General features: G+C 36.2%; 5 protein-coding genes across 6 annotated transcripts; 2 read left to right on the forward strand and 3 right to left on the reverse strand.

The window, feature by feature from the left end:
* The first annotated feature begins 23681 nt into the window (after window positions 1-23681).
* Window positions 23682-31423, forward strand: LOC145132358 (putative helicase MAGATAMA 3). Its single transcript, XM_079067110.1, has 8 exons — window positions 23682-23811; window positions 24745-26052; window positions 27607-27795; window positions 27883-27978; window positions 28078-28234; window positions 28320-28452; window positions 28537-30306; window positions 30383-31423. The coding sequence occupies exons 2-8, from the start codon at window positions 24882-24884 to the stop codon at window positions 30815-30817; spliced, it is 3951 nt and encodes a 1316-aa protein (XP_078923236.1). The 5' UTR covers window positions 23682-23811; window positions 24745-24881; the 3' UTR covers window positions 30818-31423.
* A 3464-nt stretch (window positions 31424-34887) lies between these two features.
* On the forward strand, window positions 34888-38601 carry LOC145132364 (uncharacterized). The gene is made up of 6 exons (XM_079067116.1): window positions 34888-35198; window positions 36113-36197; window positions 36756-36962; window positions 37456-37554; window positions 37662-37904; window positions 38062-38601. The coding sequence occupies exons 2-6, from the start codon at window positions 36132-36134 to the stop codon at window positions 38461-38463; spliced, it is 1017 nt and encodes a 338-aa protein (XP_078923242.1). The 5' UTR covers window positions 34888-35198; window positions 36113-36131; the 3' UTR covers window positions 38464-38601.
* A 434-nt stretch (window positions 38602-39035) lies between these two features.
* On the reverse strand, window positions 39036-41827 carry LOC145132375 (2,3-bisphosphoglycerate-dependent phosphoglycerate mutase 1-like). Its single transcript, XM_079067126.1, has 8 exons — window positions 41520-41827; window positions 40538-40803; window positions 40251-40474; window positions 40004-40122; window positions 39766-39922; window positions 39539-39640; window positions 39329-39448; window positions 39036-39235 (listed from the first exon to the last, which is right to left on the reverse strand). Exons 2-8 carry the CDS (start codon window positions 40800-40802, stop codon window positions 39191-39193), a joined length of 1032 nt encoding a protein of 343 aa, XP_078923252.1. The 5' UTR covers window position 40803; window positions 41520-41827; the 3' UTR covers window positions 39036-39190.
* A 4561-nt stretch (window positions 41828-46388) lies between these two features.
* Window positions 46389-48244, reverse strand: LOC145132382 (protein DOWNSTREAM OF FLC-like). Its single transcript, XM_079067140.1, has 2 exons — window positions 47937-48244; window positions 46389-46927 (listed from the first exon to the last, which is right to left on the reverse strand). Exons 1-2 carry the CDS (start codon window positions 48223-48225, stop codon window positions 46605-46607), a joined length of 612 nt encoding a protein of 203 aa, XP_078923266.1. The 5' UTR covers window positions 48226-48244; the 3' UTR covers window positions 46389-46604.
* Window positions 48245-51256: 3012 nt separating this feature from the next.
* On the reverse strand, window positions 51257-56528 carry LOC145132389 (sulfate transporter 1.2-like). Of its 2 annotated transcripts, none has more exons than XM_079067150.1 (14): window positions 56047-56528; window positions 54294-54644; window positions 54157-54205; window positions 53876-54083; window positions 53611-53785; window positions 53467-53532; window positions 53281-53394; window positions 53065-53181; window positions 52860-52986; window positions 52460-52746; window positions 52184-52374; window positions 52031-52116; window positions 51879-51955; window positions 51257-51764 (listed from the first exon to the last, which is right to left on the reverse strand). In XM_079067150.1, the coding sequence occupies exons 2-14, from the start codon at window positions 54612-54614 to the stop codon at window positions 51621-51623; spliced, it is 1962 nt and encodes a 653-aa protein (XP_078923276.1). In that variant the 5' UTR covers window positions 54615-54644; window positions 56047-56528; the 3' UTR covers window positions 51257-51620. The 2 variants fall into 2 exon arrangements, with proteins under 2 accessions (XP_078923276.1, XP_078923285.1); XM_079067159.1 differs by lacking the exon at window positions 56047-56528 and adding an exon at window positions 54742-54843.
* Between the last annotated feature and the right edge of the window lie 15561 nt (window positions 56529-72089).

A 72089-nucleotide genomic window follows, 5' to 3' on the forward strand; every position in this document is an offset into this window, starting at 1 on the left:
GTATCCACTGTAACATAACAAAACATGTCCCAAGATCTCGATATCATAAACTCCATAAGTGTGTACGGATCATGCCGGCGCCTTCCCGCGATCCTCGCTAGTACCTGAAACACATCACACAACAACTGTAAGCATAAACGCTTAGTGAGTTCTCCAAAATACCACATAGCCCACATACGCCTTTCCAGGCCACAACTCTGTAGGATCTTCCGATCAGGGGACTTCCGTCCCAAATTCCGGTAGACCTTCCGGTCCGTACCCTCTTGACCTTCCGGCCCATATCATCTCGACCTTCCGGTCCTTACCATACGTAACATACATAGCACATACATACATATCATCTTGACCTTCCGGTCCTTATCATTCATAGCATACATAACACATACATATCACATAACCGCATATAGCACATACATCATAGCATACAAGACCTTCCGATCACACATAGGTACCCTTCCAGGTACAGTATAGTGAGAAGACTCACCTCAATGAAGTCGGATAACTTCTCGTGCTCAACGTTCCGACTTAACCTCCTCCTATTATTCAAATAACATTCCCGATCAATACTCTCTCATGATCTCATCTCTACAGACTGGGTAGAAGGCCATTCTACCCTTCCCTGAACTCTCCTGAATCAGCCTTGGCCAGAACCCTAAGGTCAACGAAAGTCAACGGTCAACTTTGACCCGACTCGCCGAGTGCACTAGGGTGACTCGGTGAGTACACGCCTGCCCTCTACGCCCCTGGTCCTCCCTTGACTCGCTGAGTCAACCTTATACTCCAAGGGTCGTCACAGGTCGCGAGTCGCGGGGCAACCCGACTCGACTCGTCGAGTCTGCTCATGGACTCGGCGAGTTCATTCCATGCTCACACTCAAATGACCTTCCGAGGTCAGATCTGTTCCTCTAATCCATAGATCTAACCTTCCCAAGCTCAATAAACACGTAAAGGTTCGAACTTGATACTCATGCAAAGCCCAAATGACTCTACTTGATGATTTAGCCCCAAATACAACATCCTAAGTCCATTTCTTTCATATCTCATCATAAAGCAAGATGGATAAGGTTCTCTGGACCACTATGGATCCAGATCTGAAGCCTAAACATGATAAGGGACCATATCTCCAACAAATCATCCCAATAAAGGGTATAGAAAACCCTAAATCCATGGATTCTTTAACAAAACAGAAAGAGGATCGATATGCTACCTCAAAGATGATGCCCTTTGCTTGGAAACCACAGATGTGCAACCTCCTTGGCCTCCTCTAAGCTGGAATCAACTTCTTCTAGCAAAACCAACCCACAAAGGTCCAATAATGGCTTCTTCTCTCTATCAAACGCTCAAGCACTATTAGGGTTTCTCTCAAGGGTCTGGTAGCCGCAAATGGTGGCTATAAGGGTCCTTAAATAGGTCCCAAACCCGAGGAATTAGGGTTTCATTAAACAGCGTGGACTCGCCGAGTCCACGAATGGACTCGCCGAGTCCTTCATTAAATCAGGCCAACACATCGCGATCCAACTCGGCGAGTCTGGGCTCCTACTCGCCGAGTCCCCCCTCTAAAACTCAATATAAAATACTTAAAATAGGATACTTGGGAATCCGGATGTTACAATTCTCCCCCACTAGGATCAGACTTCGCCCTCGAAGTCCTGCTCGACAAACAACTCCGGATGCTGCTCCCGCATCTCCATCTCTGACTCCCAGGTCAGCTCGGACCCCTTCCGATGTTGCCACTGGACCTGCACCAGTGACACCTCCTTGTTCCTCAGAACCTTGATCTTCCGATCCCGGATTGCGATTGGCCTCTCCGCATAATTCAGGCTCGCATCCACCTGAATATCCTCCAGTGGTACCATCGCCGACTCGTCGGCTATACACTTCCTCAACTGGGACACGTGGAAGGTATCATGAATCTGGCTCAACTCCGCAGGTAGCTCTAACCGATATGCTACCTTGCCCACCCTCGCAGTCACCCTGAATGGACCGATGTACCGGGGCCCCAGCTTGCCCCTCTTCCTGAATCGGATCACTCCTTTCCAAGGAGATACTTTCAGGAGTACGAAGTCTCCCACCTGGAACTCCAGCTCGGATCGTCGCCGATCCGCATAACTCTTGTGACGACTCTGAGCCGTCAGTAACCTCTGTCTAACCTGCTGTATCTGCTCTGTCGTCTGAAGCACTATCTCAGTGCTACCCATCACGCGCTGCCCAACAAATGGGAGTCCGACACCTCCTCCCATACAACAATTTGAAGGGAGGCATGCCAATACTAGAATGGTGGCTGTTGTTGTAGGAGAACTCAGCCAACGGCAAGTACGTGTCCCAACTTCCCCCGAAGTCAAACACACATGCTCGAAGCATGTCCTCGAGCGTCTGAATCGTCCGCTCACTCTGCCCGTCCGTCTGTGGGTGGTAGGCGGTACTGAAATGCAATCTCGTACCCAACTCCTCGTGGAACTTCTTCCAGAACCTGGAAGTGAAACGTACATCTCGATCAGACACAATCGAGATCGGTACTCCATGACGCGATACCACCTCTCTCACATACAACTCTGCCAACCTCTCAGCAGAAGAGCTCTCATTGATAGTAAGAAAATGCGCGCTCTTCGTCAGCCGGTCGACGATCACCCAAATTGCATCGACACCCCTTGCGGTCCTTGGCAATTTGGTGATGAAATCCATGGAAATCTGTTCCCACTTCCACTGGGGAACCTCAAGCGGCTGCAACTTGCCATGCGGACGCTGGTGCTCGGCCTTAACCCTGCGATAGGTCAAGCACTTCTCAACAAACCACGCGACATCCCTCTTCATACAGGGCCACCAATAATCTTTCTTCAGGTCCAAATACATCTTCGTGGCCCCGGGATGGGTCGAGAACCTCGATCTATGCGCCTCCTCCATCAGAATGGTACGTGCCCCGCCTGCATGCGGCACCCAAATCCGACCCCGAAAGGTCATCAGCCCTCGACTATCGGCAACGAACTCGGGCACCTGCCCGATCACCCGCTCCCTCTTGCGGTTCTCCGGTATCACGGCCTCTACCTGGGCCTCCCGAATGGTGTCCAACACCGGGGTCATCACTGACAACCTCATACAAGTGCCTCGAATCGGGGCACTCTCCGCCCTACGGCTCAGCGCATCGGCTACCACATTAGCTTTGCCCGGGTGGTACAGGATCTCACAATCATAATCCTTTACCACATCCAACCATCTTTTCTGACGCATGTTCAGATTGGGCTGATCCATCAAATACTTCAAGCTCTTGTGGTCCGTGTATATGGTACACCGAACCCTATACAAATAGTGACGCCAGATCTTGAGGGCGAACACCACGGCCCCCAACTCCAGATCGTGGGTGGGATACCTCGTCTCATGAGGCTTCAGCTGCCTCGATGCATACGCTATCACATGCCCTCTCTGCATAAGCACAACACCCAACCCCGATATCGATGCGTCACAATACACCGCAAAATCCTCCATCCCTTCCGGGAGGGCTAACACAGGGGCTTCGCATAACTTCTGGCGAAGTGTCTCAAACGAGGTCTGCTGCTCCGGACCCCATGAAAAAGCAACACCCTTCCGGGTCAACCTGGTGAGAGGCACGACAATCTTGGAGAAATCTCGGATAAATCTCCGATAGTAGCCGACCAATCCCAGAAAACTCCTGATCTCTGTGGGAGATCTCGGCACCTCCCAACTCATAACCGCCTCAATCTTGGCCAGATCGACCAAAATCCCATCCTGGTTGACGAGATGCCCCAAGAACTGGACCTCCCGTAACCAAAACTCGCACTTGGAGAATTTGGCATAAAGCCTCTCCATCCTCAATACCCCGAGAATCTCTCTCAGATGCTCCTCGTGCTGCTCTCTAGACCTCGAATACACCAGTATATCGTCGATGAACACGATCACCGAACAATCCAACATCGGTCTACACACCCTGTTCATGAGATCCATGAACGCTGCTGGTGCATTGGTGAGCCCGAAAGGCATCACCACGAACTCGTAATGCCCATAACGAGTCCTGAAAGCCGTCTTCTGGATATCCTCATCACGCACTCTCATCTGATGATATCCAGACCTTAGATCGATCTTGGAGAACCAAGATGCTCCCTGCAACTGATCGAACAAATCGTCGATCCTCGGTAATGGATAACGGTTCTTGACCGTCAACTTGTTCAACTCCCGGTAATCAATACACATCCGGTGTGAACCATCCTTTTTCTTGAAAAAAAGGATCGGCGCTCCCCATGGCGAGCTACTCGGTCGAATAAACCCCTTCCCCAGCAGCTCCTGAAGCTGCGAGGATAACTCCTGCATCTCTGGCGGCGCAAGGCGATAAGGCGCCTTGGCGATAGGCGCTGCCCCCCGAACCAAATCAATGCGGAACTCTACCTGCCTCTCGGGAGGCACACCCGACAACTCCTCGGGAAAAACATCCGGGAATTCTCGCACTATCGGAACGTCATCCATCGAACTCGGCCTCCCAGCGGCCTCTCGTGTGTCCATCACATAGGCTACAAACCCGCTGCAGCCCTGCTGTAAACTCTGTCTCGCTCTGGCAGCCGAATAGAACGCTGACCCACATCGGGTACCCTCGCCGTATACCGTAAGTACTCCCCCACTAGGGTCTCATATCGTCACCAACTGTCGCTCGCAGTCTATCACAGCCCCAAATCGGCTCAACCAATCCATGCCCACTATGACACACACGTCCCCCATCGCTATCGGGACCAGATCTATCGGGAACTCAACACCGAAGATCTCGAGTACACATCCTCGTATCACCTCCGTAGCATACACCGCTCGCTCGTCAGCTATGGAAACTCGCAGAGGTCGACTCAACGCCTCTCGCCTGCTACTGATGTGCCGACTAAACGCTATCGACACAAACGATCGACTCGCACCCGAGTCAAATAACACTAAGGCATGTACAGAACTCACAAGAAAAGTACCTACATATATCATCATATAAGCAAAATATCTCAACGTAACATAAATAAATAAGAAATACATACCAGCCACAACATCGGGCGCTGCGCGGACCTCCTCCGCTGTCAACTGGAAAGCTCTCCCACGAGCCTTCGGTGCCTCGGCCTTCACTGGCCGAACCTCGGTAACCCTAGCAACAGGGGCAGATCCCTGTGCTGATCCCTGATGTAACTGCGGGCACTCGGCCTTCCGATGGCCAGTTTGGTTGCAATGAAAGCAAACCATAAATCCCTTGGGGCAATCCTTGGCGATATGCCCCTCCTTGCCACATTTGTAGCAAGCACCCGATCGACAGACCCCATCATGTCCCTTGCCGCACTTTCCGCAAGTGCGGCCCTTCTGGCCTCCAGATCTCGTATCAACGGACTTGGCCCGCTTGGCTGCCGGCTGAGACTGTGCCGGCCGCCAATCGATCCTCTGAGACTCGGCCTCCTCCCTGGCCTGAGTCTCCAACTCAATCTCCCTCTTCCGGGCATTTGCCTGAAGCTCAGGAAATGTCCGGTAAGTCGAGTTCGACACGAACTCCCGTATATCCCTCCACAAAACGCCCAAATACCGGCTCATACGTGCCTGCTCAGTAGACACTTGCTCAGGGCAGAACACCGCCCTCTCATGAAACTTCCTTGTAACCACAGTAACCGAATCAGTACCCTGCTTGAGGGTCAAGAACTCCTGTACCAACCGTTCCCTCTCCACCGGGGGAACATACTCGTCTCTGAACATGGTGGTGAACCTCTCCCAGGTCACCGCTGAAATCTCTGCAAGAGTGAAGCTCGCCGTCACGAACCTCCACCAGTCCTTCGCTCCCAAGCGAAGCTGGTTCAATTCGAACCATACCCTCAGATGCTCTGGACATGAACACGTGTAGAAGCATCCCTCGATATCAGCAATCCATCTCATCGCAGCGATCGGATCCTGCGTCCCATCAAACTCTGGTGGCTTCATGTTGCTGAACTCTCGAAGCAACAACGAGTCACCTCCCTGAGGTCTGGCAGCAGCCACAGCTGCAGTAGCTGCAGCAGCAGCAGCCTCAGTCACCGCGGCGTACCGCTCATCTAAAGTCTCAATCAGTGTGGTCTTGATAGACCCAAACATCTCCGGAATCTCGGCCCTGATCGCCGTCGCCACCTCATCGTGGATCATCTGACGAAGCTCCTCGCCACTCACGCCGCTCGACTCAGGTCTGTGGCGTGTCCCAACCATGATGTCTCTGAAATACAACATAAGAATATTAGAGACTCGCTCGAGCATACTTGCACTCGATAACTCAACCCTACTTGTTCCTTGGTACCCAATGGATTCTTATTTAGAGTGCGCACTACTCCGGTGTCTTCAGTAGTACGGGCCCTATATTACCGTCCCCACCGCATCAGTATTCACCCTAAGTCCTCCTCCTTGGATCCCAAATTACAAGTACTCTATATCTCACTGGCATAGGCTGCCCTTCGGTAGACCTCTCATCAGCCCCTCACTGCTACCTACTCGCTCTCAAGCATCACATAGCAGCAAAATCCTTCCTAGGCTAAGGCATCACAAAATCAGGCCACTCTAGTCCTAATATGAATACCTGGCCAACTCTAGCATGCATATCATATCATAACATGTCTCATAACACATAATGTAAGGGTATTTTGGGAAATCACCGTTCGGGCGCTGGCTGATCGTACACACTGCTTCCTTCTGCCTTTCTCAAAATCTTTTACTCTTTTAGAAAAATTGTTTATTTTATGAAAAACTTCCTTAATTCCTCAGTTTGAGTTCAGATTCATCCGAAGATGCACCCGAATCCCTCAAACCAAGGCTCTGATACCAACTTGTAACAACGTAATTTTTTCAAAACAATTTTTCATTTAAAAACATACATTCATTCACACGATAATCATAAAAACATAATGTATCCACTGTCACATAACAAAACATGTCCCAAGATCTCGATATCATAAACTCCATAAGTGTGTACGGATCATGCCGGCGCCTTCCCGCGATCCTCGCTAGTACCTGAAACACATCACACAACAATTGTAAGCATAAACGCTTAGTGAGTTCTCCAAAATACCACATAGCCCACATACGCCTTTCCAGGCCACAACTCTGTAGGATCTTCCGATCCATGTGTCTCAGGGGACTTCCGTCCCAAATTCCGGTAGACCTTCCGGTCCGTACCCTCTTGACCTTCCGGCCCATATCATCTCGACCTTCCGGTCCTTACCATACGTAACATACATAGCACATACATACATATCATCTTGACCTTCCGGTCCTTATCATTCATAGCATACATAACACATACATATCACATAACCTCATATAGCACATACATCATAGCATACAAGACCTTCCGATCACACATAGGTACCCTTCCAGGTACAGTATAGTGAGAAGACTCACCTCAATGAAGTCGGATAACCTCTCGTGCTCAACGTCCCGACTTAGCCTCCTCCTATTATTCAAATAACATTCCCGATCAATACTCTCTCATGATCTCATCTCTATAGACTGGGTAGAAGGCCATTCTACCCTTCCCTGAACTCTCCTGAATCAGCCTTGGCCAGAACCCTAAGGTCAACGAAAGTCAACGGTCAACTTTGACCCAACTCGCCAAGTGCACTAGGGTGACTCGGCGAGTACACGCCTGCCCTCTACGCCCCTGGTCCTCCCTTGACTCGCTGAGTCAACCTTATACTCCACGGGTCGTCACAGGTCGCGAGTCGCGGGGCAACCCGACTCGACTCGTCGAGTCTACTCATGGACTCGGCGAGTTCATTCCATGCTCACACTCAAATGACCTTCTGAGGTCAGATCTGTTCCTCTAATCCATAGATCTAACCTTCCCAAGCTCAATAAACACGTAAAGGTTCGAACTTGATACTCATGCAACGCCCAAATGACTCTACTTGATGATTTAGCCCCAAATACATCCTAAGTCCATTTCTTTCATATCTCATCATAAAGCAAGATGGATAAGGTTCTCTGGACCACTATGGGTCCAGATCTGAAGCCTAAACATGATAAGGGACCATATCTCCAACAAATCATCCCAATAAAGGGTATAGAAAACCCTAAATCCATGGATTCTTTAACAAAACAGAAAGAGGATATATATGCTACCTCAAAGATGATGCCCTTTGCTTGGAAACCACATATGTGCAACCTCCTTGGCCTCCTCTAAGCTGGAATCAACTTCTTCTAGCAAAACCAACCCACAAAGGTCGAATAATGGCTTCTTCTCTCTCTCAAACGCTCAAGCACTATTAGGGTTTCTCTCAAGGGTCTGGTAGCCGCAAATGGTGGCTATAAGGGTCCTTAAATAGGTCCCAAACCCGAGGAATTAGGGTTTCATTAAACAGCGTGGACTCGCCGAGTCCACGAATGGACTCGCTGAGTCCTTCATTAAATCAGGCCAACACATCGCGATCCAACTCGGCGAGTCTGGGCGCCTACTCGCCGAGTCCCCCCCTCTAAAACTCAATATAAAATACTTAAAATAGGATACCTGGGAATCCGGATGTTACAATTATATTTACTGAAACATCATAAATCATGACGAATAGAGTTATCGTCCTTTATGGTGGATCTGAATAGTCCATATCAACAGGTACTTTTGAGTCACATAAACATGATCAATGAATTAGTCATAATCTTCCAAAGATCATGATTCTCATGCATCATACAAATCGAATTGCATGGCTCCAAGTTTCTGTCCAATTGAAACTTGGGTGATGAGAACTCTTTATCACTTAGTCAATTATGACATTACCACAAGCGATATGACAAGAATCAAATCGACATTTAACATTGATAATAATAGAAATGTAACAAACACTTTCATGAATGCCGTTGTAAGGAAATATAAAGTAAACCAACTAAATAAACCAAAATTTCACTTTTATTGATAATAAACGAAAAATTTGGAACTTGTCCTTACAATGAATAAAATGAAAACTATGTTTCTAGACATCTCCTAAGCAATCTATTAAATTATCACAACTCCTAAGCAGTAGCTTCCAAATTCTGATCATCGAAACATGTGACCGAAATCCATCTCTCACGATCAGAATTAGCTCACTCTTCTTATGCTTCATTCTTTCTCTAAGATCCTACAAAACATCAAAATATGATCATCACATAATGTATCAAGAGTCTATGAATAGGAACTTATTAAGCTAATGGAGTTGGATAATGGATGTACATGAAGTAGAGACACACGACTTGACTTTACCATCTCTAAGATCTTTCATGTAGTCTAGGCAGCTTCGCAACCAATATCCCTTCAATTAGCAATAGAAACATATGGAATCTTTAGGGTTAGCACATGGAAATATCTCAGAAATAGCCTTTCTCTTTACCATACGATCAAATAGTTTGACCTTGGCCGATCCCTTTCCATTGGGAAGAGAAATCTTTTTTGGACCACCATTGTCACCATTGCCAATGTCCATGGAAATTTTGGAATTAGATCCTTAAAACACTTTTTCTTCACTTGTGATCTTAAGCATTTCTGCTTCAGCAACAATTAACATATGTGTCAGATCAATTAAGATCACGTTGAGGTAGCTCATATAAAAGTTCTCAATGAACTGACTATATGACTTAGGGAGCGAAAGTAGAACCAAATCAATGGCTTGCTCCCTTGGGAAAACGACACCCAGTCTATCCAATTTGTTAATGTACGATTTCATTTTTAGAACATGCGTACACACAGAATTTCCATTTCGATGATTACATGCCAATAGGGCTTGAGTAATTTCGTATCTTTCAACTCGAGGAAAACGTGACGTGGGGAGAGTCACTGGAGAAGGAGGATGAAGAGTTGGAGACGTATGATGTCCAGTTCCACCATTTCCCGAAGACGAGAAAACATTTTCACCTTGATCTGAGCGTGGAAGATCATCTTCAGAAGGAAGAGGAAAACCATTTCCAAAAGAATCAGGAAGACCACTGTTGTCTTGACTCGAGATCTATAACAGGAGAAAAGAAAATTCAATTTAGTTGATACGAGTCCTTAATTATTAACCCATAAATTTAATTAAGGCTAGGATCCATATTTTCGATTCGAACTTTGAAGAGGGATGTCGAAATCAAATTTGAATCTATTTTAGGTAGGTAAGGCTTTTACCAGTTTCAATCTTATGAAACTCCTAGATCATTTGAGATACATTGAATCTAATCAATGACATGTTTAATCTCAGATTATGCTCTCACTTTTGTGACTGGGATGCCGATGATCACAAACGAGATGTGAATAACCATGCAAGTTAGCTTGTTACTCTCGATGTCATTTATCATCTCGTTTAATGTGTTGGTTAACCACACACGCTCCTTTAATCAACAATAATTTATGGGACACCCATTACCACTCTCTATTAGTCCCCCATTAATGTGTCAGTTAACCACACACGATCCACTAACGACTTATAAAGTGTAATGTGCAATTTCATGGATTACCATACAAATTCACATTTTTTCTAAAGTAACCAAGAGAGGGATTTTTTGAAAATAGTTTAGTTACTTTATGTCATTATACTTATTAATGAAGTTATTTCCTATCAAATCCGTTCGGCTAACGACCCTCCACCATACAGGAGAGCGGTGGGTGAGAGTGGATACCCATTCAACGACCATTTTATAGGCCGCTTCCTTATACCCTCTTTATAACATGATTTCGTGAATTGGCGTACTAGCAATTTGACTGACTTTTTTATACATATAATATATATTAAACTTTTGGTTATATATACATAGTATAAGGTGTATTTTAAAGCATTTTAAAATAGCAAGGGTTTAATCTTTTAATAAATTAAACTTTTAATTTAATTAAATTTAAACCATTTTATGGATTTATTAATTGCCTTTTAATTAATTACTTAATTAGATTAATAATAAGATCCATGGGATGTATTTTAAACTTTTCAAAATACCATGTTTATAAAATAAACCAAATAATATTTGACATTAATTATTAAGTTTAATTAATATCTAGATTTATTATTTATACACTTAAAAAAATCTATCATATTAATCAACAAAACAATTAATCAAGTCAAATACTTATCTCCTAACTTCTAGGATTTTATTTTATCATCAGATATACACCAAAAACGGATTTGGAGGATAAGTATAGCAAGTAATCATCAAAGAAAAGCAGATTAAGCAGAAAATCTTCAAAAAAAATGGACCTGAGCTGAGCTCACGTCGTGAGCTGCAACAAATCCAAAAACAGATTTTCTTTTAATCGATTCACCAATGTGCAAATACATGAAAGAAATCCCTAGGCTCTGATACCACTGATGGGTTGTTAGGGTTACAACTCAATGATCTAAGTGGAAAAACATTTAAACAATTCAAATGATTAGGGCACATGCAACCTAATAGGATCTATGTCTTTCACATATATGAAATATACTATGAATTATCATCCTACAAAACTTTCCTATGAAAAACTAAGTCATAAGACAAGAAAAACTAACCTTGAAGATTGTTATACCAAACAATCTCATTCATCCTTAAAAAACTCTTAGAAGCAAGCACCACAAGCATCGTGCCTCTAATGGTTCACACCGAAACCCTAGCAACCAAGGAGCTTGAAGAGAGAGAGAGAGAGAGAGAGGAAAAAGGTGAGATTTTTGGCCCTAAGCCTCTAAAAAGAGCATGGACAAAAATCTAAACCCTTAAGGGGCTTATATAGGAGTCTAAGAAGGTATTGGATAAGACACGTATCTCCAAGATAACCCTAATCCCTTTAATTCCTCCCTAAGGCATCCAAGGGACCCTTAAAGCCCAGGAAAACCCTAGAAAGCCTTCTAGAATTCGTCCCCCCTATGGGAGGTTCTAGAATTGCCCAATGTTCAACTTTTGAACATTATCACATTTAGTCCTCCTCCTCTTAATTAGTCCAATTAATCCCAAAATTAATTCCAATTAATTTCTGATTAATTATTAAATAAATAATACTATTTCAATTTAATATATTATTCCCATGATATATTAACAAATTAATTATTTTGATTTCTAATTAATTTGTTACCCATATAATAAAATAATAAATCAGTCTCTCTCTCTAAAAGCTATCCTATTCAATTGCCAGGTTTGAGGGCGGGCCAAAAGGACTGTGCTACTATCAATTCAAGTTTATACCAATTATAGTTATGGGCTTAGACACCCAATCCAACACATTTTCCATAAAAATGTAATCTTTATGAGTTATTTTGGTCCATGCAAGTTTTAGGGCCCTTAATATAGGTATTTTTTAGTGTTAGGTCCCATTAAGTCATGCATGGGAGTAAAGTTGCCAACGTTACGTGTTAAGTCACCATTTAGGATCAGATTTGAGAGTTTGGTTGGATGACTTAACCGATTAAGTGCTTAATAAGTTGGTTCGATTGTCTATGGATTACGCGGGGCATACCTAGCTCGTACGTTGCACATACTGGCCCCGGAAGGAGTACGCTGAGCGTAACCCTGATTACGCCCAACGTACTCAGTAGTTTGACTTTCTTGGGTTTGGGCCATATTTTTGGACTTTTAGGGTTTGGGCCTTTTTGGTCCATTAGACTTCTGACTTTAGGCCATTTCTAGGCTATGGGCTTCTTGGATTTTGGCTCATGATGGTTTTTGGGCCCAATTAGGAAGTTGGTCCATATTGGGCCTTGGGATGCCATTTAGGAGTTTGGGCTTTTTGAGCAAATGGGTTGGGCCTTGGTTTTAGGCCAAGTAAGAGAAATGTAAAATGGTCTTTTACCCTGGATATTGGACAAGTAATTTAGATTCTTGAATATGGGTCGAGATCCAATTACTAATAGGATATTGTTTGATGGTGTTAGCGCGGGGATTTTCCGAATCAGCAGACCGAGATTTTATTTGAGAGATTCAACAGTTTGAGGTGAGTTTTCTCACTTTGTTTAGCGGGTCGAAGGCACCAATGTCGGCCCATGGTTTATTATGATTAGGATTGTAACACCCATAAAATTCATGAAAATTTTAAACTTTTAAAAACATTCAAAATCATCATTGTTTACAAACTGTTTCCAAAATAAGATTCAAATCAGAGATATCACAAAATCATGAAATAAAAACATGAGGAGGTGCACGATCACGCATTTGCCTTCCCGCGGTCCTGAGAAGTACCTGAAACATAATCCAACAATTGTAAGCCCAAAGCTTAGTGAGTTTCCCCCAAAATACCAATACATAACAAATAACACAATATAATAACAACATGCAATGGGTCCACAACTTTACAGACTGGATCACCCCTGAGCCCACAGCATGAGTCTAGATTGCCTTACAAGCCCACAACTTATGTTTGGCTTGCTCCCCAACATGGTCAGTCAACAGACTGAATACCGCTAAACCCTCAGTACAAGTCTGACATGCCCGACCTGACCCTCAGCTCGTATCTGGAATTCTCATGAGTCCTCAGTATGAGTTTGGCATGCCTTCCCCAGCCCTCAGCTCATATCTTACATACTCCAGGGTTTGTTGGCTACAACACAAAGCAGTACAACCTCAACCCAACCCATGCAATATGCTGACATATAACAAATAATATCGTAAACAAATAAACATGCAATTCACAGGTAGTCCTACAGATCTACCAGACTAGCATGCATAACTATAACATACTCAACATATCAACAATATCATATTATTAACCAATGGGCTGACCTTGGTGCCTTCGACCCGACAGTATAGTGAGGAAGACTTACCTCACAAGCAGCTGAACTGATAAGACCTAACTCTGAATCTCAGCTCCCGACTCAAAGCCTACAACCATCATGACCAACCCATCAAAACCTCAAAATACCCAAAACGCCCTCAAAAGTCAAACTTGGTCAACCATGGTCAAGGTCAAAGTTAACAGTCAAGGTCAACAGTCCATGTTGACCCAACTCGTCGAGTGCACATACCAACTCGTCGAGTTCCTTTAGTACTCAGAGAAACGGGGAAAATCCGAGCCAACTCGCCGAGTTATCAGGACAACTCGTCGAGTTCCTGCAGTATCCAGAAAAGCAGGAAAACCCGATCCAACTCATTGAGTTTTCCCATCTTAACTCATTTAGTCCTTTTTCATCCCTTCTAACGCTCAAGAATGTAGATCTGGAACCCACGAGCTAAAAAACCACGTAAAGTTGCTAACTTTACGTCCATGCATAACACAAAGAGGCTAAAACACTCAAAGAAGGCCTATTAAGGGACTTAGAACATGAAGGAAGCCTAGATTTAGATAAAGCTTGAAACTTTAAGCCCAAGGAGGCCACAAAATGTCCAGATCTGAAGTTATAACTTCATGACATGCTCAAACCAAGAACAAACCCAAAAATGAGCCAAAAATGACAATAAACTTCCAAGGAAGAGATATAAGCAATAGATGAGCAAGTTTTCAACTTTTTACCTCAAAAGAGTAGCCAAACTCAAGAAGATTCTGGATCTAAGGCTTCCTCCTTCAGGCTATACACCACCAACTTCAAGCTTCTTCAAGAGAACATCAAGGAAACACTCTTTAAGCTCACACACACTCAAAAATAGGAGAGAAAACACGAGACAAGGGTTTCTGGACAAAGGAGGCGATTAGGGAGGCCAACAATGGGACTTAAGACCTTTAAATAGGGTGCAACACCCTAAAAATTAGGGTTTCATATTTAGCCACCAACTCGTCGAGTTTTCTTCTCCAATTCGTCGAGTTGGTCCAAAAAGATTCGCGGCCCATAGACTTTCAACACGTCGAGTTGAGGCCATCAAATCAACAGGTTCCAAGGAAAAATTGCCTTTTTAAAATAAAATTCTCAAACCTGGGAATCAGGATGTTACAAGGATGCTAGTTGTCTTTGTGACTCTGCATGTATGTTTTCTGATATGTTTACCGAGCGGGGCCTGATGACTGACAGATCTGTTCTGAGCGGGGCTTGATGCTGGGCGGAGCCCATTGTATGTTTGCTATGTATGATATGCGGTATGTTGGGGAACTCACTAAGTTTTGTGCTTACGGTCTTCAGTCTATGTTTCAGGTACTTCTGGTTCGAAGGGGAAGAGCTTGGGATGACTACATCGCACGCTCCATATTGTTCCGCATTTTATATGACTCTAATGTACTTGGATGTTTATTGACACACTCTGATTTCACTATGGTTTTATGATACTGTTCTGGATGATGGTTTTATTAATATAAAAATCGAAATTTTTGGTCTTAATTTTTTGGGACATTTCAAATCAGGAAAAAAACTCATATTTTTTTCTACTTTGCTACTAGATTACATGTACAAGGTGATCCCAAAAAACCAGTTTCCTCAATTTTTTGCCCAACTTCAACAACTAAACTTCTGTTCTTCAGACTCTCTCTCTCTCACGTGTTTCTCTTTAACCCAAGATTAATTTTCCTTCTTTTGCAATTTCTTAGTGTTTATAATAGTAACCATAGATTTTTTGGAAGAAAGAATAGTGGTGGTGGTGAAGGTTGTTCAACAAAGGATTGGTTGTGGAAACAAGAGAGTTGCAACATCGATTCAGGGAGAGTGACAACGCACTGTAGAAAAAGAAACCAAAAACAAATAATAAGAATAATCGGAAGCATGTGCGTGTGTGTGGAGCACGACTGTGATATTTATTTAACGACCACAAAACAGTGAAACAATTTTTCTTTATAAAAATCATTAATCCCATACATCAGATGTCTCAAAAGTCAACCATGATATAAAATGTCAAATTATCAGAATAAAAATAATCATAAGTGCGGAATCATGAGGGGGATGATGTGCCATCACATCGGGCCCTTCCCTTTCATACTGGAAGTACCTGAAATCATAAACACAAACTGTAAGCACAAAACATAGTGAGTTTCTCAAAGTACCACATACCAAACATACAGTTGGGCCCAGCCCTGGGGTATATTCCAACCCAAACATACATTAATGGGCCCAACCCTGGATTTATTTTAACCCAACCATACAATAATGGGCCCAATCATGGGGTTTCTTTCGACCCATCAGATACTCATGGGCCCAGCCCTGAGGTTTATTTCAACCCAATCATACAAACATACAAGAGTCACAAAGACAACTAGCATCCTACATACACAATCTAGCGGGCCGATATTGGTGCCTTCGACCCACAAATACAGTGAGAAGACTCACCTCACAGAAAATGCTCAACGACTACTATTCTCACTGAACAGAATATCGCTGCTACGCACCACCTATACAGTCATATCAGTTAAACCCTTAATTCTTCATCCAAACTAAGTGTTTGGCCAAAAGTCAACTCAATTCAAAAGTCAACATTCAAATTAAATGGTCAACATTGATTTTAGTCAACCACCACGTCGTGGCCACCCATGGACACGCCGTGGCCCACAAACATCCAGATAGTCGTGATTTTCCCAGTCGTCATGCCGTTGCGACCTAATGGCATGCTGTGAGCATTAGGTTTTCAACAACTTAATGGGCTAAGCTGTTTTCTTCGATCCTAAGAGCTCCAAAGCTCAGATTTTGGCCTGAAACAAGGTCTAGAAGGATAAAGTTTCCAACTTTACCCGATAAGACCACCCAAAAGGTAAATATCTCAAACCTTAGGTTCCAAAAAGGATAAATAAGACATGACTTCATCCATTAAGCACTTATTTCACAAAGTCTTTAGTTCATTTACTTCACACGACCTGTTGCAGCAAAGGCTTGTCAAAAGGCATTTGTAACTAATCATGTTGGCGATTTTGGTTTATTATTAGGCATTTTAGGGTTTTATTGGATAACGGGGAGTTTCGAATTTCGTGATTTATTCCAAATCTTCAATAACTTGATTTCTAAAAATGAGGTCAATTTTTTATTTGTTCCTTTGTGTGCTATTCTATTATTTGCCGGTGCGATTGCGAAATCTGCACAATTTCCCCTTCATGTATGGTTACCTGATGCAATGGAAGGGCCAACTCCTATTTCGGCCCTTATACATGCTGCTACGATGGTAGTACTCCAAAAGGGTTTCTAATATCAAAACCATCATAAAATTCGGTGTTTTATAGACATGCATGTCTAATACATGTCTTGAAGCCATAATGAGTCAAAATAAGGGTTTTTCCATAAAAATCTCACGCATGGCTTAAAACCCAACTATACTTCAAATCCAAACCAACAATCATGTCAAATGTTCCAGAGATTCATAAAGTTGCAAACTTTATGAGATCTCACCACTCCAACCAACAAGAACATGAAGATTGAGGGACAAAACTCAAGATATAATAACCTATCATGATAAAAAATCGAGTCTTGGACACTTATAAAGATCCAGAAGAGTGCCAAAATGAAGGATGAGGACTTTGTGGCTGAATCTTAGCTTACCTATTCTTCTTTCTTTCTTCAAGGACTTCAAAGAATACTAAAAAGGGCTTAAATAAAGGAGGAAGGACATTAAGGTTTCTCGAATCTCAAGGAGGTTGATGGATCCGGGTGTTACAATTTATGTCTCCAAAGAGAACTGGAAGATGGGGCAGGTGAGACATATTGTTCGTCTCCGGATGAACCTTCGATTTTGTCGCTTCCGTCGCACCTACTTTCAGATCCATCTCCTCTAACCCTTCCTTTATTTCCTTCAAAGTTTTCACTATCAAACTGATTTCTCAGAGTCCTTCCATCTTCGAATTTTGTATGTCCATCATCAGGGTGAAGCCCATGAAATCGAACCTTAAAATCCCTAAAATTGGAGCTTGAAAACCAGACCTTGAAATCCTTCCTGATTTCAATCGAAACTAGATCTTTGCCAAGATGTTGATTTTGATGGAATGATATTGGTTTCGATTTAAAGGGTTTCAATGGGTGGGGAGGATCCATGACTTATGGATTTAGGTTTATGTATGTATATCTAATGTTTTGTTTATAAGCTTCAAAATAGGTTTTAATGGTTTTTCAATGTGTGTGTATGTGTGAGGGGATGAGAGAGACAAAGACACACACACACACACACAGAGTTGGAGATGGTACGAGTACGAGGGGTGGGCCTTTTTTTTTGTGTTACTTTTATTTTCCTTTTATTTTATATTAACAAAGTATTAAAATAAAAAGACAAAATTGCAAAAATGGCCCCTGTGGTATGCGAATTTTTGGGTTTTTAGTCCAAACCCTAAGTTTTTTGGGTTCATGGTCCTTTTGGAGTGGTTTGTATGTGTAAATGGTCCCCGGATTTAACTTCCGTTAAGTTGTTGTTGTTAACCCCCTCATGTGCCTCCCACATGAGGGTATATTTGTCTTTTCACTTCTAAGGGACCATTTTTGCAATTGAAAAAAATATATCTCTATTTTTTTAAAAAAAACTTAATACTTATTTATTTATTTTAATAATTAAAAAATAAAAGATCTCTCTCTCTCTCTCTCTCCAAAAAATAATCATGTATCTTCTTCTTCTACATTTGCTTTTGCCAGAGACTCATCACAAACCATGGATTCATCGTCAACAGTTTCTGAAACATGAGCTTTTTCATCACGATTCAACGACCAATCATCCATAATCTTGTTAAAACCCGAATTACAACCACCATTAACATCATTTCCCATGCAAATATAAGAAATTATGAACTTTGTAATCAAATTCAATAAAGTTTCAGTAATGGGATACCTACAATTCACTAGACTTATGCTCTGTAACAATTTGAGAAGGATGTCTATTGATATCCCACTTAAGAACTTTATAGATAACTCGGCCATAAGCTCTATGTGATCTAATCTTCTTCATTTTTGCAATGGAAATCGAATGTTGAACCAGAGCACACAGGCCCAGATGTTATCCCCCTATTTTTCTCCTGTAACTCCTTTTATTCCCTCATATTTCTGATTATCATGTATGGAAACCCGGTTGGATATCAATTTGATTGTGATTGATTCGATTGTTGCTTTATTCAGAAGCAATTTTAACAACAATCTAACAGATCTGAAGCGAGGGTCCTCGTTGTTCTTCAAGATCTCATCCATTCTAAATTCACACGCTAGGCATCGTGGGATTGCGATTGTGGTTACAAACCAGATGGTTGACTCAATCGAAGACAATAATATGTCAATTGGTGTCTGAGTTAGGAATCTAGAGTCTTTGTATACATCTGGAAGACGAGTTCTTCCAACTTTGGGATTGTCTTGGGCTAACTGTGTTAAATTAAGATTGTTTCTGTCAAGACACGAGGTAATAGAAGGTGTAGAAAATGGTTTACCTAATTTTGATTGTAGTCGACTGCTGGTAAATCATTTGCTTGTTTTTTGACATGGGGAAGATGACATTTACTGTTTTTGATTGAAAAACACCCAAATCTTTCATCGATTTTAGCTACGATTGAAGAGCATTGTTTGCTTGTGTGTGTTTCTCCTTCAGAATTGCAGGTTGTAAATTTCTTTCTATAGAGTTTTTGGTTTTAGAACGGATGAATGAGAGATGGAGTTGAAGAAATCAATCTGGGTTTTTTCTTCAAATCCTAAATGACATTTAGGAGAGAGAGAGAGAAAGATCTTTTATTTTTTTAATTATTAAAATGAATAAATAAATATTATTTTTAAAAAAAAAAGTGGAGATATATTTTTTTCAATTGCAAAAATGATCCCTTAGAAGTGAAAAGACAAATATAACCTCATGTGGGAGGCATATGAGGGGGGTTAACGACAACAACTTAACGAAAGTTAAATCCAGGGACCATTTCCACATACAAACCACTCCAAAAGGACCATGAATCCAAAAAGCTCGGGGTTTGAACTAAAACCCCAAAATTTGCATACCACAGGGACCATTTTTGCAATTTTGTCAAATAAAAACAAAAATGCATAAAAGAAATTAAAATGGCAAAATTGTCATTTCAAGTTTATCAGGGACCAAAACCACGAAATTTTTTTAATTTTGGACCTTTCATGCAAGTCAAAAACTTTTTGGACTCTATCCACAATTTCTAATAAACCATAAGGACCAATTTACTGTTTAGTCTAAAAATAATGAGAAAAATAAATTAAAATGGTAAAGTAGACATTTCAAATTTTTCAGGGACTAATTCCACGAAGAAACTTGCTTAAAAAGAATTTTATCCAAATTTGTCGAGGTTTGGACCAAAACCCGAAAAAAATGTATACTCGAGGGATCATTTTTGCAGTTTTGTCTATATTTTAACATTAAAATGTTTGATTAGAAATATGATGTTTGTTACATAATTACTAGTTACCTTCTAATTTATAATATTAACCTAAAATACATAATAATTTAACATTAAAATCGTAAGTGATGAGTTAGGACACCACAATACATTCGAATCTATATAGTTTAATAAATTACCACATCACCATTTTATATTCCATATAACTTTATTATTTTTTCCTATAATGCATTCAAATCTAAAAAATTCAATGAAACATATTTAGATATTTATTTAAGAATAAAAGTGTGGACAGACGCTCTTAGAGACAGAAGCATAGAAGGTGGTAGTTAGGGCAAACAGAGTTGTGATGATCAACACCACATAAGTTTCAAATACGGGGAAGAAGATTGGAAAACAATTTTAGAATATGAAAGCATAAGAAAGTCGAGAAAGTAAAATGACAGTTACTTTATATGAGAGGGCAAAGATAGTAATCAGAGGGTAATGCTGCTTCACACAAAGGGAATTGTGATGATCTCTGAGTGATTAGTCTGAAATATGGAGAAGAAGATTTGGAAAAAAAATATGGCAACAAATAAAGCATTTGGCGACCGACTACTATGGGGATACAAAGAATAGGTAATTAGAACTGTTCATTCACAGTTTGCTTTTTATTCTATAAAATAATCAGAAAACTTTTTTTTCCATTGAAATGTTTAGTGACTATTGAACTCCAAATCAATTAAATGTCAATGTAACATTTAACAATGATAGAGTTTTATCAATTGAATGATAACTAGGTATGTCAACTCGTTCAATTTTTTTATTGGACTCTCCATTATGGATGCCTTTTATTAAAAATTGAATTACTAATTTTTTTGGTAAGTATTATATTTATATAACATTTGTTAGATTTTATTCTTCTTGTTGATGTTGTTAGAATTGAAATTATTAAAAAGTTCAAGTCATTTTTAGCAATATATTGTGATGGAGTTTTGTATAATAAAAATTACAAAAAGATAAATTTTAACATATTAACATCATAAGTACAGATACACACATAATCTGGATGATTATTAACTAAAAGATATCCGACCAAAAGTGATTGGATTCAAGATATAACTTTTTTTTAACGGCAAGATATAACTTTATAATGAAATATGACATAGGATTAAAACATACCTCCTATTGCCACCCATAATTAGGACTTGTGATTGGGTAAACTTTTTTTTTTTTTTGGTCTCTGACGTGGGCTCCTTTTTCATCTAGGAAAAGGGCCATGTTTAAAATACGCAATAAAATACAAGGGAAAAAAATGTCAAACTAGTGTTCAGTTAGTACTCCAGTTAATACTAATAGCAACCTTTCGGCTTAACCAGGCCTAGGACGCTAGGACTAAACTAAGCCTAAAATGACTAGATTTGATTTTTTGGACCTGACCCAGATCATTTGGGTATCTTTTATAAATTATATAGCTAGGTGTAAAAGTTTATTTAAAATGAAAAATTAAATATGAAATTTTAAATATTTGAAAAGTTTGAATTTATAAGAAAAATAAAAAAAATATTAATTTATTAAAATTAAAATGTTTTTTTTTCTCTTTTAAATTTAAACAAATAATTTAGATAAATAAACAAAAGAAACTAATGATGCTTTAATTTAGTAATTTTGAAATTAGAAGGAAAATCTATTAACAAAATTGATATCCATTTATATTTATATTTATTGTAATTATTACATTTAATTACTATGTGAAATAAATAAAATGAAAAAAAACTATAAAATGACATGTGAAAAAAAAACTAATTTAAAATTACCACAAAATGACATATGACAAAATAAATAAGAATGTGAGATGTGACAAAAAGATCTTTGTTTATTAGAGTTGATATTGAATAATCAATATAATTACCTCTAATAAACTAGATTATGTGAGATAATATTTGAATAGGTTTTTACCCAACTAAAATTCTAATTAGTATAAAAAGTAACACATAAAATGATAAAAAGACATTATCGTAGAACAAAAATAATAGTGGTATCGTAACATTAAAACAAAGCTCTCTTAGATTAATACCAAAACATAAATATCTAAAAAATTTACCTTTGATAATCAAGTTTATAGTAGCGAGTATAAAACCTTTGAATAATTAAACAATCGTAAGCAAAATATGTTTACTGAATCATTAAAAACTGATAGTCGCGATATTATATTATACTTAGTAAGATAGTCCAAAACACCCGTCATGACATGAGGAAACAAACACTATTACAATTTGATTTATTATTATTTAGCTCTAAAGTGACAACAAAATAAGTATACGCGGCTTGGTAACTTGGTAGGCGTTATTTTGTATAAATGAAGTTGTTACTTACTTAGCGAACAAGAAAATTGTCACAAATGAATTTGAAAGTTGGCAGGAGAGAAACAAATGGAATAATTAATATATGATATATGATATATATATATATCTAGAAGCTATGAAATTTTTGACATTTACAACTTTTTGTGTATAAACGGTCTCCACGTTTTGTGCAATTAACCCCCCCAAAAGTGGTTGGTAGTTAGTTGGTAATATATATGTACTCTTGCTGACAAGATTTCTTACAAGGATATGTACTTGTTTTATGGTTTAGTGTGTAACTAACATAATAGTGTATAGTCTAAATGACTTTTTGATATGTTTTTTTTATTAAGTTTGGTAAAAGATTTGTTCATGTTTAAATTGTTTGATATCATAATTAGAAGTCTTCAGTCTAGTCTTATAACCTCTAATATGTCTCTTATTGGATCCAAGACTTATCTAAGTCTAACTCAACCAATGACTATCAAACAACCTTAAGACTAAAATATTCTAGGTTACTTTTATTTAAATTTATCTACTTCCAATATTGCTCTAATGATGTTTTCTAAAAGAAAAACTTCAAAGGCATTGTAAAAATGACCCTACTAAAGTGTATTTAAGTACATAAATGATAAAACTTGGAAAATTGATTTATTAGAAGATTAATAATATTGTATTGACATTTTTTTTAATCATATTTATGTATTAATTATTTGTAATATTTTGAAAATAAAACTGGTAATACAGATCAATCTGACCCGCTCTACATACAAGAAAAAAAATATTATATTTATCGTTAACTAATCCGAATTCGTCATTTTATTGTCACTATATCCAGTTAAGTATTTTATAGATTAGTTTATATTTCAAAATTTAATAATTTGGTTCAAGAAAATATCCAAAACAATGGGCATGTACGTAGAAAAGTTCGATAGTGAATATCGACGGTTAAATAAATTAAATCAAATCAAAGTTGAAATAAATGCTGCATTTTTAATTAATTCAACTAAATATTTTATTTGTATATAGTTTTTAATAATGAATTACAAAATATAATAATATTAATTACGAAAACAAACAAGATTATTATTATTATCTTTAACATGTGCTCATAAAGAAAAGAAAGATTCAACATCTACGGATCGGGTCAGGAATCGGATCATCAAGTGACCCGTGTATGATCTGCCTGGCCACCCACCCACCCTCTCCATCACGCCCGACCCCCACCCCCACCATTGCCCTATAAAACCCTCACTCAGGTCTCTCCTCAAATACACATCAAATTCACGGACAAGTTTTCCTTGTGAATTCTTCTCTCTCCCCTTCCATCACTCCTACTTTTCCTCTACTGGATTTGAATCAGCAAATAAGCACACAAACAATCAATCACAGGTGCGTTAATCCCTATTCATCACATATTTCAATATATATAAATAAATTAATTCACTAACCGGCCATTCATAAATCACAACAAGTATATGCTTAATCGTACATCGATTCTTCCCCCCTTTTGGCTAATTTGATTTCCATTTAGGGATCTAAAGTTTTAGGTTGTATCAATACATGTGCGTATATAAGTTTTGAGGTCGAGGATTCAGTTGAATTAACCAAACCTTTTCATCTCTGCATTTTTAATCGTGAGAATCCAATTCACATTGTTCATTAATTTTGTAATTGAGTGTGGTAGGATCATATGGTTTGTGATATACGTACATGGTACGATGTATGACTGATATGAATGTGACAGTTGGATCTTGAGAATCGGATCTCTTTAGGAATACGGGTTATATGAGTTAGGCTGGGTACGGGTTTGACTTATCGGAATCTGTTTAGGGCACATGTAGCTTATATTGTCTTTTTAATATTTAGGTTATCATATTTTCATTGCTCTGATCAGTTATTTGGACAGATTAAACTTAGATTTTTTGTCATGACTTAATGTGACCGAATGTGGTGGTGTTTGTATTCTAGTTGCTCTCTTTATTGCCTTCACCGAGTAAATGTGTTGTGGTTTGTATTCTTATGTAATTACTTTCAGATTGTGACTCTCTTTTTAATGCATTGTTTCTCGATGTAATAGGGTTGGTACATGTATAGCCATTCATTTATGAGGGTCTGCATCTTTGCGAATGTACTTTTCATATATAGCCGTTTATAGTATTCACATTCTATATGAATTTTGGTCTCTATAAGGGGCCTTTATGCCTAGGAGAGGATTGAAGATGTTCCTTCTTGCTATTTAATTTCACTTTTTTTGTGTGTGTGAATCTTGTGTATTGATTACATTGTATCTAATGGATAGTTATTTCCTGAACTTATTTTCAGGGCCTACAGGTTTGAGGTAATTCTGTCATTTTGCTGTGTTATCGGGCATGTGATGTGCATCATTTTGCTCTAAAAGAACTGCAAATAAAGGTGGATCTTTCACACGATAGGGAAAACTATATTTATGTATATGAGTAATGAGTTCTAAAGGAAAGCCATTATTTGATCTCAATGAACCTGCTGCAGAGGAGGATGAGGAGAGTGATGGTGTCTTCATCTTCCAGCCCCAAAGGGCAGTTCCATCAACTACACATACTTCCGACTTATTTACAAAATCCAATAGTCCTCGCAGATTAATAAACAACAATGCCTTTTCTCATGCATCCTCTGTTTCAGGCTTTCAGCCTTTTATTCGGTCAAAAGTTGAACAAACATCTGAAGTTGATGAAGACAAGAAAAGGGCAATTGATACTAGACCTGTTGTTGAAAAAGAAGAAGGTGAATGGTCTGATGCTGAGGGCTCTGCTGACAATGACCCTGAAAAACCGACTTCTGCCCATGAAAATGATGATAAGTCACAAGTGAAACAAGAAGCTGTTCTAATGGATCAAAGGGATTCTGATGTGGCTTCTGTGAAGGATGAAAATATTCAAAACAACAACAATGCTTCTTTTGGAGTTGATGGTGATTCTATTGATAGGAAAAGTAGTGGTAGTAGAAATTCAGAGGGTGATATAGCTATGGATAGTCAAGAAGATTCTACAGTGGCTCCAAAACAAAAAGACATTAAAGGCGTTGAAGCAATTCATGCTTTAAAAATTGCGAATAATCCTGGAAAGCGTCCTAAAATTGATCATCAAAAGGAAGCAATGTTGGGGAAAAAACGTAGTAGACAGACAATGTTTCTTAATTTAGAAGATGTTAAGCAAGTAGGAACCATTAAAACCACAACCCCCAGAAGGCAGAACTTTCCGCCACCTGTCACGACTCGTATTGTGAAAGAATCGCGTCTTCAACCATCTACAAATGGAGATAAACAGATTCAGCCACCAGTGGCTGAAAGCAGTGGTTTCATGGAGTCTACTGATACCAAATCTGAATCTAATAATGGTGACATGAGTTCAGGAATTCTAGGGCGCCCAAAAAGGTCAGTTAGTAGTACGGATCTTGCTTTGAAGCAGACAAAGAATGCACAGGTCTCTGGTAGAAAGAGTGGTTTACTTAGTCAGAGTTCTATTGATCTAAAAACAGGAAGTAAAAAGCTTCCTTCCAAGAAGCCATTGACTATGACTACTCCCCAATATCAAGATACATCAGTGGAACGTCTTCTTCGTGAGGTGACTAATGACAAGTTCTGGCAGCATCCAGGTCTGAAATGCTCCACAAGTTTACTCTTCATAGCATATTCTTTTCTTCTTTTAATTTTAATAATAAATACTATTATTGCCTTTCGTATCATGCTGGTGTCATTGATTACTTTATCCTAAGGGAGCACAGTGAGCATTGAACTCTGAACATTACATTTAGAGTGAGGCTAGTAGTAAACTAAATCACCTCTAAAATATTGTATATATAACTTAAATTTAATAGAATAGAATCTCACTCTGCATTCTGTAGGACTGGATAGGACCTGTTGAAAAATATGCATAATTTTTCTTCCTTCTTAAGGATAGAAATAATTATCCAAAAAATGTTCTAAGAATTAAAATATTATACTTTTAATACCTTCTTCCACTCCTGAAAGGACATGAGCTGGCTGAGGAGAGCGGTGGAATCTCTTTTTTCATGGTATTTTGTTATATGAAGTTTAAATGAGTTAAAGGTAATTGTAAGGCATATGCTGAAGACCATAATGTCAAAGTTGCTGCTTTTTAAAGGAGCTTTTTTTCTGTAGTCCTTGTTTTTTACATTTGACCACTTTGAAGATTTTGTACTAGCATAACAACGCAAGTAATGGAATGACAAAGGGGAAGACTTTATTCTGTGAAAAGTAAAAGAACATTGAAAACGAATAAGTTATTTAGGGAGCTTTAGGCCTTACAATCACACCTTTTTCTTTCTCCCATTCCGGATTCCTGTTTCGTTCTTTGTTGACAGAAAAAATTTAAAGAGATTCAGTGGTGGATCCTATGTAATAATGAAAAAAGTATCATGAGCACAAACTATCTTCTACTGAGTTCATTGTTTTCAGTCGTGCATTCTATATATAATGGAGAAAGAAGTTGTATCTGGGACTGTGCTACTGTTATGTAGGTATATTTATATACAAAGAGCGTAGAAAGTTTGTGTTTTATCTGTTCCTTTAAAAGCCACATGTTAGGAAAAGATGAGTCAGCATCTTGATTAGCAACCACACAAAGTGGTCAATCTGTAAAAACCTTAGGAAGAAGATGATGTGATGTTGATATTAGAATTTGAAAATATGAGCATTAGGAAAATGAAAAGAAAAAATAGATGAGGGAAATTTTGTAAAAAAGTTAGGGACTTAATGGGTAAAACCCCATTTCCCTGACTTCCTTATAAAGTCGTTCTTTTTGCATAAAGTCAAAAAGAAACAGCCATATATAGCTTACTGGACTAACTGTCTCCGTTAAGTCCACTAAGTCAAAAAAAGAAACAACACCTAACATTTTTCCCTGTTGTTTCACAGTACATGGTTTTTGGATGATTGATATTTTCATCCTCTTTGTAAATGTGGTGATGGATTCTTTTGCCTTGCAGGGGAGAATATTATGATGTGAACTGTCACAAGTAGATTCGTATTTTAGGGTGTAACTTCATCTTCATGATGGAAGTTTTGTAGGCTAAATTACTATAGCATTTGTAGCATTCTTAATCTTCTTTTTTCTTTACCAATTGTTGTTTAATATATGGATTTATATTTATTGTGTAATAAAACGACCACAAATTTTGGACATTCAGAGGAGGCAGAACTTCAGTGTGTTCCGGGAACCTTTGAATCAGTAGAAGAATACGTTAAAGTATTTGAGCCATTGCTTTTTGAAGAATGTCGGGCGCAACTCTACAGTACTTGGGAGGAATCAACAGAAATGTCTTCCAGAGATTTGCATGCAATGGTCCGTATAAAAACCGTTGAGAGACGAGAAAGAGGTATTATTATTTATTACATCTCATCTTCTTAATCTAATTTTTTTTCTTTAAATGTTGTTTTATAGTAATCATTTTACTTGTTAACAGGGTGGTATGATGTGATACTTGTGCCTGCAAATGAATGCAGATGGAACTTCAAAGAGGGTGATGTGGCAGTTCTTTCCACCCCCAGACCAGGAACAGGTTTCTTTACTTGTCTCAACTTTTAATCAATCAGTTAAAAAAGTGAATCTTTGTTTGCATAAATTGACAAAAAAATGAAACATTATTTCCATTAAGCAGTGATATCCAAGAGAAACAACAATTCAAATATGGGGGAAGAGTCAGAGGTGAGTGGACGTGTGGCGGGCACTGTAAGGCGCCACATACCAATTGATACCCGTGATCCTACAGGGGCAATCCTTCACTTTTATGTCGGGGATTCATACGATTCTAACAGGTATCAATATAATTTTTGTTTATTTTTCTACTTTTTTTTTTTAGTGTATGCTAATCAAGAATTATGGTCTTGTTTCTAATTACAGCAAGAGTGATGATGATCATATATTAAAAAAACTACATCCTAAAGGAATCTGGTATCTTACCATTCTTGGCTCACTTGCTACAACTCAAAGAGAATATATTGCTTTGCATGCATTTCGCAGACTCAATTCACAGGTGAGTTTTACAATTTTGGCATCAAATTCAATGCAAAATTTGTATTTCATTTATTTATTTATTATTTTTAATGTTTTTGTATAGATGCAAACTGCGATTCTTCAACCGAGCCCAGAGATGTTCCCGAAATACGAAGAACAGGCACCCGCAATGCCTGATTGTTTTACGCCAAGCTTCTTCGATTATCTCCACCGCACCTTCAATGCCCCCCAGCTGTCAGCAATTCATTGGGCAGCAACACATACTGCAGCCGGTACAACAACCGGGTCCACCAAAAGACAAGAACCATGGCCCTTCACACTCGTTCAGGGCCCACCCGGAACTGGAAAGACTCATACAGTCTGGGGTATGCTCAATGTCATCCATCTAGTCCAATACCAACATTACTACACCGCATTGTTAAAAAAGCTAGCTCCCGAAAGCTACAAACAAACAACTGAAAACCTCGTTTCCGATAACGCCCCTGCCGGGTCAATCGATGAAGTCCTCCAAAGCATGGACCAGAACCTATTTCGGACACTTCACAAGCTCTGCCCCAAACCCAGAATGCTCGTGTGTGCCCCTTCAAACGCTGCAACCGATGAGCTTCTGACACGTGTCCTTGACCGTGGGTTTATAGACGGCGAGATGAAAGTATACCGCCCGGATGTTGCCCGGGTCGGTGTCGATTCCCAAACCCGGGCAGCCCAGGCGGTATCAGTCGAACGTAGAACCGAGCAACTTTTAGTAAAGAGCCGAGATGAAGTTTACGGGTGGATGCACCAGTTACGGGCCCGTGAAGCCCAATTGTCTACACAAATTGCAGCCCTTCAAAGAGATTTAAATGTCGCAGCTGTCACGGGTCGGTCCCAAGGATCCGTGGGTGTTGACCCGGATGTTCTCATGGCCCGTGACCAGAGCCGGGATTCTTTATTACAGAACCTTGCTGCGGTTGTTGAAAACCGGGACAAAGTTTTAGTGGAAATGTCCCGTCTTTTCATTCTAGAAGGCCGGTTTCGCAATGGCGCCAACTTTAATTTAGAAGAAGCCCGGGCTAGCCTTGAAGCAAGTTTCGCCAACGAGGCGGAGGTTGTTTTTACCACGGTCTCGAGTAGCGGACGAAAATTATTCTCACGGTTGACCCACGGGTTTGATATGGTGGTGATCGATGAAGCGGCTCAGGCTAGCGAAGTCGGGGTGCTTCCGCCTCTCGCTTTAGGTGCAGCCCGGTGCGTGTTAGTCGGGGACCCACAGCAACTTCCGGCGACTGTAATCAGCAAAGCCGCTGGTACATTGTTATACAGTAGGAGTCTTTTTGAAAGATTTCAACAAGCGGGCTGTCCGACTATGTTGCTTTCGGTTCAATACCGAATGCATCCTCAAATTCGTGAATTTCCTTCTAGATACTTCTATCAAGGACGTCTTACTGATAGTGAAAGTGTTACAAATTCACCCGATGAACCCTACTATAAAGACCCCATTTTAAGGCCATATGTTTTTTACGATATTACCCATGGGCGGGAATCGCATCGGGGCGGGTCGGTATCGTATCAGAATATACATGAAGCACAGTTTTGTTTAAAGTTATATCAACATCTTCAGAAAAGTGTGAAGTCATTGGGTATACCGAAAGTTTCGGTGGGTATAATCACACCGTATAAGCTCCAATTAAAATGTATTCAACGTGAATTTGAGGAGGTTTTGAAATCAGAAGAAGGGAAGGATCTTTATATCAATACAGTTGATGCTTTTCAAGGGCAAGAACGTGATGTCATCATTATGTCGTGTGTTCGTGCTTCCAATCACGGTGTGGGATTTGTTGCTGATATTCGTCGGATGAATGTTGCTCTAACACGTGCTAAAAGGGCACTTTGGGTATTATTTATTTCCCGTGTTTTTATTCTCTTTTTTTGTATTTAGTAAGTTTATGTGTTTGTTTTATATATTATAGGTGATGGGGAATGCGAGTACATTGGTTCAATCGGATGATTGGAGTGCACTTATAGCGGATGCAAAATCACGGGAATGTTACATGGACATGGAGTCACTTCCTAAAGATTTCTTGGTATCGAAGGGCCCACATCCACCTCCACCACAGGCACGGTTTTCTAACATGAGGGGTTTGAAGAGACCCGGGTTAAGACACCGATCATATAATGATCACATGGAGTCTTCAAGGTCAGGGACACCTTCAGAAGATGATGAGAAATCAAACTTATCGTATCCTTCAAGAAACGGGAATTACCGGTCTTTCAAGCCACCATTTGAGAATTCTAATTCTCTTGATGATTTTGATCAGTCGGGTGATCGATCACGGGATGCCTGGCAACAGGGTATTCAAAAGAGACCAAATTCAACCACAGTTCCAGGAAAACGGGACCCATGATCCGAGTTTTTTAGATGGAGATGCACGGATTTTGAAGAAAAGCTGAGTTTGGGTCATATTTAGATTGATGGAGTTGCTAAATAACTTCTGAAATGGGACAGAACAGAAATGTGAAAGAAAGTGGTTTGAAATATGGATGAAAAAGGTGCATATGGGCTATATGCAAAAATCGATCATTAATTTGCGAGGTGAGCAAAATATCTCTTCATTCCATTTTTGACATGTAGTCCATGATGATGATGATGAATGCTTGAGTTGAGGGCTTGCATTCCATGCTTTTGTTGTCGGCGCACTCGGGTTGGGTTGGGTTGGGTTGATGACAAGTAAGTTATGATGGTTGAAATGGGGATGAAAATGAGTTGATAGAAAATGAATAGAGAAAGATTTAGGGTTTGTTATTGATTCATATAATAGATAGATAGTATCTTGAAGAACAAAGTCAAGATTTTGTATAGAAAGGAAACGAGGGGGTGGTGTTGATGATGATAAAAATTTAAAGGAAAGAAAGAAGTAAACTTTACTTTTAGGGGTGTTGGTGGTCTTCCTGTTACATGTTTTCACTTTATAAAAAATAATAGGCAATATTTAAATCATCTTTAAACACAAGTTTTTTTTTTTTTTTTTTATGTTGTTTCAAAATTCAAACTCAACAGTGGGACTGGATTTCGGGGTTTATAAAATATAATATAATAGAATATTTAACTGATCATGAAACTCCTGGAGTATTCCTCTAATTGAAAGTTATATAAAAAGTCAAGTCAATTGTACTTTTAAAGCTAAATTAATCGAAGACTAGAGATTATTCAACCTTGAATTCAAAGAGCTTGAAGAGAGCATTGCATAAAAGTATGAATTGGTTGCCTTTTATTAAAACTGAAAATTTACATAAAAAGGCAACTTGATTTTATTCTGAATTATGAACTATGTTTTAGGGGGTTTATTAACACCATAAAAAACCAAAGCGAAGTTAGAGTAGAAAATCATGAAAGGAATAACAAAATTTAGGTGGAAAGTATGTGATTAATAAATTTATTAAAGCTTTCCGTCGATATATATTTATAAGGGCAATGTCATATTAGCGCATCGAATTTGTCGTGTTCGTTTTAAAAGGTCACCCAACTTTTTTTTTGGTACATTAAGGGAATGAACTCTCGTTCAACCTGTTAAAAAGATCATTTAACCCACTATAACATGTTTTAATCTCATTATAGCCTCATCTCCTCCAAACACAACAAGTTCGATGGGCTAATATGACATTTGCCCTATTTATAACTACTTGTTTCCGTCGATATATAATTATAAATGCAACAAACATATTTTTAAAATTCATTATTCAATCATAACTACTTGTTTCTTTGAGAGATGCAAAATGTTTAATTAAACAGATATAATAAGTCATTGACCGACGATTTGATGCATAAACTACCTTTTAATATTTCAAGATAAGGAGTTACCTACCACTCATTCTCATCACTTCAATTTTTTTATAAGATTTGATTTTTGGGGTTTTATTGTAAATTTATAATTTAAAGTCGTTATAAATGTTGGTACATATTTAAAGCGATAACTTATTTAATATTGTCTTATTAAAATAGTCTTATGAGATGAGTCTTCCTAATTTTGTTTATTTTCTCTAATTGTTTCCAATATATTTTTCTTCATTGTAATTGATGCTTTCGTGATTTTAATAAAACCGTAGCCGTACTTGGATGTAAATATTTATGGTATTAGAATCTACTTTCGTGGGTATTGATTGAAGAAGTTTTCATCTCATTCAATGCTTTCACGCATTTTTGGGCATTGCTACCATTGATTGATTTTTTCAGTCTTATTGATATATTATAATATGGGTACTACCTATTAATTTTGTGTATTGTCGAATGTTGATTGATTTTGTGGCTGTCCTTTTCTTATGGTTGTAAAAAAGATGATTACCTTCTATCAATTAATATTCATTTAGATGGTAAAATTGTGCTTAATGAAGTTATGTTATGAAGTATTGTTCCGTATTTGGGTAGTTCCAACAATTTCTTGCCTCCGTTCCTCATATTTTTCCGGCCTCTTCTAAAAAATGTGTCTTAGACAAGACTTCCGGGTAATAATCTTCCTTATCGATCTTGGATGTAGGTGTCATCCTCATAGCTCATGCACCCCAGCCTCCATCATCCTCAGAGCTCATGCACCAAACCCTAGCCTCCCTCTTGGCCTTTTGAGCTTATTGTTGCTTGTTGTATGCACATTGAAGGGCAAGTGTGCACTTTTGGAAGCAAGGAAACAAGAAACTTGTTGGATTCTATATTCTGAGCATTCTCTGGACCATTATAAGTGTTCATAACTTATGTTTTGGTTCATTTGTGTGTTTAAATCTAAGCTTTAATGGGTTTTGACCCATTTTGACCCCATGTTCTTGGAAATGAGCAATCTCCATAACTCCAGCTTGTCTATAAGCAAGTCTATGACTTTCAAGATGCAGATCTGTGGTTGTGTTTTCAACCAAACATGCAATCGATATAGAGCTTAAGTGGACAACATCACGTCACGGTTATAGATCTTGAAGGATTTGGTTATTAGAATTGATAAATTTGGAAACTTTATCCATTAAATCCATGGAAAGATTCGTACTTGAGAACCTAAGCCTTCATCTGTAAGGATTAAGTGCTTAATGAATGAAATGTTCTACCAGAGGAATTGCGACGCGATCAAGGACCGGAAACGACGCGATAGATAAGGGATCCCCGCAACTGTTTTGTCGCGACTCAACCACAACACGGCCAAGGATTTATCACGGCGTGGTTGTCGTTGACCGTTGGCTGTTGGCCATTGACTTTTTGACAAGTTTGACTTTTTGCCAACCTTGTTTAATTGAATCTCAGATTACGATTGGAGGGGCAAAATGGTCTTTTTCCATAGAATAGTCTTTATTGGACCTAGACTCGATAAGGAAGTGTAGTTGAGTATTTTTACCTTAATTGTTAAATTAGGGTTATTTATTGTGTAGTTTTGGGAAAGACTTGATATCACTAGCTTGAATTGTGGATTTTCATATTGTCTTCTAATCAGGTTATGAACTTACTTATTATATGGGTTATGTGTTATATGTATGCCAACTAGAGAAAAGCCTCTCAGAGAGGAAATCTAGTTGAATTAAAGGATGTAAGACACGAAAAGCCTCTCGGAGGGAAGTGGTCATGGATTAGACAACTGGAGAAAAACCTCACGGAGGGAATCCAGTTGTTTTGGTCTAGATGGCCATGTACGGATGGTTGCATGGTGGATTACTAGGGAATAGCCCCTTAAGTGAGGGAAGTTCTAATTGTACCATCTGGGGTAGAAGATTATGCTAACATATGTTATGTGTTCAGTTATATGTGATTACTATTTGATGTTTATGTGTATGATGAGAAATGCATATGATCTGTATAATGGGTGAGTGTTATGATTACAAGCTTTGAGTTTACAGTTGCTATTTTACATTTTAGCTGCAGGTCCTTCAGGTTTGAAGGGTACGGAGTTTGCTTGATTGGAATTTCTAGACATGTTAGGGGCATGCCATGTATTTATGTTATCTTTTTGTGTTTTCGTTTACAAAACAAGACTAGCTTCCACATTTTGATGAAATTTGATTACGAGACTATGTTGTTATCTTATGGATGAAACCCTTTTTAGTATTATCATACTCTGTTGTTGAAAAAAAAATATGGTTAATTTTTAAAATGTTACATTAAAGTCTAAAACCCGAGTCGTCCCGATATACAAAGATGTTAATCTAGGTATTCTGTGGGCCGAAATTTTGGGGTGTCACAAATTATAATAATAATGTACTAGTCAACATTATATTACATCTATATCAAATCTAGATTTTACATTTTTAGTATTATAATTAGTTTTGACATTAGTTAAATATATTAAATTTGATAATATATAATATAATAACGATACAAAAGTACAAAGTTTATAAAAGATTATATGTATATAGGGTATAGGACAGTTGTTTTGGAATCTTCTTATGTTTTCTAAAAGCTTGTTGTAAAATAAAATAAAATAAAAAGGTTGTTCAAAATATATTAGATACCCTGCTTGTGGCAAGTCGAATTTGACCATGTCCAAGAAACCATCCGAACTTGAGCTTCGCTATCATCTCATTCACATCACAATCTGCCTGTTTTTCTTCTCCCCCATCGCCACATGGCTCCTTCTATTGATCCTCATCAATAAAAACAAGAACCCATCTTTTGATTTTTCTCAAATCCCTAATTAATACACTTTACTTATAATTTAATCACCCTTCTTATTTCTCATCTTGATGGTTACATCTTCATCTTCTTTGAGATCTCCGTATACTCTGTTCTTCAATCTCTCGTCACAACCCCAGAAGAAAGAGGTAATCTCCCATCTTTTTTTATATATTTTTCTAAAAATCTTTTTATTCTCTTCCATGAACAACTCTTTTTAGTTTGCTGATTTCGTTTCGGTAAGACAATTTTTCCACCCCCTGTTTTCTTATTGAAATTGCGTATTTTAGTGATCGCGATGTGTATATATGATAATCTGTAATTGCGTAGAATTTGTAGAATTAGGCTATGTGTTCCTTGGACTGGATTTGATTTAATAAATATTACTAATTTCTTTTTATGTATCCATCTGGAATCTGAATTCTTCTTGATCCAACTATCTTATACTGGTGATTAGTTGCTTATATTTTTGTGGGTAATTGGAATAGATAAAAAAAATAGTGAATGCATGATTATTCTTGAATTGTGTCACTTTCCCCTCTATGAATTTGAAGTGTTCTTTGCCTGATTGTGTCATTTGTGTGTTTAGTTGCTTATACTTGTGTGGTTATGGGGTCTGATGAAAAAGATGTTAGACTTTTCAATCAATACACGATTGTTCTTGAATTGTTCAGACTCTTCCGTTTATGAATTGGAAGAGTTCTTCCATTGATTGTTTTCATGAGAATTTGATGAAAAATAGGTTGCTTTTTGGGTGACAGTGCATGAATGTTTATGTTGTAGTCGATGCATGCTTGCTCTTTGATTATATGGTTACTCTTTTTCTCATTCTTTGAAGAGATAATAAATATATTGTTGATAACTTGATATAAAATAAAAAAAGAAAAAAAATCAGTTTGACTTTATATGTTCAAACCTATTGTTTTCAAATCAAACTTGGTATGGATTTTGTCACAAATTTGACAAAAATTTTTGTTGTAATCATCTCTTTATGAAGTTTATTTGATTGAATTTAGCTTAATAACTTTGATTATTTTAGTTAATTTTATTATTTATCCTTCAGATACAGGATTTCTTATACTATGAATCCACAGTTGAGGAAATCAAGCTCGAGTGTTTCCGTATCCGCACAAGATCAACCAAAGTTGGTATGTTTTGAAATACTTCAAATGTGTCATTTCAAATTGGGTAAAATACAGAGAAAAACACTTGTATACTCACAATTTTATCAATTTAGCCACTTAAATATTCTATGTAGTGTCTAAACCATATTATCCAAAACCGGGTAACTAGAGATAAATAAGAATTTAGGGTTAAGCTCGATATAATGGTGAAAGTACATTGTGTTTTTTTGTATTTTGAGAGGATATCAAAATATTTCTTAAATGGTCAGAAAAAGTATAACAGTTTAATTACTATAACAATTAGTGTAGTTAAAATTGATTAAACATAAAAACACAAGTGCTTTTCTATATTTTACTTTTGAGAAATTAAATATCCTCCTACTTTTCTTCCTAATTATCTTCCTACCCAATGGAAATGATGACAAGTGTCCAAAAATATAATTAATTTTTTCAAAATATGACACATGTCATCATTTCATATGGATAGGAAAATATGTAGGAAGAAAATGTAGGATGATATTTAATTTCTCTTTACTTTTTTAAATAGTTAAGTGAGGGTACCATGACTACGTTTTAAATTAGATTAATGAGGTGCGGAAGGGAATTGAGAAGCATAAGTCCATTGACAAGATCAAACAGCGGCTTAAGGATGAGTATACTCGTTATTTATCTGATGAATCTATTTCAAGATATCTAAGGGCACGAAATTGGAACGTTAAAAAAGCAGAAAAAATGCTTGAAACATCCCTAATATGGAGAATGAGTTACAGGCCCGAAGATATTCGTTGGGTAAACTCTTCTTAACCAAATCTTTACCATTACTTCACTCTCATTTAGTTTCTTATATCATCGTCTCTTTTCATACAACTAGTTTGGTGTGTCATGTCCTGGCCTTACCAAATGCTTATAGATAGCTTGTGTTGTCATGTCTTGGTCTTACCAAATACTATACAAACAACAGTCAAATCAAGAAAAATCATGTCATGTTATACCATACACATAAATAGCTTGTCATGTCATGTCGTAGTCTTACCAATCACTATACAGACATCCAGCCATGTCATATCATATCCTAGTCTTAACAAACACTATATAGACATCCAATTATGTCATGTCATATCCTAGTCTTACCAAACAGGTACAACCAGTCATGTGATGTCTTTGTCATATCCTGGTCTTACTAAACACGTACACATAGTTTATTGTGTAATTTGTTAATAGATGCAACCTCGATGTTGTTCCTTACTCTTTTATTTTGTGTTATGTTGTTTATTTGTTGTAGGATCATATTGCGCCCGAGGCAGAAACGGGAAAAATCTATCGATCAAGTTTTATGGACAAGCAAGGGAGGACCATACTCGTTATGAGACCAAAATGCCAGGTTTCACCTCACATTTTCCCTTTGGACATCATGAATGAAGTGTTCTATTTTTTTCTGGTTTGACTTATGTTTGTTTCAATACACTCTTTTTTCATCTTTGACTGCAGAACTCCAAGTCAACGCGAGCACAAATAAAATATTTGGTATATTGCATGGAAAACGCGATACTTAATTTGCCACCAGAACAAGAACAAATGGTTTGGTTGATTGATTTTCATGGGTTTAGTATGTCGAATGTATCCATCAAGACCACAAAAGAAACAGCTCATATTTTGCAAGATCACTATCCCGAGAGGCTCGGCCTAGCAATTCTTTACAATCCACCCAGATTCTTTGAACCATTTTGGAGGGTATGTACATACAAACGGTTTGACTTGAGGTCAAACATGTAGTTTTAGACTTCTAGTTTATATAGGAAAATGTTGAAACTTATTTCTCATATATATTTTAAACATCATTTATCCAGACAACACTTTACAGTGTGAGTTGAGAATTATGTTATTTCAGGTTGTGAAACCGTTTCTGGAGCCAAAAACCGCAAACAAAGTGAAGTTTGTATATTCGGATGATCCAAACACAAAGAACATCATGGAAAGCATGTTTTACATAGACAGACTCGAGTCTGCATTTGGCGGGAAAAATGAAGCAAAATTTGACCTTAAAATATATGCAGCAAGAATGAAAGAAGATGATGCAAAGAGAGTTGCTCTTTGTAATGGAGAATGCAGCTCAAGCACACCAAGGGGTCGGGGCTCCACTTTCTCCGAATTCACCGCCACAAATTCTGATTCTGATTCCGATGGCGGGAAACCAAAGTCGCCGGAGATTAATGAGGAGGCCATATTGGCGGAAGCTCAAAAGATCGAGGCGGCTGATGGTGGTGGAAGAGGTGCCCGGATTGAGGCTTAGTAAATTGCCCATTTTTTCAGCTCGTTTTTTTAATTTGAAACTTACGTTTTTTTTTTTTTTTCTTTTGGCTAACTTGACATCATTGAAGGCTGTTTATTTCATAAATTAATGTTTTGGTAATCTAATTCAGTTTTATCATGTGTTCTTGAATCAGAATTTTTGTTTGTTGAGTAATGATTATAATGCTGTCCTTTGATGTTAGTAAACCTAATATTTTTATATCATTCAAGTCACTAGTCAAAATTTATGGATTTTCTTACTTTTGTGGCATGGACTTGGCATCCATGGTTTGATGAAAAATATGTTTGACTTTTCACCAATCGTAACTTAACTGAAAAGGAAAACATCAACTGTTTTCAGGTTGGTTTCCAGTTATAAATTTTTTAATAAAGAAAACTCCATGTCTAAATTCTAAATGCGCAATTCCACCTTCATTTTGCATATATGTTGAACGATTTCAAGTTTAAATCTCACAGATGTTTAACTGTTAACAACTTTTTAGGAATCAAAGTTTGTTAATGACCACACCATGAACTCCTTTCTATAAATAAAGCCATCATCCACTATTTAAATAATAACAAAAAAACATTTTATTTTCAATTAATAAAGCAGTAGAGAATTTGCTTTTCCACTGCTTCACCAATGTTCATTCATATATGGGTAGTAAACACGATCTAAGCTAAATTCCATTGTTTATAATTAAGCAGGTGAGATTCTTCAACATTAATTAATGCAGCATCTCATCTAACTTCTGCCTGTATTTAGCCAAATTCTGCAACAACCAAATACATACATAAATCATTAAATCCAAATTAATGTATTTTCAATGGAATTTACAAATTAACATCAAAAAATATGGGCTGACCTTAGTATAAGCATAGACACCAGCCTCAGTAGGAGCTGCTGGACTTCCTCTTCTGATGTATTTTTCCTCTTTGGCAATGTAAAGCATCGGTATCCCCGTTGATAGTTCCAAACTTATTACCTAACAAAAAATAATAGTTTTCAGAATAATTCCAAACTAAGCTTGAGACAGGAGGGCATTTACGTCTTTTGCACACACACACACACACACCTCTTGAGAAGTGAGTTTGTCAAGATACATTATGATGGATCTTAAGGAATTCCCATGTGCAGCAATCATTACATTCTTTCCTGCTCGCAGTTGAGGTTCAATCTGAAACACATTTCAAATCTTTAAAAATTTAATGGAATAATGTTCACAAAGGTCAAATAAAAAATCATTTAACACAAGACAACAAAAAAGAAATATGAAATAGTATAATTGCAAGGCATTCTGACTTGTTGTGTAAAGTATGCAACGGCTCTTTCAGCACACATTTCCAAACTCTCCCCATTTGGTGGAGGAATATCATAACTACGCCTCCATTCATGCACTTGTTCTTTTCCATATTTATCTGCTGTTTCCTGCTTATTTAAACCCTGTAGTTCCCCATACCTCCACAAAACAAAAAACAAAAATCAAGTCAACAAAAAGTCAACCCAACCAAAAACCCAGTATAAAGATATTAACACCTACATTCTTTCATTTAGTTGCCAAGCTGTCACAACAGGTATACACTGCTTCTTTGTTTCTTCACTGAAAATTTGACTCCAAGCCTTGGCTTGTTCATTTTCATCATGCATCACAATAGGCACCTACATTATACATACATACATACATACCAGTTTATAAATTTAGGGACAAATACAAGAAAAAGAAAACATACTTTAATCTATTTGTTTATCATAGCATCTGACTTAAATTTGTTTTAGAATTTTAGTACCTTTTTGCGACGATGTTGAGTCATGGCAAGCATAGCAGTCATTTGTGCACGAATCAAAGAGGAAGTATAAATCATGTCAATTGGTATATTGCTTATTCTTTTTCCAGCTTCAATGGCTTCCTCCACACCCTTCTTTGTCAATGGCACATCAACACAACCTGTGAACAAGTTCTTCTCATTCCAAAGAGACTCACCATGCCTTATCAATATCAAAGCCGCTTCACCTGAAACACCAATTATATTTCAATTTGGACTTATCAAATGTGAATTGAAGCAAGATTTCGTACTTGGTTTCTTGGAAGTGTTGCCATTTAATGGATTGCACTCTGAAGTTTGATAAGATGATGATGATGATGATGATGCTTGAATTGATCCACAACTTCTCTTTCTAGAGCAATAATGTTCTCTTTTCAATGGTCCAGTCCCGAATTTTAAACTTCTTGCCATCAACCTCATAGGAATACTTCCACATTCCTGGTGAAGGGCAGAATTACCAATATACCCTCGAGGCTCGAGAGTACCAATGGATTGGTGGAACATAGTTGCAGCCATTCTAGAAACCAACAATTAACCAAATTTCAGTGATTTTGAAATATTTTCATATAGGTTTCATATCATGAAAATAGACTTTCACCATCGTAAACAGATTAGATTATAACAAGATCAAAATCTTTGTTATTTGTCGCATATTTCATACTGTTTATCTTAGCTATTGGCTTCTAAGAGAAGAGCTACAATTTGACTTTGGAAGTCAAAAATATAGTTTTCAAGTTCAAAACTTAAACGGGGTTTGATCTTTCTATTGATATTGTTTTTTCTAATTATATTAAACCTAATAACCACCGCTACTAATACAGTAACGATGGCCTTAAATCTGCAACAAAATCCATACCAATTTCGCATCTGGAAAATTGTTAGGTTTGACACAGAAGTCAAAACTAGCTTGAGGGAGGAATTGAAACGAAAACACAAGCAGATCTGGTTTTAAGTTAACACAAAAACCATAATAATAAATCGACGAGTTACTAACAACCAACGGAGATTAAGATACACGTACTTTACACGAATTAATGTATGCTACACACAACTTCAAATGTAAATACTAGCAAATGAGTATCACCAAAGGTGGACTCTAGGGCACACAACTATAAGAAACGTATCAAGATTAAAACAGCTTTGACAAATATATTGAAACTTTACCTAATAAATGATCAAAAAATCAAATAATTTCGTGCAAATTACAAAGAGAATTAGAAAAACAGATCTTACATTACTTATAAAGCAAAAGAAAGTGAATGATTTGGGATTTGGCGATACAATCGATGCAGAGACAGCGTTGGTTGCAGGGAGAAGTAAAAAGTTGACGGAGAAGAAGACGATCAACAAAAAGCGAGAGACTTGTGATTGTTTTAGAAAGAGTTTCTTATGGCGTTTGGTTTTGCGAATCGTTAGAAAGGGTTCTAAATTCGTGTCTGGAAAAAGGGGGAGAAGAAAATGAGAGGAAAATCTGGCACCCCTTTTTATAATTCTATGTCAACTTGTATTGGTGAAGAACGTAAGTTGCTAGGTAGGTGTTTAGGCAGGTGCTATATATCACGAGGTAGGCGTTAGATACAATGAGAACCTTCAAAGGGTTTATTCACCAAGATACCAAAATGAGATGTCTTTTATTATAAAATAAAATTATTTTTTATTAAAGTATAATAAAAAAACAACTTATATTTTTAATAGACTTTGTAAAATTACTTTTATATAGCTAAATTTTAAATTTTGTAAAATTCATTGAATTTTGCAAATTTATGATTTGGGACGTAGGGAGAAAGTTCTTTTCAAATTACGTATAACTATATGATAGACTGATATGAACACTCATTCGATGATATTTATTCTCAGAATAGTTTTACCATATACATATTAAAATTAAGAAATTATTAAACATATTAATATGAACATTATATAATGCATCCGTTACAAAGCTCTTAATATTACATAAGCAAAAAATAATAATAATAATAATAAATAAATAAATCTAAGAACACAATCTATATCTTATTTTGTTTGGAATATACTCAAATATCATCAACCCAATCTTGATGAACAGCGTGACATTTATAAACCTTGAACTATTGTTTTGTAGACAACGTTAGTCGTGTTTGGTAAGTTGTCTTCTTCATCCTTGATTGTCACCTTAATTTTTTTTCTGTTTGTTACTCTAGACAAAGTGGACATATAGTTGTCCGTTGGTGAACATGGGTCTTCACAAGAATAATCAAACTCTCAAAAATGATTGGCCTTGACTTTTATTGATTCTCGTTGCAAAACACAACACCAAGAGGAATGGTTTGTGGGTTAAAATTTGAATGACATATGTTTCGTTAACATATGAGTTAAACAAATCATAGGTATGAACATTCGAGTTCCAATTTTATTTCCAAAAATTATTTATGCTTCAATAACATATTTTTACTAGGTTGATTACATGCATGAGTGTTCCATTACATAGCCCTATAGACTGATGAAGATTATGCAACAACATTATCGTGAAACCTATTTTCAACTTTATTTCATGATTCGGTATTCCCGACAATTTGATAGAATTTAGGACATGAGTACAACGTTTTGGTCATAGAATTGTATTGTTCTTAATTGCATAATTTTTCTAAACTTAAATATATGGGCAAATCATCGGGGATATGATTAAGCATATACTCGTTTATCTAACTCACTTCTTCATTTATAGGTACCAACATAGCATGTTGATGAAAATATGTGTTATTTTGTGTTTTTGATAAGACATAGGGATATAAAGCCTCAGCACAATGTATAAGCACCATCGGAGCCTCATCCGAAATAATTTATTTTGTCTTCTTAAGCAACTGAAACAGCTCAATGTCGTTATCAATGAAACAAACTAAGTCTTCATCAACGTTAATCGAAATTGAAAATATTGAATGAATAGTCCATCCTCCTATAAGCAATAACAAGGCTATTCCACTTGATGCGACAGTAAGAACAATATATTTGCAAATAAGGTCCTCCAAACATATGTTTGTTCACCTTTACTATATCCATAAATAAGAACATTCTTCCACTATTATTATCCATCATTATGTTCACGTGTGAGTTGATTCATTAAAATTTCATATTGTGATCTTAAAATTGTTCAATCAGATTGTCAGTTGATTTTGGATTAAGTTATTTTGATTAACAAAGAAGATTAGCAACTAGATATGGAATTTAAGGGAATCTATGTAAGTTGCTATCATTTTTTCATATTATTTTCCATTTCTATCAATGCAAGATTTTCAATGACATCATCTAAAACTTTTATTCTTAAAAGAAAGAGCAAAAAAAATACAGAATATCATATGAAAGAATTTAGAATATAAAGAAATGTGAACGTTTGAAATTGTTTTACCGTTGTAGACATGTAATTCAATATATTGTTACTTATGTCTTTAGCTAGTAATTTCCACGTTAATTTCCAAACATTAGCAGATTATGAGACTATATGACATTAGAAGGGCGACAAACAAAAAAAACATATATAATAACAGTTCCCCAAAAATTGGATTCCTTAATTGCTTCAATATAGTCTATGTCATCATCTAACTATCCGAGTTTATAGAGAGAGATGCTATTGAGATTTTATTAATGGTTTCGACACATGGTAAGGCAAATTTCTTCAGTGTTGTGGGTGGGCATTGGTAGAGGCGATGTAATATCCGTGTTCCAGGTATTTTGTTTTATTTTTTGTTGAGATTAGGGATTTATTTGCACCACGACGCAGTAAGGTCTGGACCATAGCATGCGACACATCATTAAGTGGCGCACGGTCAGGTCCTCATCGCGGCGTGGTGGTTGTTGAGGTTCAAAACCCTAGGTCTCGAGATTTGGACCATTTTTAAAGGCTCTAACTTTTAGGGTTACCTCATTTAGCAGCCCCCATTCTCTAAGAACGACCATCACTCAAGCCCAAGCCTCTATTGATGTGTTTTGAGTTTTAGACCTTGTTCTTGTGAAGCTTAGTGAAGAAGAAGTTCCGCATTGGTGCTAGGGAGTGAAGTTTCATCTTTGGTCCGGCTTCTCATCAAGTTTCTGGTCCTTGACATTTGCTTATTTAGATCTAGGTGTATGCTTCTTTTGGGTGGTTTTGAGTCCCTTTTCTTGATATCCTTGGAGTTGAGCAACTCCAGGACCTTATAAGCGATCCAAACGACTTTTGGATTGGAGTGTTGAAAGAACGATGTGTTTATATGCTTCCTCTTAATGGCAAGCATGTGTTTTGGTCCACCTTAGAATTAGGTTTAGAGTTTAGATACATTTGAGACATGAGAATGGATAAAGTTGGAAACTTTATCCATTAAGATCCTTAAGAGAATCAGATCCGAGTTTTTTAGCTTTAGAGATTAAGGGTTAAGAGCTTAATTCATTAAGTTGTTTTGGAGCGTAGCCATGACGCGATAGAGTATGACCACGCGACTATTTTGGACTTTAATGATCACAACGCGGTGGCCGTGGCCATTTTTGACCAATTTGACTTTTGGTCAAACTAAGGGTTTTGAGTGGTAGACTGAGGCTTTGACCTTTGACAGGTTAGGAGATTCGTATAACTGTTTGGCGAGTCGTTGAGTGTTGATCTTTCCGCTTGAGTTTTAGGTGAGTTTTTGTATTATATTGTATACAATGGTATGGATCCTCTATATGATAGGATGTTAGTATGTTGTAATGAGCTATTAGGCAGGTAGACTTGTTTAGATAGTTGTCTGTCATTGTTGGGTTGTTTGTTTGTCTGTTTGTGTATTTATTTATGTCGATATATTATGAGCGAGTTGAGGGTGGTCCAGCTTTGTGCTGATGACCAAGACACTCGTGGTTGTCCAACTTTATGATGAAGACCAAAGGAGCGGACCAACTTTATGCTGAAGGCCAAAGGGACAGACCAACTTCGTGTTGAAGGTCATTACTTGTATGCATGGTATGTATATTGTTGTGTATAGTATTTTGGGAAAACTCACAAATATTTGGCTTACAGTTGTGGATTTAAATGTTTTAGGTATTTTTGAGGATCGCGGAAAGGTGAAGGTGTGACTGTAGACACTTATCAACAACTTTCTTGTTTTCTGATTCCGGATTTATTTATCAGACTCTGATTTTATGATTTACCTTTTGGAACATATGGTTTTATTGGCTTTGGGTTTATGAAAGTGGTATTTTTATCTTAATTAAAAATTAAAAAAATTATTGCAAAAAATGAGACATTACAGGCGAGGTTCATCATCGGTGGGTATATGAACTTTCCGGCACTAGGTGGAGATATTGTATCCTAGACATGATTTAATGGCAAAATAGTGAATGCTCCGGCGATAAGGAACAATATGAAAAAGAAAAGAATTGGATGGAGGGAATGGTAGGTTCTGTTTGTTTATTTATATTTTTATTATTTGGTTATAATCCGTGAAAACCACGGTCAATATATTTAAAATTATTATATTAGATAAAAAAAATGTCAAAAAAAAAATTCAACGTATTGTTGATTTTAAGTAATTCCGAATTAATTTAAGTAAAATAAACATAATATTTTATCATATATTTTGAAAATGTTATTATGATGGGATTTTGTATTTTTAAAACTTGAATTAAAGTTGATTTTTTATTAAAAAAAAAATAATAATAGAAATCATAGTAAAAATATAAGTGTTAAAGAGGCATGTTAAAAAATAGACAATGGCATTTTTAGATTTCATTAGAATATAAGATAGATAGATAGGAAATTAGAAGTATGGGGGGTCTTGAAGGTGGTCGTCGTCAATCGAGGAGCATCGTCGATGGTATTATAAAAAGCTGAGGCCTCTGGTGGACCCAACCCAGTCAACATCTTCGATGCTTACATCCACACCACAGTCGTTATAGCTTTTAGTTAAATTTTGTCGTTCATGCGACACCCCTGAGACAGAGTGGAATGTTGGGTTCTGCTTTACTTGTTTCACCATCAAAATTAATACCAACTCTGCCAGCAGCGTTGTAGCTGCTAATGTTGGAATCTTGAATGCAAGCACAGGGAACAGAAGATGAGGATTATATGTATATTTTTATCAACCTTCTTTGTTATTTATCTACCATCTTGAGAAAAGTAAGTTTACACTCATCAACAACCAATCATATATAGAAATCAAAACAAGACACTCTGCATATGCATGATTCATGAACATCCCATTCCATCCGAAACAAGATGTTTCGTTCGTTGTTAATCCTTTATATCAACCACAACATTACAAACAAAAAAATAGAATGTATTAAGCAACCATTACTCATAAAACCCATACTAACCAAGAATTTAGAAACACAAATTTTCTAATCCTCTTCTTCCATGAGAGACTGAAGGAGTGTGGTGCAACCAGACATGACCTCATCCTTCATGAACCCCATGGCATTTGCAAAACGTGTGTCAGACACAATCCCATTGTAGCTGGTGAGAACCACACGGGCACGGTCACGTCCCGGGTCAGCCTTATTGCAGTTGCCAAGTGGGCTGCTGACAAGGACCACATCACATGTCTCGTCGCCATGATCTTCATTCACACGGATGTGGTATGTTCCTGTTGCATCAGTCATTCCCTCCATGCTGTACAAGACTTTCTGTTGCCTGTTCTTGCACTCCACCCTCACCTTAGCACCTACATTAATTACAATTACAATCCAACAATATATTAATTTATTAATGCCACACTTGATAATAGATTCTGTAGCCATTATTGTAGAAACAAGTAAATCAGAAGCACACATTCAAAAGTATCCTGATTGTGTTCATACAAACCACATAATCTAACTAAAAACTATAGATCAGCCTGTATGATTCAACCATACAAAAATCTAGTGTGCATTGATTTCTTATGAAATTCAGATGCGCATTTTAGGATCCACATAAATGATCAGACAAGGATCAATGACATAATTCATTTTACACATTACAAATCCCAATTGGGATAGATAACGATCACCCAATATAGCAGAACCATACAATCTATATATGAACCTGAATGATACATATAATTTGATTTTGAATTTTGTTCTGGGGGTATAAGAATTTCATACAACCCTATTAACAACAAAAATAAACCGGAGGGGCAACTGTGAGCATTACTCTATAACAGGTCTAAGTAGCAACAAGAACGACTAACATTTGCATACTGCTAGTAGATCTTCAGATACACCATTCTTACGGATCATCTTAGAATGTATATCATGAAAACCTTCTAGTATAAATCCAATCCAAGAACGGATTCCCCAATCACTCGACTATTATAAGAAAATTTGTAACTGTATGATTATAACGGCAATATAACTACATGATTATGCTTTAATGATACGCGACATCAACGTACTATTAAATAAGAAAAATTAATTTACAAAATCCGAGTTGAAAATTTATATTATTTTAACATTCAACAGAATTAGCCCTCACTATTCACCGCTGAATTCTTGATAAGAATATGGACTCGGTGTTACACAAAACAACTTATTCATCCATTTATTTGGTATACTGCTACTCGAAGTTCAGATCTACTAAACAATTCACAATAAGTGTCTCGTTTATATAAATTTCAAAGATCTTCTAAAACAAAATTCACAGAAAACTATACAAAGCTAATAAGAACAGATCGAGAAAGAGATCGGTAAACTTACGAGGAATGTAAGTGGTGGCGGAGGTTTCAAAACCGGCACGGCAAGTATCGCAGTAAACTCTGCCTTGCAAGAGGAACGGACGCGACATCGGACGTGAAGCGCTGATGAGCGCCGGCAATAGTACACATAGCGCTAACATCAACACTGATTTCGCCATTACTGTGTGTTTCTTTTGCGCAAATGTGTGTGATGGAAAGAGAGTAAAGAGCAGTGGTTTGTTATTATGGACAGACCCTAGATGAAGAAGAAAAAGAGGTGATACTGATAGTGGTAGGGGCTGGGATGGCATATGCTAATGTGCGCCGGGGAGCACATCGGGCACTCGTGAAATGTTCCTGTGTGGCGGTGGAATGATTAATGCAGTTACAACTGTTTTAAGAGCGAATGTATGTCACGATTGGGTACGTGTATGGTTTTTATTGGCGCGTGGATGATACTTTAAGAGATAGCGAGTGTGATTAGTGATCACACCGAATTTAAGAGAAAGCGCCTAAATACTCGGTGTCACATTTAGAATCATGTGCCATCCGATCTACTCAATGAAAAGTTTCCGCAACTTGCGTAACCGCGTTGAAGACGGGGTTCGAAAGTTTGCAAAAGTTGTACAAACGTGTTACTTGGCTTTCGTTTAAATCTCACTTGTTACAAAAAAGTTTAATTCAACTAAGAAAATTGTGTTCTTAGTTATTACATTATGCAATTTTCAATAGTTAATTGGTTTATGATTTTTTTTTTTTTTTTGATATGATTGTTGGTCTAAACGGTTCGTTATGACATTCTATGGATGGTACATGACCAATTTGATTCTTTGGATGACATTATGATTTAAGGAATAACGACTGTGTTACTATTATGCATTCCAGATATCACTTGTGTATGTGTCATTTTCGTGGATTAGTGATAATTTAACCTTATCTTATTTAATAGCCTCGTGACCGAGTATCTAAATTGGAGTTGTCAAAATTATTATAGTGTATAAACATATTTTGTTTTAACCGTAATTGTGAGTCGATTTTGAGACATTTATTGGGTGAAAGGGTGGTTTGTCTTTTACGATATCAAGCGACTCATTTGCATGATTTATACAATTGTTAATTTAAGGGCAGCACTTTATGGTTATGTGTGGTTGTTTTTGGTCTAATTATATTTCTTATACTAAATAAAGAAGTCGACATAAAACATATGATAAGTTCGGGTTCGGGTTCGGGAAACGGGTCGGGATAATCAAACCGTCCTAGGATCCCGTCCCTTAAAGAAAAATAGAATAATTATCAGACTTGTCACCGCCCCTCGTTACTCGATGTTGAATGCGGTGTGATGATGTTGATGTTGAGTTTTCACTATTAGTTTTGTGGTTCTTTTGTCATCCGTGATGCAACTAGTTTCTCTCGTTACATAGAACCCCAAAGCTAGGGTTGTAAACGAACCGAACGAACACGAACGAGACTTGTTCATGTTCGTTCGTTTAAGTTAACCGAACAAATGAACGAACACGAACAGTTAAACGAACGAGTTTTCTTGTTCATGTTCGTTCGTTTAACAAATTACATTGTTCATGTTCGTTTGTTTATGTTCGTGAACATGCTAAACGAACATAAACAAACGAACAAAGATAAACAAACATATATGAACATATAATATAGTAATATAATCAAACACAATTAAACATATATGAAGATAAAAGGAACTTATATGAACGAACATAAACAAACGTAAACGAACAACATAAACAAATGTTCACGAACATAATTGAATGAACGAGACCATTGTTCATGTTCGTTCGTTTAACTAAACGAACGAGAATTTGTGTTCATGTTCGTTTATTTATTAAATAAACGAACATAAACGAACTTCCCGCCGAACGGTTCACGAACAGTTCGTTGAACGTTCAGTTCGTTTACGGCCCTACCCAAAGCCTTAGACCCCCAAGACCCTGATGTTATGTATCACTAACCATAACCTCAGCATGATCGCTTTATGAGTTATTGAGACTTGAGACAATATGTGCAACAGCTAAGACTCAATACCAATTTGTACAACTAAATGAGACGTCGAGGTACAAATTATACAAAAAAAAATTACAAATACACACCCACACATCCCCTCTCCATGATTTATGTCACACGTCATCGATAGTAAATGGAAAATCAAATTTTACAAGAACCCAAACTACCATGTGTTCTTTTCCTATCTACCCACAAATAAATGAAGCATCTCATTAAATTTGAACATAATCTAAAAAATACAACTAGTGTCAAATTCAACACTTGACATATGTGATTGACATTCTTGATCATGTTTAATTGGCCAATTGCATGCCAACTCTCACTCATGTTGACACTCAGGTCAAGCTTGGACCCAATATTCTCCTGTTCAGGATCACACTTTTTTCTAAGCCTTGATGGGGCTCTTACATATCTTACATTTACCCGACTGGGTCTCGAATATGTTGTGCAACAAATTTGTCTCTTTATGTATGATATTCCTTGAGAGCCTTACTTAGGGTACTTAAGCACATTTTGCGGGTATTTTGGATCTTGGTCTTCAAAAAATTTCCTCTCAAAATGACAACAGACTATTATGACAAACTGTTTACTTTGAGGTTGATTAAGGGGATGCCCTTTGAATACATTAGGCTATTACGTTTATCTACGTGATAATCTTTCTCTGATGGTCATCCATGTAATAACCCATGATCTCTCATTCCAGTGTCCATGTTGAATATAGTATCATTGTGTATGAAGTTGTTGGAACATAAAGGAATCTTCTTTGTGAGCTTTTCTCTCCATTTTCCAAAGCCACTATTGTGTTTTGTGATTAAGTGGATGTAATTTATACTTCTTCAAATCTGGTTCAATATCATCGCACGAAACACACCAAGGTTGACATCCACTTTGTTCATAACAATGACTAACGGTGAAGTTTGTGTTCTCTATGTTCCATTATCTTTTATAATATGTTGATATCTTCGACAAATGTTTTTTATCTCATCTATTTTTGGTGCATTTTGAATGTTCAAGTCTTTCTCTAAAATTCAAATTGTAGGGGAATATTAATGTATTTTTTTTGTCTCACATATAGGCCTCAAGTTTCGTATAGTTGGGACTATGACCCATTCTGTTGTATTTATTCACCATTTAATGGAATAAAATGACTTGTTGGAATCATCTAAATTACAACAATATCAATAATACGAACCATTAACTTTTTTTCTTTTTTTTTTTAGTAAAGTTTCCCTAACCCAACACAATGATGATATAGCAACTTGCTTCTACGCAACAGCTTTGAAATTTTTGAGCATTGGAGAAATCCCACCCACATTAAAAAGTAAAAACATATAAATAAAAAACAACCATTGAAGTACAATAATACCCCTTCAAAGGAAACATGAAATCTTGATTCAGATTGATTCGTTACATCTAAAGCTTGCAAGCATCCTAAAACAAAGAACTGAAGAGATCCAAAAACCGTTTTAGGAGCTTCAATCTTTTAACCTTTCTCCATTTTACAGATCCACAACAAGTTTGAATGTCTAACCGCTGACTAAACGTTTTCCCCTCCAAAATTTCATGCTTTCTTCTTGTTATTGTAGTTTTGAGTTATAATATATATGTATGTATATATGGATATCTAGAGCTCATATCTACAAAAACTCTGCTCATTTCATGTGGTGAAGTTGGTTGATCATACTTGTTGAAGGATCTTGGGTGCACAAGTGAGAACAGCATCTGCAACTGTGAGAAAGATCTTGTTTTCACCTATTAGATCTGGGAAACCCGATGCATATAACTTGTCTAACACCAGTCGACCAGGGTTTGCAAGAACAAGCTGTCATGTCATATCATCAGACAACAAACTTTTTGTAACATTACTCTTTTCTTTTTACTCAACTGAATTAATCCAGAGAGGGGTTAATGAGAAAAAAACACAAGGTTTGCTCACCTGAACATCTCTCTTAACCAGACTCCTGTACAACTCTTCAAATGCATGTATTCCACTAGTGTCGATATCTGTAACAGCTGCAAACACAAATATATAAATATAAGCTACAAAAACCCAAATGTTGCAAATTAATAAACAAAAAAAAAACTTACGTGACATCTCGATGATCAAGGATTGAACTTTTGGTTGATATGTTGCTCTCAAATGATCTTCTTCCTCGGTTAACCATCTCAATATTCTGCAAAAAAAACTCATTTTAGCCCATCTCAAATGTTTCTTTTTACATGATACAAAAATATTGTTACCTTTCTTTAGTGTAGTTGGAATTAGAGAAATAAATAGCAGAATCAACCCTGACAATCAAAACACCAGGGACTTTAGTTGCTTCCGGATACTGTTGAATGTTCCTATAAACAGTTGTCATTGGAATCCTTCCCAAAATAGCAGTTCTTGGCCTTGTAACTTGAAGAAGAATCTTAGCAAAAGATATCGAGACCTAAATCAACAAAATCAAAAAATCAAAATCAACCACTAATATAAAAGAATCATATAAAATCAACATTTGATGATCTAATTCTTACAGCAATTAAAAGACCAATCTCCACTGATGCGAAAACCACACCAAGAAAAGCTCCCAAACAAGCAACAAAATCGAATTTGTCAATTTTCCAGATTAAAATTGCAGCTTCATAATCGATTAAACCAATTACAGCAGATATGATGATGGAAGATAGGATTGCATTTGGGGTGTACTCAAAAAGTGGTGTCAAGAATTTTAAGGTTAAAAATACAACTAATGACATCACTATGTTGGAAACTGCTGTTTGGCATCCTGCCATGTAATTTACAGCTGATCGTGAAAAAGAACCTGAAAAAAGTCAAAAACATAACAGAAAGAAAAAAATACATATCAAATTTAAATCACTAGAAACTAATATAACAAATGAATCCACTTTAGTTTTTTTTGTGATATATTTATACCTGTTGCAACATAGCATGATGTCATTGAGCCTACAACATTCATTGTTCCCAATGCTATCATTTCTTTGTTCCCATCTACTTGGTAGTCTTTCATTGAAGCAAATGTTCTTCCAATAGCAACAGCTTCCTGATGCATCAACAAAAGAAAAATTGGTGAGTGGGAAAAGACATGAATGCCCCTCTAATCAATGAAAGGAACACATACCGTTAATGCTATCATGCCAGCCACTATACCAATCCGAAACCCTTTTAAAAGATTTTCACCCGAGAAATAAATCTCATTTACAGATGGAGGGTTGATTCCTTTCTCTATATGTTTCACCTGTGAGAATTAAAGAAACTAAAATAATTAAACTTTATTAAGATAAAAAAAAAACATTTGTAAAATAAGGAAATAAAAGTAATAGTACTTAGTACTTACAATTGCAACACCTTGCTTATCCGCATGTGTGATGTACACGAATAAAGTAGACAAGATAACTGAGATTAATGGTGCAATTGCAGACACCCAAAAGAGCTTCTTATTCTTTTTACTCTGTGAGTAAAATTACATTAGAGTTACAAAAATTTCAAATTATTTACGGTTTTAGGACTCATGAATGCTTACAAGGTATTTAGCCGAGAGTAGGAAAGCTAGAAAACTTGCTCCAATCACTATTGTCTGCCAATTCCACTGAAATATTTACAAGAAAGATTGTTCATATGGGCTTTATGAAATGTTGAATGATAGTGAAGAGATAAAAGAGCTCACCCCATGATCAATAGACCCAAAAACTGATTTCATTACAGAAATAATATCAGTTTTCTTTGTGAAATGTTTTATTCCAAGAAAGCCCTTGAGTTGTTGAAGAGCGATAGTGATGGCAGCTCCACCCATAAATCCAACAACAGCAGCATGTGATAGGAAGTCAATAAGGAACCCTAATCTGATAATAAATAAATAAAACTCCATGTTCAGATGATTTACAGTATCAAACATAAACAAGAGGTCAAACTCATGTTGACCATTGGTTTACCTGAGAACTCCAAGGGTAGCTTGGGTAATCCCTGCAAAAAATGTAGCTGTAAACGCAAGCCTACGATACTCAAGTGCATCACTCACTGGATCAAATTCATTTTGAAGAAGTGTCCCTAATAAGAGAGACACCACTGCAACTGGTCCAATGGCTATATCTCTTGAACTACCCATAAATGCATAAATCAAAGGGGGCACAAAGCTTGAGTCTACAAAAAAGTCAAAACAAAAATCAGACTCATTATCAAGAAATTAAATTACACAAAGGAAAAAAAAACTTACATAGTCCAAACTGAGGAGGTAAATTTGCAAGTCTTGAGTACCCAATGTCCTGGAATATAGTATCAAATATGAATGTTAAAATGTTGTTTATGTTTAAAAATATATATCATGAGAAAAACATATAGTTATAGTAGTACCTGAGGAATACAAAGACTTGCAATGGTGAGTCCTGCAATAAGGTCTCCTCTAAACTTTTTGAGATTATAATTTCTACCCCATTCAAGAATTGGGAACACTGCTTGAAGGCCAAGCATAAATTGTCTAGATTTTGGTTGATCTTTAAAAGGGCGTAGAGGATCATCTGAAAAAAACGTTTCTTTCACTGTGGTTTTGAATTCCTTCAAGAGACCTTGTTTTGGGGGTATTCCAACTTTGTGAATGTAAGGTACATTCTGTGAGGGGATAAAAGTTCTTGTCTCCATGTCCTTTGTTTCATGATCCTTATCTTGATGAGCCATTGTAGAGTATACTTAACTTAACAAACTCACCTGTATTTCACCAAACAAGAAGAGTGTCAAAATTGGAACTTTATCAGATATACAAGAGATAATCTGTTCTTAGAATTAAGGGGATATGCATGCATACTGAAGAATAGCAGACTAAAGAAAGTTATTGAAGAATATGGGGAACGTTAAGCTTAAATAGGTCATGCAATGGAGTTTGTGGAACACAAATTGTAATAGTCCACACATTGTTTCTCAGCAACTTCCCATGTAAAAAGGTGAAAGACATAACTAGCCTTTAGGAGTCATAGTTGGACCTTTTTGGTCAAATAATTCTCTTGACAGTGACCATTAAGGAACATTTTTAATTGTGACAAATCGACAAGTGTCAATGTCTTCTTTAGTTATGAACTCAAAGAATATGATGTAAATTGATGCCATTTTATATGAATAGTGTATTAGTGGAACAAGTTCAAAGAACTAATATCCACATCCAAAATCCGCTTTTTTTCTTCTCTTTTGGTCTCCTTGTTTATTCCCTCTCATAACAACCATTAAAAGTTACAAGATAAATTCAGTGTCATAAATAAAGGCAAATCAGTTTCTGCAATGGAAAGAGACAATTTTGCAGAATATATTCTTTCATTGTTCTGCAAAAGGGATATTTTTCCAGCAACCACTAAGATATAAATCAGGTAGACATTGGCCTCATTGGCATAAGAGCTCAGGGTATATTTTATTTTATTTACTTCATCTTTAATAAGTGATGCATGTTGATAATAATAGTGACCAATAACTGACTCAAACTATAAAAGAAAACTTAATGAAATCAAATAAACCCCTTTTAACTTGTTCAAATTACAGCAACATTGTGCACAAATTAATAATACTTGTTTTTATACATGCAACATGTTCATGCATAATGTACATGCATATAATGCATGGGGTGCACAAATTGACATGAGTGAAGAGGAAGCAAACTTGATTTCATACCTACTTTCCTCCAATCATACATATGCCTTCCATGAACACCACTGATAGTGGATTCACCAATACATCTATAGTATCTAAAGGAGTCCTCCACTAACCTGTTACCCATTGCTGATTCAAAGTTTACACTATGTATATCAATTCTAGAAACCTTTTTTCATAGCTCATCATAGTTATCAAGAACTGTTGCTTAACAGCATGATCTGATATCAAATTTCGAAGTGAGAACCTAACTCTATTAACTTTAAAAGTCTAAAGTTTACAATAGTACCAAATTAAGCAAAAAAAGTCCAAAATCAGTGGCGTTCACATGATTATAAGCCTAGAAAGTTAGAAATCCTATAATAATAATAAAAAACAATCATACTTTTCTCACAGCACACTTGATGGTTCAAGAATAATAGAATAATTATCCAGAAACCGCAACAACATAAACAATTGAAAAGAAATACTTTACCAATTACGCAGAACGCCCTCAAGCCTCAAATCCCATCCAGGTTCAATGTATCTATCAGAAACAGAAAACACTTTTTCCCAAGTGGGTTGGCAATGAACCCTAAGCAACGCTTCAAATATGGTTCTATGTCTCTCGCTCTTTTCACCCACCGGCTGCTATTACTTCCCAACCAAAAGTTCAAATTAGATTCTCGAATCAGACAGATGGGTGTTTCAATTGATAAAGTAATGAGTATGTGATATGCATGTGAAGTTTCGTGCAGATTTGGGCGTACGCATTGGAGTCAAAAGAGGAGAAAGGTGGTGGAGGTGGGAGAGTTGGAGCCATGGAGGCCTTTGCTTTATGAAGGTCCACCGGTAAATAGTCAACGCCCATGCAATCCGAGAGAAACATGGAAAGATGAGGATGAATTCGGACTTGAAAGAAACCAGATTCAATCTGGAAAAGCTCTGAACTCAAGACGCATTGAATTTTGTGGGTGACAATTGGGATTTTCACATTAAAAATTAAAAATGTTTAATCAATTTAATTATAAATTTAAAAATAAATATTCATACTGTCGTAATAGTGGCATAGAACAACCAACACAAACAAAAACATTTTATGTGCCTTTTAACTCGGTAAACTTTTATTCTTCCAAATGTATGTTTAGGGGTGAGTAAAAATATTTAAATTTTCGATGTGAATCGATAATAAACGTTATTTTATGTTAACATAAGACGGTATTCGGTACTTTAAAATCATAAAATTTAGGATTCGGCACCGTCAGTATCGATCAGTATCATTTCCGGTACCGGTACCGGTACCGATATGTTAGTTCAGTTTGGTGCTCAGTATCAACTTTCCATCCAATTCGATACTCGGGTATCTCAGTTTGGTACCAGTTTCGTCTCATGTTCATCCTTAATATGTCATTAACCATCAATATTTTTGTGATTTTATTATACTATTGATTATGTTTTTTATTAGGACAACCATACCCAATCTGATGATATAATGGTATAACAAAACCAAAAAAAATATTTTAGTCAATTGAATACAATTAAAAACTTACCGACTTAAAAAGCATATAAACCATACATGTGCTCCTAAATGACTAATATGCACTATATCGTTTTCTTTGTCTCACTCTTTCTTCCCCTTTATCTTTAATGTCCTCTTCCCCATCCTAGTTTTTATTTTTTTATAAAAATAAAAAAATAAATAAATAAATAAATAAAAAAACTCCCCCATATAAAAAGTAAAAAAATACCCACCTCCTCCACCTATCGAAGCCCTTGCCACTATCGCAAATCCTTCGAGAACAATAATAAAGTTTTAGAAAGTCAATAGGGTCAAAGATTTCGAGAAAAAAACGGATTTCGAAGAATCTTACTACACATAAAACACCATCATGTTTATATTTAATAAAGGTTCATTATCCAATATTGTACCCTTGTCATGGCTTTGCGCACCTAAGAGAAGTTGTCTTCGTCGAGTAAATTTGGACGGTTCCTCTTCAAATTTTGATAAGTATTTTTTAAAGTCCAAAGTCGTAGATCTACCACATAGATGAGTGGTGAGAGAAATATTATCAAGAAAAAAAGGGTCAAACTATTTGATGTAATTTCATAATCCAAAAGGAAGAGATTATGTTCTCATAAGAGTTCATCAATAATTGATTGATGATGTTTGGGTATATGCAAAAAAATAGGGTAGTTTGCGTTCTTAAACCTGTTAGTTTGGATTTTTTTTTTTGGAAGTATTATGTTTTAATTTGAATTTGATTTCACATTGTATTTTCTTTTGTTCTTGGACATGTTAGATGTTAGCATCATTTTTTGTAAAGTATTATGTTTTTTTTTTTGAAAGAGCAGTATTATGTTTTGTTAGACATGTTACCTTTTCTTCCCATTGGATATGCTTTGGGATGGTATATGAAGCATACAAATAATCAAAAACATAACTCATGAACCCAATAGATGAACCATATTCAACCATATCTAGGCAACCTAATTAAGAAAAACAAGAAGGAAAGAAATGATACTTTTGTGATCTTCGATTTCCGAGACTTCGTCAGTTGATTGGACTTTGGAAGATCCAAAGAAGAATCTTTATTTCGTGATCGCACCCAAAAAGCAAACAACAAGCTGGAAATCACTCAAACTGGAAGTAGGTTTTAGATTATTTTGAGATCTGGAGAGCACCACTGAATTTTTGAGGGTTTTAACTAATTTCTCTAGTACTCAAATATGGGTTTATGTCTCTCTATTTACAGGGGGAAGATTCAAACCCTAACATATAATTATCTGGTCTTAGTATAATTATATGTAACTTTGGTAATTATCTAATATTCAAATCATGTATCTAGAACGTTCCAATTTTCCATGTTTCATTTAATTAATTAAAAAAATCAATTAATTAACAAATTAAACCATATAATTTAATCTCATTCATTTTTGTTATTGCTTGTAACCTAAAAGAACACTGTTATCAATAGTAATATTACCAACTTATTGTGGCTATGGGCACCATCTTCCACCAATGTGTGTGTGTGTGTGTATATATATATATATATATATATATATATATATATATATATATATATATATATATATATATATGAAAGCATAAGGACCATTCATGAAATTATGTCTTATATATTTTAACTATTTTATATATTGTGAAAAAAAAAACATTTTATTAAAATTCGAATTATGTTGAAAATATTAAATCATATATCACTTCGGAAGATATGTCGTCATCGCCGCTTCGTTGGATGGTTAGGCCGTTTGGTATACATACAACGATAAGGTTTTGTGGCCAGATGGAAGGTGCACCACTACCGTGCACGCCGTCCCGATGAGGTTTTGTGGCTAAGTGGTGCAATGAATGTCATCAAGAACACAAAACAACACGTCCAATGATATTTTTTTATACTTTATTATTTTCCTTCTTTTTCCTGCAAAACTTTTTGTGACGTCGTGATATTAATACTATTGTTGGTATAGAAGAAGATTGTGGTGAGGTGGAAGGAGATGGAGCTTAAGGTGGTAGGAAACCACACCCGTTGTTGTGATATACATACTAGAAGGCCACAAACTTTGGCATTGAAGAACTTTAAATCCAAATATTTAAGAAATTTATGATTGATCGGTCAACATCATGAAAACTATAATTGGTTATATCGTTTCAATTAATTATATATTTCACCGGTGTTTAAATTTTAATATTAATATACTTTAGATGTTCATGATGTGCTTATTTCAAGAGATATGACTTTTATCAGGTTATATATCGCCAATGTTTTGAAATTATATCAAGTGATTCATACGCAAGTTGAGTTATGTGAGTCGTATATAATGTTGAATTAGCTTGGGAAATATGTCGTATGATTAGTGACAAAGCCAAGTATAGTACAAAATCAAAAATAGCATTTACACAAATTTGTTAAATGTTTAAATTCGACATCTTCTAATGAAATACTATTAATATTTGAACCACCAAAATTGGTATTAACAGGTGAATCACGTCAAGTTTCCTTTTATTTAATGTAAATTGTCGAAGATGTAACCACTTTTTTCTTTAACTTTTTGCTAAACGTGTTACTTGTTATTTCAAATAATATGTATCATATAAAATTGTGGAATTTCATATACGATTTAGGTTCAAATGAGAACAATTACCGGGTTTGAGAATGCGAGAACAAATCTCAGCTACTAATTCTAAAAAAAAAAAAAAAAAAAAAAAAAAGATGTGCCTTTTATTTTTAGTAGTGAGGGGTATTTTTGTTACTTGTAATCTTATACCTGAATCTAAATCTAGGTTAGCATCGATCTTATCTTCTCCTCTATAATCAAATCTGCAAGATATCAACTACTCTCTTAATGATTCACACCTAAAATCTGAACTTGATTAAGATATTCTTCATCAATTCGTATAAAATGAAGCACATACTGAACCGATTGTTAAATGTGAGTTATTTTTGAAGATTGTAGTGAATCGATTCTTAAAAAAATGAAGCAAATACAATACTTAATTACGATTTTCATGAAATATGCTCAATAAATTGTTCAATCTTTCTTCTTTTCTTCAGCGTGGTGAAATACATATTAAATTCAGAGCTTTTTTGAGAAAGTAACTTGTATGCATACCAACTGTTTGATAAAATGCATAGACTAAATATACCACATAATATTCACATATGAATATGTATGTACACCAGACTTAGTATATGCTTATTAAAAGTCATGAAAAGTTGTATCAAATTTACACATGAATTATATATAAAAAATATATTGATATGTTTTTCATGGAATTATATGTTGATTGTAACACCTTGTTTCGAGTCGTTCCATAGTTTCGAACCGTGACCCAAAGATCAATTCTCATAAGGCTTCGGGTAGGGCCGGCCTATGGGCCTGGGCAAGCTGGGTGACCGCCCCGGGCCCCAAAATGCCAAAGGACCCCAATTTTTAACTTGTTATATTGGTTATATATTAACAACCCATTACTTTTTAGCATGTTGGACTAGTTGTTCAAAGCCCAATACTCTAATCAGCCACTAATCCAAAACATGGAGCGTGGGAGGGAACGAGACTTACCTGGCGTGCGTCCGACTTCCAAGGCGTCGTAGCTCTTCAACTGACAGATTTCTATGGAAAATCCAAACGATGACTTCTCCAAACGCAAGAGTTAACGATCATTCTTATATTTCTTATTCAAGATTTCAAGTTAATCGATTACTTCTCATTCTTTTTCTGATTTTCTGAATTCGTCAACAACAACCATTAGGGGGTGTTTGGATAAATAGTTTTTAGCTTATTAGCTTATTGCTTATTTGCTTATTGTGGTGGGAATATGCATTTTTTTAAAATGTGTTTGGATTAGCTTATTGTGGTGGGAATAAGCAATAAGCATTTTAAGTGTTTGGCAAACAAAACAGCTTATATGAGTAAAATGACCAATAAGCAATAAGCAGTAAGCAATAAGCATTCCCCTCCTTGCTTATTAAAATCAGCTTATTTGGCTTATTCCTACCGCAATAAGCTGATTTTTAAAGACTCCTATCCAAACACTTAAATTTGCTTATTGCGGTGAGATTAAGCAATAAACAGCCTATTTTTTTTTCCCTATCCAAACACCCCCTTAGTGAATCAAATGTTATTTTAGAATTGAGAGACTGATTGCGTCTCGTTCTTTTCACGATTTCAGAAAATGAGAAACTCTATTGTTTCCCTTCTTGTTTTCGATTTCTTTTTTCTGATATAGCACCAATGTGAAGTTAATCAGGTTATTTGATTTAATTTTGGAATCTGACCTAGAGACTTGAATCGAGGGTTACAGTCACTACCTTATTTGGATTCTTTCTCAATCGTGATAAATTTGAAGTTTTAGTCTTTCACAATCGACTGTTACAGATGAAATTGATTTCTGATAATCTGGTTGTGAATTTCTGTATGTTCTATCATTCTTGAAATTTCTTATTCTTTTTTGAAATTCGATTTTTATGAAGTTGTTCAAGTTAGAGACAAAATCGGATTTTAATCTTTTTAAGTTAGAGACAGTTCTTGAACTTTATTGCTTAATTTCGATTTGTAATGTTAATCTTGTTAATTTTGATTTATGAATGTTACTCTTTTTTATTTCTATTTCTTTGTCTTTGATATGTATAGAATTTTCTGTTGTTGTATTGAGTTTTACAACTACTTAGAGGTTATTAACAACCAACAACAGGTACTCTCGATTTAAGCAATTCACATGACAACTTTTGTCGATGATAAATCTACTTCAGTTAGAGGGCAATAACTTGTGTGCAGAAACAGAACTGGACTCTGAAAGTTAATGAAGAAACAAAGGGGATGGGACTTTAGTAATTTTGTACTTACTTTTAGAATTTCCTTATTAAGGCATTAAACTATCACAAACCCACCTCATAATAGCATTATAATTTTAGTTTTCCCTATTCTATGGTTGTACAAATTTAAATGTAATGTTATTATATGTAAAACAATGTAATATACGTATACATAAATTTTTTGAAGAATCAGGGGTTTTGGTTGAAGAAGCAGCGATTTTGGATGAAGAATCAATGATTTTCAATGAAGAGTTGATGGTTTTTTTATCAGAGATTAGTGACTTTGAACATATACCGAAAAGATTTTCATGAATAATAGGAGATGGAAGTATATGTTGTTTCGTGAATGAACGTAGATGTGATGCTAATGACGAAAATAACCCCCTGTATTAAAAAAGGAACGTATCTTTTTTAATTAGAAATTAGTGGTCCATATTTGTTCTCGTGTTCTCGATTACATAATTGTTCTCATTTGAACCTTCCCTTTATATACATCGGTAACAAAATGATAGATTTATCACAAAAATCAAACTTTAATTTCATACATATTATTGCCTAAAGGCCTAGCAGCCAATGGCGAATTTAAGAAGGGCTTAGGTGGGTCTATGACTCACCTAAATTTTTAAAATTATATATAACTATTATAGGAAAAAAAAACTTAGAACCCATCTTTGAAAATTTTGAGGAGCTATCTTATCTTTTTGGAAAGTTCAAATAAATAAAAAATTACTCCTAGTTCAGTTAGTAAGCATGAAATTTTGTAACCTAGAGAATTGGGTTAGATGAGTGTTTTTTAATTTACTCAAACATTTTGCAATACTTCTATATAAAATGTGATAAGTGGTTTATTGTTTTAATTTTGACATCATTTTGTCTAACAAAAACCTTAATTTTCATTTGTAAACTTGTAATCGAACCACCTGTTGATAACTTTCCATAAAAACCAATAGAAAATTATGTATTTATGTTCTTGTTAGCTTTTGAGAAATGAATCGAAGGGGATAATGCAACATATATTTTTCTTGAGGTTACTGAAAGTATTTAAATTGGCTCCTTCATGAAGAATGATACTTAGATCATATCATCCCACAATAAACTTGTTATTTGTATTGAAAATTTTGGCAATTTAAATATAGTTTTTTGGTAATTTAAAGGACATCTTAGTTGGTAAGCGATTTTTAGTAATTTAAAAAACGTCTTATTATGAACCACGTGGTTTTCTATTCTAGATTCGTCAGTGCTAGCGGCCTAAACAATAAACAATTACTTTTAAAAACAAATACATATATGAATGTGATATGGCTGTGATCAGCAATTGAATAAGGATACAATCTAAAATCTAAATTGGGAATTCATAATGTGAATGAAAAGAAAAAAGAAAGCAGCACCAGTAAAGAAAAAGCCGAAGTGTCATGTAATATGGGCTTTATGTAGTTTTGTGGCCATATGGGCTTGCACCTTGGATGTTGGCTCTTGCGCTCATCCCTAATCCCTACCACTACGGCACTACCCCGAGCCCAAATCCGATTCAGTTTAATCGGCCCAATAAAATCAAACCGGTTATTTTAGCCAATTAACCATCGGTTTGATACTGTTTTTATTTTTAATGAAACTGGTTTTTTCTCGGTTTAAACATCGATCCGAACCGATTTTTAGATCGAAATTATTTTTTTAACAAAATTTCATTTGCAAAAATACCGAATTGATTATAGCTGAAACCGGTTTCTCTATAACCGTTTTTCTAACCGGAACCAGTTTAAAATCGGTGTTTGTTCACCTCTACTATTACCTAGAGGTGCACAAAATAACCGTTTTCAAAAATTAAAAAACGGTTTTTTACCATTTTCTTATAAAACCCGAACCAAACCGTTTTTTAACCAAAAAAAACGGTCTTTTAACATAATTTCACTTCAAAAAAGACAAAACCGAACCGAGTATAACCGAAACCGGTTTTTAAAATACTGAAAGCGGGTTTAATCGATATATGTGCACATCTACTACTACCTCGTGATAAAAAGAAAGAAACCTTTTATTATGATAGACCCGACCCACCCACGTTATATGGTCTAAAGTCGCCGCTTAAACACAACCAGATCAATAACATGTACAGACCACTACATTCTACCCATCTTTTTGACCATTATTCGTTTCATTTCAAAATATCATCAACTTTCAACCCAATAAAACATGGCACATGTTTAGAGTTTTCGGTATAGAAAGAAAGTGTGGTTTTTCAACGACGTAAGGAGGTAAGGATTCATATGTGAATATGTGATATCTCAAGTTCAAGCATGAAAGTTTCTTGTTCTTGGAGCATTGTGATTTATATCTCCATGTTGACCATGAGATTGGTAATGACGTTTACCCTTTAGAATTACGTTTATTGAAGAAACATGGACTTGAGTTTAAAAGGAGATGGAAGAAATATTTGAGTTTGTGGAATTGATTGATCGATCGAGTATTCGAGCTTTGGAAGATTTAGAGAAGACAAATTGTATCTAAGTTGAAGAAAACTTGAAGTTTTGTGGGCTACAATCTAAAGGAGAAGAAGTGGACCAGTGGGCTAAGCAGTGCAGACCCAATAAATGGAAGTGGCCCATTCTCAGCCAGTTCACGTGGCCCACACAAGAAAGTCATGCGGCCCATGTGAGTTCCTGCAAGGGTATTTTCGTGATTTTGCTTTTGGCTGCTATTTGAGGAAGTTTGGTGGGAGTCTTTTGGCACTTTTGACATCCGAGTTTGGGGCCATTTTCTCTGCACTTTGAAGGCCTTGAAGGCTTGAAGAACATGAATATTGGCATCACTTTATCATCTTTTTACTTGGAATGTTTGGTAAAATTTACTTTTATTTTGTTTTCTTGAGTTTAGTCATGCTAGGCTAAACTAATCTTGGTTGACTTTGGTGAAATCATTTAAATATTTGGTTGAATGTTGAAGAACTCCATAAACTTGTTCTTGAATCTTTATGAGAATGTTTAATGTTTTAACATCTTCTTGCTACTTATATGTTTTATTCATGAGTTTAAATGTATTTGTAGTGATTAGTTGGCTAATTTATTGATTAAGTAATGGATCCTCAAATTAGCAAGCAACAAGTGGTTCTTATGTTAGTTTTCACTTCACACAATCACAAAAACATTTTCTCCAGTATGGAAGTGAAAGCATTCGACTCCTCTTGGATTTGGTGACTTTTTGGTTTTTAATGCTAGTTAATTTTCCCTAATTACATGCTTAATGGACATTATGACTTTAACTAAGAAAAAAAGTTATGAGCTTCTCTGACTATTTTAATAACTAAGAAAAGTTTAGGTAGTCTCAAGCTTCTTCGATTACTATAGTCAAATTAGAGATTTAAAACAAGTATTGTACCATTGGATTCTGATGATATATTCACCAAATGTTCAAGTGAGGAAACCTTAAGTCAACCATCCTTCTCTCATTGATTTTACATCAAAATCTTGCTTTTTGTTAAATTGTCTCTTTAAATCTTAGTTTAATTCTAGTTTTCTTTTAAATAGTTCAAAAGATAAAAAAAAATCCCCCATTTTTATTTTATTTTAGTTTACAAGTGTTTGTACAACAAGATTTTTATGGAAGTAACAAACTGAACCAATCTTTGTGGATACGATCCCTTTACCACTATACACTATTTTAGTGTACAAGATTTAGGGTTATTTATTTTGTTGACCTCGACAACCACCACCCTCTCCACTATGGGAACATACATAGTGTGAAACATCTCTGAGAACTGATCCCAAGTAACAGCAACCCTCTACTCAGGGGTGTAAGAACAGGTCACCAGGTTCCACCAGTCCTTCGCACCCAGTCGGAGAAGGTTCAGGGTGCACCTGACCTTCCAGTCCTCCAGACTAAAACAGGTGAAAAAATAGCCCTCCACATCAGAAATCCACCTCATAGCCATAATCGGGTCCTTGAACCCATCAAACTTCGGAGGCTTCATGTTGTTGAAGTCCCGATACTGGAATGATCCTCTACCCTAAACCCCCGCAACAGCAACAACTGCACTAGCTGCAGCAGCAGCAACCTCGAACACAACGACATACCGCTCATCAAACAACTCAATCATATCGGTCTTGATAGACCCAAAAACCTCGGGGATGGCACCCCGGATAGCAACAACCACATCAGTAGTGATCAACTCACGGATATCATCATCTGTTAATCCTGGCCTATCCTGACCACCAGCTCCAGAACCAGATCCTCTCATGAACACCATACTGAAAACAAACCAAAATATATCAGAAATGCTACAACTCATACTATTACAACCATCACAGAAAAACTAAACCCTCATGGTTTGTGACTTCCTTGCTACGTGTACGGGCCTTGTGCTTTCAGTAGTACGGGCTCATACTACCTTCCACACCTACCCGTATTTGTCTCAACGGATCATCACAAACTACCCTAAAACGAACCCACAACTAGGATACGCATACATCTTATGTTGGATTAATGTCTAAGTCCATAACTATATTTGGTATGTACTTGATCCGACCCGGCATGGTCCATTTGGGTTGCACTTCACCGGCACAATTTATATGGATAGTCTTTTGAGAATAGTATATTTATGATTTATATTAATATATTATAAGTTCTAATATATTAATATGGAATCATATTATTTAATTAGTATTGATCAAGAACTAATTTAGAATTAATTAAGTGATCAAAAAGAACTAATTAAATATGGACTCTTATATATATGGAATGAGCCAAGTTCATTTAGGTTGGGCTAAGCTTTCATGGATGGTCCATGGAGCTTTTAACCCATGGATCCTATGTAAATGAAAGGTCATGGGTATTAGGGTTTACATGGATGTAACCCTAATCCTCCATAATATATAAAGGGGTCCTTGGCTCACAAAATTGGCACAAGTGTGTGAAAATAAGAGTGGGCCGATTTTAGTGTGCATACATATTCTCTCAAGTTCTTCCAAGGTGTTTTGGTGATTTGTGATTCCATTTGAGGCTTCCACACTATTGGGGCTAAGCTCTTAAAGCTTGAAGACATCAAGATACATCAAAAGGTATGTCATCTAACTAGAACTTTGTAGTATAGGTGCTTCATAATATGCTAGTTAGGATGAAACCTTGGAATAGTTAATATTTGCATGTATAATAGAGAAAACATAGATCCAAGGTTTATAGGGTTGCATGTACACCATAGGAGTGTTAGAATGCTCAAAACCCAACAGTGGTATCAGAGCCATGGGTTGTTTTCTGTTATATTGATGCAAATGTTTTATTTTCAAGTTGAAAAAAAAGGAAAAAAAAACATGACGTTTGTCAAATTTTAAGATAATTACTTGTTTTGTGAAAAACGAATTATTTGCAAAATTTGAATCATTTGTTATATGAGTTGAAATAGGTCAAATTTAGTAAAAGATAAAATGATATGATTAGTTTATTAGTTTTAAAAGTTTGATCTAAATGTTTTAAGGAGTTACATATTTTGTCATAAACTTTTGGAGCTCAAAAGTTTTTTTTAAAGTTGTGATCTTAAGGGTTTTTGAAACTTCCATAAGTTATGGATATGAAAGTTTTTTTTAAAAAAAAAAAATTTGATTCAAAGTTTTTATGGAGTTACAAAATTTGGTGTTAATGTTTTAAAGAATTCCATAACTTGTTCTTAAGTTATAGAACATGGAAAGTTTCATCATAAAACACCATTAATTCCATAAGTTATGGAATCCAAAGGTTTTCAAGAATTACAAAACTTGCCCTCAAGTTTTGGAATTTGAGAAAAGCTTTTTATGAAAAAAAAAGAATTGAATTCTAAAACTCTTGGGTTCATAACTTAAACAATTAATTAAATGGTTTTAATTTTGAGTTTAATAATTGGAATTATGATGTTTTGTTGAATAGTTCAAATTAACTCTTATGGACTTTATTAATAGTTAATTAAAGCGTTTAATTAAAAGAGTATTATTAATCCATAAATATATGGTTTGAGTTTAATTAAATTAAAAGTCTAGTTTAATTAATAGATTAAACCACCAAGTATTTTAAATGTCTAAAATACACCCTTATACTATTATAATATTAAAAGTTTAATATATTATATGTATAAGAGCAAGTCGTGTTACCATTAGTATGCCTCATTCACGAAGCCGGTCTATAAGGGGGGTATAAGGTTACTGCCTATAAAATGGCAGTTTAATGGGTGTCCACTCTCACTCACCGCTTCCTTGACCGGTGGAGGGTCGTTAGCCGAACAGGTAGGACAATGACTATAATTCTCCCCTCATTATAAGTATAATGATAAATACTAAGTAACTAAACACTTATAAATTCCCAATCTTAGTTACTTACGAAAATGTGAATAAGGTGCTAATCCATGAAATTACACTTTGCACTTTGTTTAAGCTGTTAGTGGAGCGTGTGTGGTTAACCGGCACACTAACCTGGACTTAACAAGGTAGGCAAAGGGTAACTTAATGTTTATCATAGTATCGTTGGAGCGTGTGTGGTTAACCGACACATCGATTGAGGGGTAAATATTAAGGGTACCAAGTATATTTGCATGGTTACTTCACACCTTGTTTTGTGATCCTCGGCATCCCAGTCACAAAACCTGAAGGGCACACTCGAGATTGAAACATGCCATTGAAAAGTTCAATGAATCTCAAAAGAATCTAGGAGTTTCAAAACCAATTAAAACCTAATAATACATTTCGTTTATCTTGGTGGAAATTGGTGAATCGTCATTCACCTACCTTCAAATATTTTATAGCTTGGATTACGGCATCCCTCTTCCAAGTTATAAAATAGTTTGTTGGGTCCTAGCCTTAATATATCATATTGGGTGTTATATTAAGGACTTAAATCAACTTTACGTGAATTTCTCCCATTGTTGATGTCTGGTTTAGACAACAATGATCTTCCCAAACCAAGCTTTCCTAATGAATATGACTTCCCGAGCTTGGCTCATGGAAGTCATACTTCTCTTCCTCCACCTCCTCCAATTATTCTCCCTAACCCACAAGTTCAAGGTCACTCAAGCCCTAATGGCAAGCAAGGTCTATGTGTGATCACATCTTAGAGATGAAGTCACATATTGACAAGCCGGGAGAGTTGGGTGTCAAAGTCTTGAGAAAGTTGGATGTTCAATCACTTTCTAAGTCACATAGTGAGTTCCTTTGGGACTACTATGAAACAGACTATGACATGAACCTTAATGATCATATCTATTTGCTTGGTGCTGCTGAATCAGCAATGATTTGGAACGATAGTAAAGCAAATTTGATTAGAAGATCAACTTCCCAAAAACTTTATGGACAGTGACAATGGTGACACTGGAAATCCAGAAAAAGCATTCTCTTCCCAATGGAAAGGGATTGGTCATAGTCAACCCGGTTGACCAAATGGTAAAGAGAAAGGCTAAGTCTGAGATAATCCCATTACCAAAGGGTCCATATGTTTATTTTGCCAAAGGAAGGGGCGTTGATTGCAAAGCTGCCAAATTTACCTAAGGATGTTAAAGTCAATAAGTTTGACTCTACATCAGGTAGAGCCCATTATCTAACTTTGTTAAGTTCTATTCTGAGATCCTCATTACATGATGTGACTGGGTCACATGTTGATGTTTTAAGAATCAAAGAATAGAGAGAAATCTTAAAGGAAGTATATGCTGATTCTGATCGCGAAGGTGGATTTCGATCGCATCTGAATTTTGAGCAGTTGCTTAAGAAGTTATGATATATTGCTAAGGAATAGATAACAACAATTTTCCATGTGGATTGTAAGGATAAGTTTTTCCGCAAAGTTTTAAAATAAAAGAAAATTGTTTAATTTTATTTATTTGAAGTATCCTTACAATGTCATTTGTGGAAAATTGTTGCTTATATGATTCCACTGACAGCAATATTGGAAAATGGATTTGATTCTTTCATTTGTGGTAGTGTCTAAATTTACCAAATCAGGAAAGTTCCTCATCACCCAAGTTTCAACTGGACCGAAACTTGGAATCATGCAAGTTGAATAGTATGATGAATGAGAACTTTCAAGCATTGGAAAATCAAGACTAATTACTTGTTCACATGGATGTGTGAGTCAAGTGAAGGACTAAAGGGATCGAGTACACATTCTTGTGCACTGGTCATGTCCACCACAAAGCTCGTTAAGACTATTTGATTTACTAAAGTTTAGTAAATATGGTTATACTTACAAGTTTAAGTATAATTCTGAAACATTGGAAAAGTCTCAATGTATGGCAGAACGAATGGGAAGAATCAAATTAGGCAGAAAGATAAAAGTTTCTCAAATCTGAAAAGATGGGAGAGTACTTTAGTATCATGTTTGTGATCATCTTAATGATTTAGAAATCATATCACAATTAGTCCTCTAAAGGTCATCTTAGTGCATTCTTATGACTAAGAAGAGGAGTCATGAATTGTTGAAATGGTTAGATCAGGAAGATGAGTCATACTTCGTTCCAAAACAATTCTTAGAGTCATACTCCAAGATTGTAACTTGAGTGACATATCTTAAAGAAAGGTTTAAAACACTTGTCAAATGTAAGAGTAAAAGTGTCCTACTCTTGTACATTTGAAATTGGTAAGTTGTGATGTTTTGGATAAAACAAAGACCAACTAAGGCCAATTGTGTGAAGTGTTTGTCTTGATAAAGAATCCGCACTATCTCTTGAATATTTGGCAAGATAGTCTTATATGTCAAGAGGATAGTGGGAGTCTTAAAGATCCTAAAAAGAATTTCAAGAACTAATCAAGAATAAAACCTGAGGTTCTTCACTAGCACACGACTTGAGGTTTATAACCTATCGTGTTGACATATTCTGTGCCCATTCCAGTTAAAGTTGGCTTTGCATAGGAGTTCTGAAAGTTCTCAATTGGTTGCATAACAACTTGGAAGCAATGGCAGGCCCTGTACTGCCAGGTGGCAAGAAGTTAAGATTGCATAAGTTCAATCCATATGAGTTTGGATTTGTCATTATCCTTATCTTGTGACTATGGTCTTGACGATTCACATGGATAAGAACACATACACCATAAAATCTAAGGGTCATAAGGTTTCTCTCCGATTCATGAAAATGATGGCGAGGAAACACTTCCACCAAGTAGATTTGAAGCAGATGGCAAAAGGTCTAAACAATTGAGACTATGATTACGACATCCCTTTTCATAGTTCTGAAATTGTTTAGACACACATGCATGCTATGTAAGGAAAGGTGTATGATTTTGATAAAGTTTTATCAAAGCATCTCGTATCAGAAATCTGAACTTTGGTAAAAAAGTCAATAAAGTATTGATTTCTAGAAGTCTAGCTGATTTCTGAGTACATGTCAAAGCTAGTGGGAGCATAAGTGTTATGCTAATAATCATCATGTTAGTGGGAGCATGATAATTATTGTTAGTGTTGCAAGTTAGCAATGTTAATTATAGAAAACAAAAGTTTCAATTCGTGAGGCTGCAGGGATTGAAAAAGTTGTTTTGCTATAATTAAGGGAAAGGATATACTTCATTTCAGTTCTAAAGGCTTAGATTGAGACCTTAATCATCTTTAGTCAAGAATATATATATATGAATTTCATGTTGGATTGGTTCAACTTAAGGAAATTCTATATATTGCGTTCTCAAAATTCGATTATGATTACGGCATCCCTCTTCATAGTCAAATTTTGAAAACATGGCAAATAAAAATATTGTAGCAAAAGACTGGTCTAGAATCATGTCTTTATGTGAGACATCATGAATCGTGTACCATTTGCTTTGGGTACAGGATCGATTGCATGTGCTATAATATTTGTCATTTCTAAATTTTTCCAAATGCCAGAGGCATTAAGAAGGGAAAAGGTCTAGAATTGGATATGACTAAAATGATTAAGTTTTGGAACATGTAAATGTTGGATTAATGTCTAAGTCCATAACTATATTTGGTATGTACTTGACCCGACCCAGCATGGTCCATTTGGGTTGCACTTCACCGACACAATTTATATGGATAGTCTTTTGAGAATAGTATATTTATGATTTATATTAATATATTATAAGTTCTAATATATTAATATGGAATCATATTATTTAATTAGTATTGATCAAGAATTAATTTAGAATTAATTAAGTGATCAAAAAGAACTAATTAAATATGGACTCTTATATATATGGAATGAGCCAAGTTCATTTAGGTTGGGCTAAGCTTTCATGGATGGTCCATGGAGCTTTTAACC

The sequence above is a fragment of the Lactuca virosa genome, chromosome 1, assembly GCF_052849685.1.
Source record: "Lactuca virosa cultivar CGN04683 chromosome 1, Lactuca_virosa_CGN04683_v6, whole genome shotgun sequence".
In the NCBI taxonomy this organism is placed as follows: domain Eukaryota; kingdom Viridiplantae; phylum Streptophyta; class Magnoliopsida; order Asterales; family Asteraceae; genus Lactuca; species Lactuca virosa.

What these genes read in the sequence shown, in the direction of transcription:
- LOC145132358 (XM_079067110.1), top strand. Translation starts at nt 24,882, where the DNA reads ATGAGTTCTAAAGGAAAGCCATTATTTGATCTCAATGAACCTGCTGCA. An exon ending in CAAGTTCTGGCAGCATCCAG is followed by an intron (nt 26,053 to 27,606) that starts GTCTGAAATGCT and finishes TTGGACATTCAG; the next exon opens with AGGAGGCAGAACTTCAGTGT. An exon ending in TTCGCAGACTCAATTCACAG is followed by an intron (nt 28,453 to 28,536) that starts GTGAGTTTTACA and finishes GTTTTTGTATAG; the next exon opens with ATGCAAACTGCGATTCTTCA.
- LOC145132364 (XM_079067116.1), top strand. Translation starts at nt 36,132, where the DNA reads ATGAATCCACAGTTGAGGAAATCAAGCTCGAGTGTTTCCGTATCCGCA. An exon ending in CACAAGATCAACCAAAGTTG is followed by an intron (nt 36,198 to 36,755) that starts GTATGTTTTGAA and finishes GTTTTAAATTAG; the next exon opens with ATTAATGAGGTGCGGAAGGG. An exon ending in GGCCCGAAGATATTCGTTGG is followed by an intron (nt 36,963 to 37,455) that starts GTAAACTCTTCT and finishes TATTTGTTGTAG; the next exon opens with GATCATATTGCGCCCGAGGC.
- LOC145132375 (XM_079067126.1), bottom strand. Translation starts at nt 40,802, where the DNA reads ATGGCTGCAACTATGTTCCACCAATCCATTGGTACTCTCGAGCCTCGA. An exon ending in CTCAACATCGTCGCAAAAAG is followed by an intron (nt 40,123 to 40,250) that starts GTACTAAAATTC and finishes TGTATAATGTAG; the next exon opens with GTGCCTATTGTGATGCATGA. An exon ending in TGGCAACTAAATGAAAGAAT is followed by an intron (nt 39,923 to 40,003) that starts GTAGGTGTTAAT and finishes TGTTTTGTGGAG; the next exon opens with GTATGGGGAACTACAGGGTT.
- LOC145132382 (XM_079067140.1), bottom strand. Translation starts at nt 48,225, where the DNA reads ATGCCATCCCAGCCCCTACCACTATCAGTATCACCTCTTTTTCTTCTT. An exon ending in CGCCACCACTTACATTCCTC is followed by an intron (nt 46,928 to 47,936) that starts GTAAGTTTACCG and finishes TAATTAATGTAG; the next exon opens with GTGCTAAGGTGAGGGTGGAG.
- LOC145132389 (XM_079067150.1), bottom strand. Translation starts at nt 54,614, where the DNA reads ATGGCTCATCAAGATAAGGATCATGAAACAAAGGACATGGAGACAAGA. An exon ending in CAAGTCTTTGTATTCCTCAG is followed by an intron (nt 54,206 to 54,293) that starts GTACTACTATAA and finishes ACTATATTCCAG; the next exon opens with GACATTGGGTACTCAAGACT. An exon ending in ACCTCCTCAGTTTGGACTAT is followed by an intron (nt 54,084 to 54,156) that starts GTAAGTTTTTTT and finishes ACTTTTTTGTAG; the next exon opens with ACTCAAGCTTTGTGCCCCCT.